Source organism: Lissotriton helveticus, chromosome 11 (genome assembly GCF_964261635.1).
Source record: "Lissotriton helveticus chromosome 11, aLisHel1.1, whole genome shotgun sequence".
In the NCBI taxonomy this organism is placed as follows: Eukaryota; Metazoa; Chordata; class Amphibia; order Caudata; family Salamandridae; genus Lissotriton; species Lissotriton helveticus.
This window is the reverse complement of record NC_136072.1, coordinates 525,279,162-525,351,250: the sequence shown is the minus strand read 5'-3', so window position 1 is coordinate 525,351,250 and position 72,089 is coordinate 525,279,162.

Sequence of the window (72,089 nt, the reverse complement as noted above, 5' to 3'; positions counted from 1 at the left end):
CAATTCAACTGAGCACTTAACCCCCTTTCCATTGCGATGTCTGCAATAGATTGTCACCACTCCAATCTTTCATATTGATTGTTTTTTTTTTAAATACATGGTTTTCATTAAATTAAGTTTAAGATGAGCTTGTCAACAGGCTTCCACATTCAGTGGTACTGCACAGATTTCTCTGACAGTTTAAATTATACTAATTCCACGAAGAGCATGTGTTTGTTTGCACCTTATTACAGAGTTTCCCTGTAGGTTTTAGAGTTGCCCTGTATTTCGGAGATTGCTAAACAGAGCTGTCAAAACTATGCATCGGCATCGTCAGATTTACAAAACAGCACCGCCAATACCATGTATCAGCACAGTTCAGAACACAAAAATAGCACTGTCACACCTTACCTATGCATCACAAGGGATCAAAATACGAAATAGCACTGCCTAAAGAATGAACCAGCTCAGTCCACACTGCAGAAGAACAATGTCAAAACTGCATCAGCACCGTCTGAATGCAAATAGTCCCTACCCAAAACTGTTCATTAACAGGGTCCACAGCCGCTGTGGCACATGGGTGACCCAGGACCCTGCCTTTCAGTTGGCCACCATTCAGCCCTAGGCCTATTAATATCTACCTAAAGCAAGGCGCCCTGAACCTGCTCTGGAGTGGGTCCCATCGTTGTGTGTTATGCTACTGACTGTCCAATCTGCAGAAAACTAAGCAGCATCATGGCCAAAATTTCAGAAAACCACTGTAAAAATTATGCATTAGCTCAGACCAAACTACAGAGCAACACTGTCAATATTATAAATATGCATTGTTCAAACTACGAAAGAGCACTGTCAAAACAATTCATCAGCAGTGTTCACACTACAAAGTAACACTGTAAAAACTGTTAATTAGCAGTGTGCAAACTACGTACCAACAATCTCAACTATGCATGAGAAGTGTTCAAAATCGAAAACAGCACCCTCAAATGTAGCAATCACCACTGAAATACGAAACAGCAGTGTCAAAAAATTTGAGCACGGGCCAAGTTCTCAATTAGCCCAGTTGAAATTATGTTGCAGCACTATTCAAGCTATTTACTGAAATGGCATGCAAATTTTGACTTCAAGATAACATCTGACCACTGGGTGTCCAAGCCTACCCAGAGGAGACTGAGCTCATTGATGGAAATTTAGGCAAGGCGGTGACCTCGATTCGCCATGCGCTCCCCTTTCGGACTGGGTTACCATTGTCACTGATGGGAAGGATTTCCATTTTGAAAATGCTGATACTGACCCGGCTCCTTTAATGCTTTACAGCTATCCCGGTGGTCCTGAGGAAGTCATTCTGCATTGACTTACAGCAGCTACCGACGGCGCTGGTGTAGGGCCCTGGGCTGCAGGCACCGGGTCTCACTCTGAGATTTACGCCCCAATAGAGGAGGGTTGGCTGCTAATTTACAAGCTGCATTACACAGGGGCACAGTTGCAGTGGCAGATGTGAGATGTGATGGTTGGATTACCACCACCCTTGTAGTTTAGAGGGATATTGGACGAACTGGGAGAGCTGCCCCGCCTGCACCGGCTGTTTGATGGCGCCCCACCAACAGTGCTGACAGTATATTATTGCGCATGGAGGTAGAGTGCTAGAGATTACTTTTTCATGGTAGTACTAAGTAAGCCAACACTTTATGCCCTGAGTCCCCCCATTGTATGTATTGCGACTTAAATAGCGCACGTATCACCCGAAGGCATCAAGGCGCTTGCTTAGGGAACCCGTCCTGGTATTCCCCTGTGAGATACCCCGGCAGGGTATCCACAAGGTGAAAGCCAGGCATCCCGCCGCGAGGGGCCGTAGTGGAGATTAAGCAAGCTATTGCCCAGAGTCGCAGAGTGTGACCCCATGAGTCGAGTAGGCACCGTAGCGAGAATTGTCGAGTCTGTGGAATTTTTGAGCCCGAGACCCGCCGAGGCGGGGAATTGAACCCTGGTCCACAGCCGAGCTCAGCTTCCGGGTCTGCCGCCTCTAACCACTGAGCCACGCTTCTCCACTGGGAGATACCGGAATGTGCTCCCCTTGGCCAACTCAATGGTTGAACGAAACTTGACGGGTCCCCCCTGCAAGGTACATTGAGGGGCCCTGCTCCGGAATTAATCAGGATCTTTCAGGCCAGAGTACTGTGCAGAGCCCCCTGAAGCTCGAGGCCCCCCCTGCACCGCGGGGGCTGTGGGCGCCTGTGTTACGCCACTGCGCTCACTCTACCAAACAAGAGATTGGACAGAAGCGGGGGTTCAGGTATGGGCAGATTTGACAACGGAAGGTAAAAGCATAACATTTGAGGACCTTGCAAATGCATAAGACGTAAGACCAAGGCAGTTTCTGCTATATTAGGCCCTGCAGTGAGTGATGCTGTTGACATGGAAAACTGATCGGAATGTGTCACCCCACAGTGACACCGTTAGGAGAAATACTGACCAATGGGGAAAATAGGAAGACTAGTACCTGCTTCAATGGGGAGCTGTGGTGCCACTGCTCTGGGTGTCTGTGGATGTTAAAGAGTGCTGGAGACAAGGATTAGCTACCGATATAGTAGATAAGCTAATGGCTCACTGCCTACATCCTCTTAAGCAGGTGCCATGGAATGCCAGATTCTGGCTTGTCCAATTCAATCATATTCATCATACTTACCTGACCCCAGAGAGAGTTGAGAGAAATTATCCATGAGCAAAGACTACTTGTCCCTGATGTACAGCAGACAATGCAGATTTTATGCATATGGTTTTATTTTGTCCGAGGATATTCCAGTTCTGGTCACAAGTGATGCAGAGCCTTTTGGATGTGACTGCCTAAGTCCTTCCATCTGAAACCCTCCAATGTTTGTTGGCTGTAACACCTGCTACCCCAAAAAAAGGGCCTCCAGAGCTTGGCCCTGATCTTGGCTAAAAGATGCATAGATATGGCTTGGAAGTCTGATGAAATGCTGCCTATGACCCACTGGCAGGCTGAGATGGTGAAGTGCGCTAGTGTGGAGTTATCTGTCCATAGGGCTACATGTTCCAGAATGGGGAGGGGGATTCCCTGTGGCTCTGGGACACCCAGAGGCGAAACTAGAGCCACATATTGGGGGGGGGAGGTGGGGTAATTCTTCCAGTGATAGTCAGAGTGGAAAAGGAGGGTCTCTAAGAAGGGCTGAAAAAACAACAAAGCCTCCTTAGCAAGTAAATAGTCTTTTAAAGACCTGTGAAGTACTCCGGGGTGGCCGTCTGTGTGCCAGGGAAGCTGTCTCAGCCCGGCCTGCCACACATGATGGGCGGGGCAGGGGGGGCTGAAGCTTTTTCAGCCCAATGGGAGTTGCACGCCGGGAGACACCTATTTGCTAAAACTAGACCTACAGTAATATGACCTCCCTCTGTGAACGTAGCATTCGCTATTTGGCTGACTTGAGACGGGGAAGAGAGTGTGTATTGCAGGTAACTGACACTGGAGCGAGAATGTGGCAATGGTTGTAGAACATCTGTACAGATTAACGAGAGTGAAGTTGCCACGAAGTTGGAACTTTCTGAAGTGGGATTAAACAGACTGGTTGGGCCTGGCGGGGTTTTGAAGGAGGGTTGAAGATGCACACACTTCATTTATCCCAGTTTATGTTATTAATGTGGTTGTAATTGCTGCGTTTGTTTTTTCATTAAGACTCAGGGGCATATTCTCAAGAAAGTGTGATAACCATCGCAAAAGTAACTTACCGCAACTTCCAACATCGCAGTGTATCATGGGAAAATTACGCAGTGTTAATCAAGCATTCTCAACATGGCGGTATCATACGATAGTCTCCAGATAACGCGTGAACTGACTGTGTTAAAATCAACGCCACGCCGCAAAAATGCGAAACGTGAATGCAAAAAAAGCTTCTTTGAGGCCAATCGCGATACTAAAATCAGCGAAAACCAGCTACAGGCCTGCAATTCACAAGCGTCATGCGGGAAAAATCACCATAAAAGTAGAAAAAAAACTGACAAACAAATACCAAAAAACAGCGAAGCACAATGGATGTTCCCGGAGCAAGTACGAAGGAGAAGCAGAACCCCACAAGCCCCCTGGAGTACCTGCCTGGGACCTCGGGTCAGGGAAGGCCAAGGAGAAGAAGAGTAGGAAGAAGCACTTCAGCCCGCAGGAAAATAGGATCCTGATAACGGAGGCGGTCGAACACCATCAACAACTGTTCGTCACCTCCACTGTGTCATTGGCAACCAATAATGGACTACGGCAGTCCATCGTGGACAAGGTGAATGCAATGGGAATGCTGAAGAGGACAGTGGAAGAGGTCAAGAGGTGCTGGAATGGTATCAAGCGCAAAGCTGAAACTCACAAAAAAACAGAAGGCAGAAATGCAGACTGGACGTGGGAGTCCTGTGCCACAGGAGTAGCTGGACAATATGGAGGAAATGGTGTCCACAGTTGTGAGAAGTTTGCCTGGCATATGATGTCCACTATTCTAGTGGGCACCTTGCACCAGTCTAATCGACCCTTATTGATGGTGGTTGTAAAGTCAACCTTATGGACAAGCTAACCTAGTGGTAGCATGGACCAGCAGTCTTATGCTAAGACTTCAGAAAGCATGTGAAGCAAGCTGTTTTACCAATTATAATCCCTTGAATACCAAATGAAAGGATACCACACAAGGTATATATCAAATATATATGTATTTATTTCTAACACCACCCCTCTGCACTCTTCATGAGGTCAGAGGTCAAAGTACATCACAAGTTACTCAATTAGCATACGATAAGTTGCACAAATACAATTATGCCCTAGGGGCCTCACAAACCATATACTAAAGAAGTGGTATAAGAACCACGTGAGAGTTATACAGCAGGCCTATGGCCTGTAGAATCGCTGGGGCTACACTAAACAACCAAAAGTTAGGAAGTACGAGGCCCACGGGAGACGCGTGCAGTGTCTAAACACAGTTGCGAGTTACCATTGACTTATTATGGGAAACAAAGAAGTTACAAAGTTACTGTTTAAGGACACTTCCGGATGGACTAGGATGAAACTCTTTCACACTAGGACACTTCGAGAGTCAAGACCCACAGGATCACCGGAGTACTCGTGTTACCTCACCCAGGGAAGCCGGGTGCATAGGTGCCTTTTGATGTCAGGTTTCGTCGTCGTTTTCTATGAAGATCTGCAAAGAAGTGCTGCAGGCGACCAGAGGAAAATTGTCCGGGTGGATCCAAGGGTGGATCGATGATGTGAAGAACCTGAAAGCAGAGGGGACAGAGTCTGGGTCACTAGCCAGTGACCAGGAAGGAACCAGGCGATGTTGCGTGCTTAAAGGTGAAGAAGGTGAGTTTGTCTCTTCAGCCACGAGGTCCAGGAGGCATCGATGATGACCAGGAGCTGGATACGAGCTATCCCACAATGGATCTAGTTGACTGCAGAGTCAGTATCCAGATTGGATCCAACAAGTCTTGGCAACTGCAACCCATGCAGGATGACAAGATTGGCTCTGTTCCAGACCAGCAAGGTCTGTGGCGCTTCTCCTTTGAAGGGAAGCTGGAGCAAGCCTGGAGCCACCAGGAAAGCAGTTTAGTTTTAAAAAAAGTCTTCAGGGGGCTCACTAGCCAATGGGCAAGGAACCGGAAAGATGCATCAAGCTGAAATGCAAGAGCAGGCCCCACGCAGCACTCGTGGAGTGTGGAGGGCTGAGCTTCAGTGCAAAGGGTGCTCAGGTTTGAGGCTTCTCCTACCCCAATTCACAACTGCAAGGGTACCTCGGTAGCTGAGCTGTTAGCAAAATGCAGGATGTCCAGGGTGTCCGGTCCCAAGTCTCTCATGTTCGCCATGGGTCTCAGCTTTGCTGTGGATGCGGGTCAGAGTTGATGAAGTCTGAGAGTCCAGTTTCTGTGTCGCTGAGTTGTCGGGTTCCGGTGGGAGCATCGACAAAGCAGACCGGCAATTTTCTGGTGGTGCCTGTTTGCACAGGGTGGTCACTCCTTGACCACGAGGGGGATGTCTTCCATCTTCTAGTCAGGATAGAATGTCGAAGGTCCAAGAGTTCTGTATCAAAGTTTCTTTCCAGGATAATCTAAAGTCCTGGGGACACAGCTCCTATACTTATACTAAGCTAAGGGGCTGGAATACCTGCCTAGGTCCCTCCTATGGGTGGACCTGAGAAGGGGGTGGTTACATCCCTTTTCCTTTGTCCAGTTTCACGCCAGAGCTAGGGCTAGAGTGCCCCAGCAACTGGTTTGAACCGGGCTATGCATGGAGCACCTTGTGTGCCCCAGGCAATGTCTAGATGCATTCACTGAATGCAGCTCTCCCTGCCCCAATACACAAAACCCCTGTCTGGGGAGGAGCTGGCACCTCCCTGGACAGGAAACCTATGGTCCAGGCCGCCCTTGCTGGAGTTTCCCCCAGCACATGGTGGTGAGACTCGTGTCTGTGGCAGCAGCATCCATTTTGTGTTGCTGAGGCTCTGTTTAACTTTAACCGGGTAAAGCAGTAACATACATGTCTTTTCCCTCTAGAAGGGTGGAATACTACCCCCCCCCGCCACCAGAATTGGCGGGGGGTAGTATTCCAAAGTGTTTGACACCTTACACAACATGTTTTGATAAAGCCAAACCAAAGTTAGCATTAACCGCGAGGATTATAATGGACTTAAGAGTATATGGTATGGCTATATCATAGAACAGCTATAAGGAGATGGTTCCGAAAGCTGCAGAGGGGCTCAGCTCATGCTAGGGCATCCTCTCACATAAAACCAAGCACTCTGCCTCCAGGATTGTCGAGGCCTAGCATAGGAGTGACTTATAGGTGCATATGTGTCTATATATAAGGTAGATATAGGTATACTATATCTAAGTAAGGGGTGATTACACCACCTTACCCAAGCTGAGTGATCAGCCTGTGGTGTCAGTTTGGAGGGCCAGCCAGGGGTGGCATAATACATGCTACAACACCTGGTAGGCCTTGGATGCACCTATGCCCTGGGTACCTGGGGTACACTATACAGGGACTCACAGAGGTTACCCAATACCCAATCTCGTATGTACCTAAAGTACATGGAGTCCATTTTATAGGGAGAGCAGATAGCCTGGGGCCCTGAATAGCAGGATCCCAGGCCAACTAAGTCAAAAACCAGCAAAACACTAGGCAAAAAGTTGGGGTAACCAAATAGTCAGATATCCACCTTCCTACAACAGTCATCAGTGGGGAGACGGTGACTGAAGTCGAGGGACCGGACACTGCTCAACAAGACCGGACACAACAGCAACAGGGTGAGTAATGACCAGGAACTGGGTGGACAGAGAGATGGCCACAATGACACACATGCACAATTGAACTGAGCACATCTGCGGACAAACCATGCCCCTGACCCCAACTCCCACCAGGAGACCAAAGTACCCAAGTATGCAACATCTCAGCACTGTATGAGCACAGAAGGCAAAGGCACATCGCAGAAAAGGGATAAGGGGCAGCAAAATAGAGCGGAAGGGGCCACCCCCGGAAATGCAGCACACACACATAACATGCAGAGCACAGCAACACTGACAACAATGTAGCAGAAACCGCAACATGTCCACAACAGGACAAGGACACAACTGGTGCCGACTCCGTGTAGACACTGGCCAATCACAAGTGGCATTGCAGGGAAATGTGAGATGACAATGTACAAGTACGAACACACACACGTCTGTTGTCCAAATGTCCACCGCCCCCATCAAATAGTCAGCTCCTCCCAAACAGCTACAATGTACACAGTCATGCAGTTTGTATGTAAACATGTACAATGCGACAATACACATGTGAACACATTGTTAAGCTGCATTTCCCCTTCACATTGCAGAGGGACAATCAACACCTCCTGCAGAGCTCTCCAACCACTCTTCTCTGATGACAAAGAGGACCACAACTGCTTCGACTCCGACGCCCTCCAACAGCTCGTGGAGAGCCCCCGTAGCCCACTTCCAGGAGCAGGGCAGCCCAGCTACTACGAGGAGACCCCACCCCCTGCACAGACCCCACAGCAGGCAGTACCCACCACTACAGCTGCCTCCCAGGATCCCTACGAAGAACACATGGCCTTCAACACCATGTGTTGGGATGCCAGGAGCAGCTGGCTGAACAGGTGCGGGGGGCTTCGACCACATGGCAGACAAACTAGATGTCATACGTGGGTGTCTAAGTTCCATCAGGAACCATTCACAGTCCCTAACAGACACCCACAGTCTTCTCCATGCTCTCCAACAAACCATGGCTGGCATTGCCAGGGTCCTGAATCAGAGACAAGAATGACTCACTAGTCAGAGTGGCTCCATCGAGCTTGCCCAGGAGGTGGGAAACATGCGGAGCCTCATGGAGACCATGGAGCGGGCCAATGCAGACAGAGCAGCTGCCACGGCTGCCACCGCCTTGACGCCCATTGGGCTAAGTAGCGCGATATAAATCGGGCTTCATTCATTCATTCATTCACACCAGTTAGTGGTAGCTGGGTTCCTCAATGACCTCAAAATCATCCTCGGGGCATTGCTGCCACAAGGCCTGGCACTGATGCATGCTGCTGCTATCACTACACCCACATCTCCGCCCCCTGAAGTGTCAGTGCCACACAGTGCAACAGACATTCCACCTCTGGCCCCTTAGGTGTCACTGCCACACAGTGCTGGAGAAAGGCCAGCACCACGCACACAGGAGGCACATGGAACAGCAGAGGATGAAGAGGCAGATGAAAGCTCCATCGTGGTAAGAAGGACTCAGTAGCATTCATCTCCGCCATATGGCCGGTTTCAGCTTGGTTCTGCCATGTGCATCATCATCTTCCACTGTCCCCTGATACAATCTGCGACACTCACCTTGGACCTTGCAATGGACTGCCATATTCTGTTTGATCGCCAATGACGCAGCAATCAGACTGTGGACTGAACTCTTCCTCTTCCTTTGGACTTGTCATTCCCTGAAGGACTCTGGCTGGCCCTTCACATGCCAACATTGTACATTGGGGTTTGCATGGCCCTGTACTGCTCCAGATGCAACACTCCACTGAATGTGCATTAAACATTCCGACTCACACAGATGTGTTGTGTCTATGGTCTTTCATGCGTGGTAGTATTGATGAATGTAGGGTCAGTGAATTCCGACCAGGGGTCAGGGTGGCGCCGACGCAACAACAGCGACACACACATTTGTTACTTCCTTGTTCAGCCCGGTACGCAACCACACCCATAGCCCAGGGGTCATTGTTCAAACCCTTACGTTGGACTGGCATTCGCCAGACCGGCCCACTACGCTTACGCTCCAGGGGGGGACAACAACACCACATGTGCCAGGACTCCCCTGTAGTGATCTGCTGCTCACAGGCCTAGTTGTCAGCATGTCACAGCCACTCTCTAATGGCTTGTTTACACCCACACCACACCCATCCAGCACACGCATCACAGCACATGTGACCCTGCCAATAAAAAGGGCCAGTCACACGTGCATGATGCCATTTCCAACCTCTCTCGGGGTGTACCCGTGTGGTGTGTATGCAGGCATGGGGGCCCAGGGGCCTGCGACATCACATTCAGCAGGCCCGGAGGTGACATGATGGCGTCCGCACCACGATACCCAATCATAGAGGGTCCATGACTAACGGGGCACAGACTTGGTGGCACCGGATACTCTGCGGCCGGCACAGGCACACGGCCACGGGACGGTGACTTTCGGTGCACTGAGGTAGGGGCACCTTAAGTGCTGAGCGGATGTGCAGCCTGCGATGATGCCCTGTCCAGGCGGGTACGGACAGCTCAGGTTTTGTGTGCCCTGCTGGACTGTAGTGTAGGCCTGAGCCAGCGGGCAGCACGGACCTACCGCTACGTGGCATCGCCTCCTGGATAACAGAGTTAGTGGCACCTACGATAATGCCGGGTGCACTGGTATGTCCTCTTCCATGGAGAAATCAAGACCCAGCACCAAATGTGGGACCTGGGGGCCTGTGGAGTGGAGCTGCATGATGTGGAGGGTGCCAGGTCCGCGGGCCCCGTGCCTGGGGTTTGCACTGGCACATGGTGGGCCCTCATTTCTACACGCCGGTGGCCGAGGTGAGAAGTGAGGCCTGGGTGTGCACCGGCGGTCATGCACTGATGGGTGGCGGTAGGGCCTGGGGTGTAGCTGCCTGGGTGCGCAGAGGAGGGCATGCAACATTGGGCGGCGGGAGGGGCTGGGGTTCCAGCTGCCTGGGTGCGCAGGGGCACACAGGTGATGATGTCGCATGCAATTTTATGTACTTTGCCATTCAGGTATCTGGACTCTGTTTCAGCTGACGGGTCTGTCTCAGATGTGGTACCTGGAGAACTGCACTAGGATACTGGCACGTGGTTGGAGACACACCGGTGGCAGCAGGTGAGCAGTGTGGCCTCGGTGCTCAGTGTCGGCACTCTCTCTCCCTGTCCCTCTCTTCTTTTCTTTCAGTCTCTCTCCCCGTCTCTGTCCGTCTATCTCTCTCTTCCCCTCTCTGTCCGTCTATCTATCTCTCCCCCTCTCTGTCCGTCTATCTCTCTCTCCCCTCTCTGTCCGTCTATCTCTCTCCCCCCCTCTCTCTCTCCTTCGCTCTCTCTCTGTCCCTTGATGTGTGCAGGACACACCTTCTCATCATGATTTTTGTCTTGCAGGCTGTGACCTACGGTGTGTCCCGAGGGGTGCCGCCATGTGTCTTCATTTCTGTTCTGTGTTTGTTTTAATACATTTTCATTTGTTGTTTTGAAGGTGAATGTGTGATGCTCATGTTTGTGTCGACAGATGCATGTAACCAGATGTGATTGTGCGTAATCAGGTGGAATTTTTGTATATGATTCCCTGTAGTCGATGTGGCATGTCTTTGTCCAGGGAGTCGGCCCGGGGAAGGGAGTTCCTGGGGGTGGCGGCGGTGGGTGCTGCGGCCTCTTGGGTATCCAGGCTGCATGGCTCCATGGCATCTGTTGTTCTTTAGGTGTGGCTCTGGGCTGGGCTCCAGTTTGTGGTGCAGGCTGTGGTATGACTTTACACCAGGTCAGAGCGGGTGTTTGTTTCCTGCTGCTAACGTGCCTTATCGCATGTTTTGTGATCTTATCGCCGATCTGGCTGGTCGTTGAGAATGTTGCGCAGTAGTGTTGTCGCGGCTTTTTGCTCGGCAACGCCTACTCTGTATCTCATTAGCGATAGTTCCGGGGGTCATCTGTGGCGATGTTTTTTGCGGCTGCTATCGCAGGTAAACTGGTGCTGTGAGCTGTTAGCACTAGTTTGTGAATGGGGCAATACATTTATTGTGACTTTGCCTGCGATAAAGTGCAGTTAACTCGGCAATAGCTTCTTGAGAATATGACCCTGAGTGTCATTACATTGGAAACCTGCGATAGAAAAGGCCCATATTGTCAAGGACATGTACGTTGAAAGCGGGGCTTTAATGTAACACCTTGCTCCTTTTGTTGTCTGAGTATGGCATCGATGTCCGAAGCTTCCCTATTGGCATAGGTTGATGGCTATGTGATACTGTGTTGAATAGTGTCATTATTTTAAAAAAAAATCTGTTTAACTCTGTGGTAGGAATTCTGGGCCAGCTACAGATATAGCCTATTGAAATTGTGCTTCATGAGCAGAATTTCCAGGCTGTCAGGCCTCCTGCAGGATGTGGTAGAGATCCTTTTAGTTGAAGATTTTGGTGGTAAGCATGCGGGGCAGAGCCCCGGGTGGCGGATTGGGTGGATAGGACCTGTGGGCCCAATCAGTCACAAAACAGGAGGACAACATGGCAGATGTCATCCAGGATGCAATTCAGTCTTCAAGAAGGCGCTCTGAAGTTGACACCTCCACGCCCTCCTTAAAAACCCACTAATCGTAGACTGCAGTGCCGGGCACGGTTCTATGCACACTCTGAGCATTTCACTAGGCACTGCATCATTCCCATCACCCTCCAGACTGTGTCCTGCAGCTCACACAACGTGAAACTCGCTTCCTCAATTTCCATCACCAAGTCCGCCACCCCTCGCAAATTCCATTACTAGGGGGATACCTCTGCCTCGACCTTACCAACAGGGAGGCCTGAATTGCCAGTAATATGGTTCCAGAGACTCCTGGGGAGGGGCCCCAGGTGTGACTACTGACTCCTGAGCCCCACATGCACCTGAGTATGGGGCACTGAAGCAATCAATTTTAGATTAGTCCTGGGCCCCCACCAGTCTGTCACGTCCCACGCCAAAGAAGGATCCTCCGGGCCCTGGATTAGTGACAAAACCCCAGCAGAGTACCCCGTAGAAAAAGGAGGTCGGGAGGGGAGGGCCGCCCTCAGCTCTACAGTCTGCTTGCACCACCAGGCTCCTAGGTGGGAAGCACGAGCAGCCGCAGTCTGCCAAATTGTTCCACGTTCACCATGCCCAGTCTGGGCCAACTCTCTCCACTGTTTTGCCCACCTCACATTGGGGAGGCCCCCTGCCATCCAACTCCCCACTGTATCCTCCCAAGGGCCAAACTCGGTGGCTGAGAAAAGAGAAGGGAGCCTCTGGCTGACAGTAGGCCCACAGTCCACTACGGCCTTTCACCCCTTCTAGTGCCCCCAGTATTTCACCCCACTGTCATCCAGTTATGCAGTCTCACCTTCAGGTCTCCATTGCAGCTGCAACTTCTTTAATCACTGGCATGGGGGAACACCCCACAGCCCTGCAGGCCCCTCCTGGCCACTGCAGGTGCCCACCAGTAGGCCCAGACAAGCACAGCCTGGGCGCCGATGCAGGACTTGGTCTCAGCGTGGCTCTGCCGGGGGCTCAACCGCACTGGCCCCAGAGCCCGCTATACACATTGTCTGGCCTCTGCGGGTGTGGAAGAGAAGACTAAAAAAGGGGGGTAGAGGTGGGGTAGAGAAGACCTAAAAAGGGGTGAGGGGAGCCAGCCTGTCACCCACACCGGTCCGGGCACTGTGTTATTGTCAACCTCAAACTGTCGCAATCTTGGGTAGGGGCACTGCTGGCACAGTCTCTGCAACTGCAGGCGATGGTGTCAGCTATTCTGGTGCTTCAGTGTAACCCAAGCAAGTGCCTCACCACAGCAGCTACTGCTGGCAGGTCCCGGCCAACCAGCCGGGCTTGTCAGCATCACAATGCAGAAGGAGTTAAATACCTGGTGGGAGCTCCATCAGAGAATGACCACCATCTTGACCCATCAGGTCCTGCCCCCAGAATATTTTTTAAAGCTGATGAATTGATGTTTATATGTTATTTTCCTGGTATATATATATTTGTAATATATTGTTTTTAGAATTCATAATTTAACTTTTACTTTAAAATACAATAATGTTAACTGCTATTTAATACACCTACTTACCAGTACAATGCTGATAATCTGGATACAATATATTTGTACTCAGTGTTTATTTATTGTACATTATTGTATATTATTTGCAAGTGTAGTTGGTGTTTTCCTGGAGTGTAATGAAGAGTGGGTCTGAGGGTCCCATTTTTTTGCCTGGTGCCTTCTTTTGAGTAGGAGAAGCTTCTGGCATTCCCCCCTCTTCCTAAAAAGATGTCTGGAGTTTCCTGCCTCCCTACCCTAGTCCCAGTGTGTCTGGGGCACAATAGGCTTGTGTAAAGTTATTTGTGAGTGTGCTAGGCTAGTGCCTTTGAAGTGTAAATTTGGTATGTTACAGCTCCGCATCCCCAATTAAGTCAGGATAGCCAATCCTGCCAACATTAAGACCCTTCTTTGTAATGCTGTCCAGGAGGAATATGTAAAAGCCAACTGCCAACTGCACCTAGTCATCTGACCCAGGAACAGGATGCAGGCACCAAATGCCTAGGACAAGAAAATGAAGACTTTCTAAAAGTGGCGTTTTTAGGATTGTGTCTTAAAATTAAGCCTGGTTGTGACTTAAATTACGCCAGAGTAATTGGAGTAATATCGGTAATTACATGGTACTCTTTGACACAAAATCACGTATAATATTGTGTGATACTTCTGCTAGTGTAATTAAGAGTAATTTGCGGGAAAAACATACAGCATGACAAATTAAGTTTCAAATACACAATCAGACACCTCCTCTACCCAAGGGATAGGATTTTGGAGATGCCTAAGAAGAGAGAGGAGAAGGAGGGGAGAATGAGAAAAAAGATCTTTCTGAAGGAGGAAACCCAGGAGCTTAGAGTGTCTGTTTTGCTGATTATAATAAGCACAAGGCAGTGATTTGAACATGTCCTGTAGATCCTTTTTAGAAAGCAAGACAGATCTAGACATTCTACCCCTTGGCTCAGCTCCATACGTATATCTAGGGCCGAGATAGGAAGGAGAATTATGACGTCTTTTGTGAGTGCTTTCCCATCAAGTAATCTTCTAAAAATTATGAGGAAGAAGCTAGGTTTGCAACAGATTCTCCCACCCCTATAGAGAATAATATTCAGAATGAGGATCGTAAACCAATAATTTCTCTATTCCAGCCTTCAGTTAGCCGTGGAAGAGGATCAACCTGGTAGTAGTAGCAATTGGTTTTGCCATTTCCACAAACCTCTCCTGCCCAATGTTACTATCATTCTAGCAGAAATTAAACTTTTAAAGAGATAGTGGACAGATCCTGATAGGGTCTCGGTACTAAGGATTTTGGGGAGACTATGGGCCCGATGTAGGTAAAACGCATTTACCGATTTTAAAATACCGATCCGTACCGAATCGGTATTTCAAAATCGGAAAATGATATGTAGTTAAAATTAATCGGAAAATTACCGATTCGGTAGCAATCGGTATCGTGAGTCGATACGTACCGATTCGCCAAGTACCGAATCGGTATGGCTCGGATCGGACACGTCCGAATCGGTAAATAAAAATGCGGATCCTACCGAATCGGTAAACGCCGAATCGGAAATAGCAATACGCCCCATGGGCCAAAAGGCCAATAGGAACGCATAATACATACCGATTCGGTATTTACCGAACATATTCGGTATATTCCGATTCGGAAAATACCGATTCGGAGAATGCCGATTCGTCGAGCAGGTTAACTGACACTGAAGACATCAGCCAATGAGCTGGAAGCACCCTCCCCCACAGGGAGTGGCAACCCAGGCAGGTGCAACTCATCAGAACTTTCTGGAAAGCTGCCTGAGCTGAGCAAACACAGTGAGCAGCAGTGTTAGCAGGATCCCTGTGAGACATGGCAAACAGCACTGAGAGCCAGAAGGCAGAGCGCAAGAGGAAGACCAAATTCAGCACCATGGAGCTGCAAACGTTGGTGGAGGAGGTGGTGAGGGTGCACAGGCAGCTTTATGGAAGGCTGTCCCTCACTGTTCCGGAGAGCACCAAGAGGAAGCTGTGGATAGACATCGGGGAAAAAGTCAACGCTGTTGGTGTCACCCACAGGAGCCAAGACGACCTCAAGAAGAGGTTTTACGATATCCGTGGAGTGACAAAGAGAAAACTGGCTGACCTGCACAAGCAGGCTGGACTTACTGGAGGAGGCACAAACCGGGCGCCACCCCTCACTGAGCTGGAGGAACTAGTGGCCACCACCATTGAGAGGGCGAGTGTCGTGGGAATTGGGGACCTGGATAGCTCATTCCGAGCTACAGCTACAGGTAAGAAGCATGCGCAACTTGACACACCATACCAGACACCTCCCCTATAGACCCAATGCACACCCAAACCCCAGGCCAGTACTGCTAGCAACAGACATGAGCAATGCATCTTGCTAAATGTAGTCAGCAAAAGTACCCAAAAATGCCACTGCAGAAGCATAAGAAAAATAACAGTAATACTGCATCTACGTTTTTGTAATGAGATGTGCAATGCTTTAATAGTAGTGACTGGAACACATTAGCACTCAGTTGACAAATGCTTCTTTATACCACCCCCTTTTCTGAATCTTTATACCTAGGGGCACCATCAGGCGGGGGAGCAGCACCAACTCAAGCACCAGCTCCAGCACCAACAGCCAGTGCGGTGGCGGTGGCAAGCACCAGTGTAGCAGCACAGGAGGAGGACAACAGCAGTGCCCTGGGCAATGAGGAAGACACTGGACATTCCCTCACACATCCACACTCCCCCGACTGTCTCTGTCTCAGTCGCCCACATTGCAATTCTCCCCGGAGAACACACCACCACAGAGCCACCCTGCACCTGCCACATCCCCTGCCAGGAGGAGAATTGTTGCTCCATTAATCATCATGGAGGGAGCAGCGGGTCAGGCTCCTGCACAAGACCCTGTGACACCAGCGTCACCCCAGCACACACAGCAGGGCAGCAGAAATCCACGGAGGCCACGTGCAACCAGCAGTCCAATACAAGCACAGGGAGGCAGCGTCTTCGCAGGGCTGGAGACCAGTATGGTGACGATTCAGAGAATGCAGGCAAAATCCATCTTGGCCTGCCATCGCCAGTTGCGCCTGCACAACCTGCAGATGGGGGAAATGGCACAGGGCTTCAAGACATTTGTAGATAGCAACAAGGAGATTGCAACATCTATTGGCCGAATGACCACTGCCATCACCCAGCTCTGCAACAGAATGGATGACCATGAGCAATGTCGTCGCAGGGATGCACGTATACAGAATAGGTCACTCAACCGCCTTGCAGCTGCGACCGCCCAGCTATGCCAACGTGGGGCACACATGGAGGCCAGCCTCACACAGAACATGTCAGAGGTCACTAGGGGCATGGGCCGTATTACCACCGCCATGGAGACACTACTGATCTCCAACACTGTCGTGAATCCCGTCCTGGGCGAGGCTGGGGACAGCAGCAGCCGCAGCAGCCCGGCCAGCGCAGTGTCAGAGCCGCGCCGGAGCAGCAGGCGCTCAGCTGAGGCTGCTGGGCATACAGAAGGGGGTGAGGCCCATCCTAGTGGGGCTGCTAAGCGCAGCAAAAAATAAGACTGGCAGTGCGGGTGAGGCAACCCGGACAATGGACATTTCACCACTTCTTGTTTACCTTTTCTTTTGTTGCACATCAGTGCAGTAACGTTGATGCAACATTATTAAATTTCATTTCTGAAAACATACATTGACCTGTTTGTGCATCTGTACTCACTCAGAAATAGTTGTCTGTTATCTCCTGACGCCTGTATCTGCCGTCAGTTGGTGCAGAGACTCCAGCAGGTTGTGGTAGTGGCACAGCATTGTCATCGTCAGGGTCCTCGTAGTCGGATAACTCAACCTCAGTGCCTTTCCTGACTGCAAGGTTGTGCAACATTGCACAGACAGCAATAATCTTGCAGCAGGTGATGGGGGTATATTGCCTTGCACCTCCGCTCTTGTGCAGACATCTGAACCTGCTCTTCCAGATGCCAAAGGTCCTTTCCACTACATTCCTCGTGCTTTTGTGGGCACGGTTGTACCTCCTTTGGCTGGGTGTTGAGGGGTTGAGGTAGGGGGTGAGAATGAACGAGCGTAGGGCATATGCACTGTCGCCTAGAAGGAAAAGGGGTAACATTACTCACATGCATACATGTACTTCACACTGCAATTTTGGTTATGGGGGTCTGACACTGTGTCTTACCTAGGAGGTATCCTTCACCAAAATCCCCTGCCATCAGCCGTGCATAAATTCCGCTACTCTGGAAGATATAGGAGTCGTGGGTACTCCCCGGAAACTTTGCAACCAGGTCAGTGATGACACACTTAGCATTGCATATCACCTGCACATTTATGGTGTGCCGTGACTTCCGATTGCGGTATACGTATTCCATGTCAGCAGGGGGGCAAACCGGAATGTGTGTGCCATCTATGCAGCCAATGATGTGGGGGAATCTTGCCATCTGATAGAATTCAGCTTTTGTCTGTGCCAGTTCTGCATGGGTGGAAGGGAAGGAAATGTAGTGGTCCATCCTCTGAATCATGGCATCAAGGAACTTGTGGAAGAACCTTGACAGGCTGCTCTGGGTCACCACTCCTGCCACAGCAACTACACTTTGATAGCTGCCAGACGCCAGCAGGTGTAGGCAGCATAGCACCTGCACCTGCACAGGGATTGCGTGTGCCCTTGGGGTGGGGTGCTGCAACAGGGGTTGGAGGTCCCTAATGAGGTCTCTGATGGTCTCTGGTTCCAGCCTGTACCTCTGTAGGATCTCTGCATCTGTCAGCATGCACAGGGTGATCCGCTGTCTATACACCTGCTCCTGTCTCAGCCATTCCCTCTCTCCTTCCTGCTGTAGCCGTAGCCGTCTTGCTATGACATAGAAAGCTGCCATGTTGCAAGTAGAACTGCATTTTGGGTCCTTTTTTATAGGTTGCACCTGGTTACCACCTGATTCCAATCCATGGTAATTTCCGACTCTGAAATACCGAATTTGAAGCAAATTCGGTATTTCAGTATTTATCTACATCTCATTCTTCAGCTTTTTGCAACGAATCGGATTATCACCGATTCGGTATTTATACCGATTCGGTGCGTTCACCATTCTGTAAAATCACCGAGTCGGTAGAATTCCGAATCGGAAAAAAGTAGGAATCTGAAAAATCTCCGATTCGGTATTCTACCGAATCGGATATTTTTCAGATTCCTACTTTTTTCCGATTCGGGATTCTACCGAATCGGAGATTTTTCAGATTCCTACTTTTTTCCGATTCGGGATTCTACCGACTCGGTGACTTCCCGATTCGGTAAAATCGCCGATTTCGCCGGATTTCGGCCTCCTACATCCCGTTGTCTCTATTCCGATCGGTAACGGCCGAAAATACCGATTTTCGCCCGTTACCGACCGACCTACATCGGGCCCTATATCCTTTGGCCAAAGGGGAATCTGAACTTCCTCAGAATTTAACAGTGGACCCTCTCTTGGCAAGCTTCATATGGAAACCTTCAAACCTACCCTCCTATCAGGTGATGAGAAGTTGTCAGACCCGGGTGACAAGAAGAGGAAAATGCCTTCAAGAGGTCATATGCATGTCTCAGTCTTGCAACGAGGTTGGAGATTTACAGTCTAGACCTTCCAGGCCCTTTTTTTTTTTTAACAAAGTTTTTTATAGCGCAAACTTGACCCGGTATTGGGTATCAGAGCGCTTTACATAGCACCAGTTGCGTTACATGAGGACACATTCATTTTTTGTTTTCTTACATAAGCAGATCTCCTGACTATGCCGAGATCCTTGAGAACCATGCAGGAGGCCAGCTTCTTCAGTTCAGACAATATGGGAGTTCTGAGTCCTCCAGATAATTTCTCAAATTGATAATTATCATGGTTTCTCCTCATTTTGTGGACCCACTTTTTCTCTAAGACAATGTGGCCTTCAGACAGTGAGAGGAGGGGCTTTCTTTGTGAAAATATTTCTTTAGTGGTCAAGAAGAGAGCCATTGTTCCAGTCCCCACACTGGAGAGTGGGAGACGATTCTAGTCCTGCATATTTCTGGTGAGAAAGAGTTCTGGTGACTATAGACTATTAATAGACCTTAGGTTCTTTAACAAATGTATCTTTAGAGGGGAAGGGGAAACTTCCTAACAAAGACAGATTTTAAAGATGCATTCCTCCACATTCTTGTCTCACTTTCCCACCCCAGGTATCTCAGGTTAATACAGAGAGGCAACCAAAATTTGGCAATTTTGGGTTCTTCCCTTGGGCCTTAAGATCTACCTAAGTGGTTTCAGTTTTGGGGTTGTTACATTCTCCGATGATTATTATCCACCCTTAGCCCGACCATCTCCCTATTCAAGCTCAATCCCAGGAGCAGTCTCTGAGTGATACACACATCGCAATACAGATGTTCCAGAGTTTTGGATTTCTTATCAATTGGAAGGAATCCCATTTGACCCTATGCCACATGCAGGAATATGTGGTAGCTGTTTTTTACATCACCATGGATCGTTATTCTTATTCTTCCAAGAGACTAGGAGGCTAAAGCTCCAGCTATTCATAGCAAAACTGTTGACCAGGTCGAAGACTACAGAGAGGCAGTGGTTTATGAATTCAGGGAGACATGGGAAATATTTTCTTTTTCTTACTTTCAGTCTCCACAATTGCTGATACTCTTTCTATTTTAATATGCTGAGGTTAGGCTGCTTTCTTTTCTATTGCTGTAGTATGTCTTTGTAAAGCACACTATCACCTGCAATGGTATCCTTGCCTTGAGTAGGTGTGCATACCTAGATCTGCCTTTTGGTTTGCAAGCTTCTAGGGAGTTATTTGGTGATTACAGCATAGAGAATGTTCTACAGTTCAACTTGCTAGTGACTAGGGTATGAGTGATTGTTTTTCTAGAGTTATTGCTCTAGCTAATAACTCTGAGCTTCATCCCTTGGACACAAGTGCATCTGGGGGACCTTGTAAATCACATCCTGGACCACCAGGCTCCTCACAATAAACGTCATTAAGACCTGATCCATGTGCCCAAGCGGGTTAGAAAGACTTAGGGGTCCATTAGGATGTAGGGCGGATCGCCACCTACCGTTTGGCAGTGGCAATCTGCCCTACTTCCTTTCCCGCCCGCCACCCATTTACCTCCCGCCATATTAGTATGGCGGGTGGTACCGCAGTGGATGGGAAGACCGTCTGCCACTTTTCCGCCCGGTCGGCAAGTCGACTGGGCGGAAAAGGGTTTAATATGGTGTCGGTGTCTGCTAGACACCGCCATCCATATCAGGATGCAGGCGGGAGGCAGCCTTTCTGTGGCGGGAACGGCATGCAGATTTTGAAGTTGGGGGCCCGTTGTGGACCCCCAGGATATTGGGGGGGGCACATGGGGGGTACCTATGGTACACCCCTGCATGTGCATGCACAACATGCATTTTTGGCATTGCGGCAGGTGATGCTGAAAGAACCGCCCACCACAATGTTAAAAATGGTGGATGCACCCATCAGTGTGGCGGGTGCATCCTAATCACCCCCACCGGACCGGTGCACTTATGGCGGGCAGTCCCTTTTTACGTCAGGATGGCGGACGGACAAAGTCCGCCCGCCATCCTAATGAGGCCCTATGTGTGGTGGATGCGTTAATCTTCTCTAACCAAAGGGACTATATTCACTTATCTCAGCTCTGTGATTAACACATGAAAAGTAGATAATCCAACTGGAGGAAGCTAAAGGCTCTTTGGAGAGCAATCCATTCTTTCAACACCTATAGCGGAGAGCATTACTGATGAGAACTGACAACAGGATGACTGTGTCCTACCTAAATAACTAATTTGAGACAGTCTCTTCCTCCTTAAGCCTGCTGATATACCAGATTTGCTTTTAGAGCGAACACAACTTACTAGATATAAGAGCACTCATCATCAAGGGAGCTCTTAGTTTGCAAGCAGATTACTTAACCAGAGTACTTTCTTGTTCTCTTGTGTTCATTCTGAATCCTTTATTATTTCAGTAGATGTGTCACAGTTGAGAAGTTCCACTGGTAGACCTCTTTCTCTGTCAGCAGAAAGTTCAACTCCCAGAATTTCATTTGAGATTTCTGGAACCTTAGGCAGTGGGTTTGAACGCTCTGTCCAGTGCATGGCCAGATGTTTTCCTTTATACATGTTGCCTATTTCATTGATCCCCATGACCCTAGCAAGATTGCAGAAGAAGATGGAGGCAACGATGAGTGTCCTATCGTACTGAACAAGGAAGCCGTGGTTCTCACTCACGTCATCAACTGGCAGTAGAATTGGGGAGAATTCTTCTGTTATTCCCCTTTCACCTGAGCCATCCTCCTCTTCCTGTAGAGACAGTCAGACCTCTAAGATTATTGGTCTTGAGTTTGAGTGGGAGGGGTTCTTGAAAAGGAGTTTCCGCACCATGAAGGTACACTTTTTGTTGGCAATAACAATGGTAAGAAAATTTGGGACATTGGTGTGTCTTTATCACTATTTAAGGATCTTTGAGGATAGGATAGTCCTCCCCCGGGTCCCTAGATTCCTCACAATGGTGATTTTGAGATTTCATAGTAAAGAAGAAATATTTCTCCTCTCCATAGAACCTGACCCAAATCCTCAAGTCAAACATTTGCACCCTGCAGCTGTAGTAAGGGTAGTGACGATCTGTCTGAAATGATCTTCAGAATACAGATGACCAGAAAGTATTTTGTTAATTGTGGCCTAGTGAACAAGGGAGTCTTCATGCACTCTTACTAGATGGTCGTGATGGTGATTAACATAGTGCCAGCCCATTCCAGTAGGAAAATGGCTACCTCTTGGGCAGAGTCAGATGGGAAATCTATAGGAGATGTGTGCAAATCTGTCACTTTGGCTAACCTCTCTACATTTGTTTTTCATTAGAGATTGAATGTGGCACAGGGGTCTGAGCTGTCTTTTGGTTTTTCAGTTATCAGGCCTTTAAGGTCACTATAATGAAGGTGTTAAATGCTGATTTGCTGATTTAAAACATTGTATCCAGTAACTATACATAATAACACAAAGAAGAATTTTTATTGCTTAAAATATACCCCCTTTCTTTAAAAACGTCGTTTTTTTCCTTGGTTCTTATTTTGTGCTGTTCAGGGGTATTTGCATGGGGATACCTCATATACCTAATGAGTGGCTGACGAAGGTGAATAAGAGGTAATGCCGGGTTCTACATACCAATAATCTCCATTACTTTGATTCTTCCTCAATCGTCCCAGTATTTACGACCCTCCATTCCTCCCTAATTCCACATCAGCTTTCTATGGAGGGCTTATTATAAACCAGAAGTGAGGTGGGTTGAGTAGGACTTTATGGAATCAACTCTCTGTGAGTAATGGAAAGTGAAAAAGGCTGTGGAATAGGTGAGCAAGTGGAAGTAATTTTGGCACATTATTCATACAAGTCATTAATGGGACAAAAGGAAGAATCAGAGTAATGAAGATTACCAGTAAGAAATGAAATGATAATACCACAACTTTATTATCATTTTATTTTACCATACCCGCTGGCACAGTTGGTTGGGGGCTGAGGCGGTCTGGTTTGTTCAGAGCTGGGGGAGGAGTGGTAGGCACTTTCTAAGTGCACATGACGGTTTGGCCGACCACCTTGGGCCAGTCAAACAGTCATGTACACTTAGCATGTTCTCCACCAGGCAGTATTGCACAGCCTGGGTGGAGTACAATCACAGCCTCCCGATTCCTCCCTGAGCACCGTACCAATCATCATGCTGCTGTAAGGCAGCGTCGTGATTGGCTCGGGGATTCTGGTAGGCTGTGTGCTTCCTGCTGACGGAGAAGAGGACGGAGGAGAAGCAGCGGTCGGCGGCACCCAGGTAAATACTGTTATTTTGTATAATTATACCCTTCGCTCCCCACCGCCCACCACCCCTGTTCGGTAACAGCTGCTACTGTTTAAATATTCATACTTGTCAGTCTCTACTGAGCACTTGAATCTTCTCATCCCACCTGCTTACAATATTCATTTGATTTAATTGTATATCTTTTTTGTTCCAATATCTTTATTATTTTAAGAAACACAAGTTAATTTATAATAAAATGCAATACAGCTGAGCACTGTGAACCATAAATAGCTGATCATTTCATAAAACAAATATAATATATGTAAATAAATATTATATGTAAAAGATCATCACATCTGGATAAAACTAGTTGCATTGCTTAGAAAAGTAAGACAAATTTAATTGTATATCTTTAAATATATGCGGAAACTCGTTCCTTTTTCTGAACTGGGACTCCAGACAAAGACGGTCAACCTTAACCGGGAAAAAAAGTTACTTCAAGTTCTTAAACATAGAAAAAGATATTTTGTACTGGGGGACATGAGCAACTCATTCTAAAGAAGAGGGACAAGCCCAGGTTAGACTTTCCTCCCCCGACTCCATTTTTGATGATAGCAAAAACCTTCAGAACTTGGAGAACCATTACTTGGAAGAGTGAAGTAAACAAGTTAATGCTACAGACAGATGCTGAGATGCACTTTACTATCCCCAAATCCACGAACACTGGGGACAAAAGCCATTGAAGATCCAAGGATCGAAATTGTGAAATTCTCTTCCTCTCAATGAAGAGCGAATCTATGTGCCTTCTGTAGACATTGTAAAGCAAGTTTATTTTACAGGTGATGCTCTGGAAAGTATTGGTCTTCAATGACATGCTGAAGCTTTCTGCGGTGCAAAGAGCCCTTCTTCTGTGGGCGCTTTGTGCATTTTATAACTAGATAGATAGATAGATAGATAGATAGATAGATAGATAGATAGATAGATAGATAGATAGATAGATAGATAGATAGATAGATAGATAGATAGATGTTCATGAATTGTATTCTTAAAAACAGGGGAACTGATTTGTGTAGGGCCTGAAGTACAATACAGAAGACATTCAATTTGATATAGTGTTTGACTGGTAGCCAGTGAAGAGTGGCCAAATGTGGCAATAAGCCAAGAAAACTGCCACACCCTAGAATTGCTCTGCTTGCAGCATTTTGAGTCACTTGCAGCTTAATGATCATAAAACCTGGGCCTCCTAAAAGGAGGGTGTTTATGTAATTAAAGACAGAAGCAGTAAACAACGCAACTGCAGAGTCCTTGCTCTCAGAAGTAAAAGCAAGAAGAATTTTCCATAGACTGTTTTAAGTGATCTAGGGCCCGATGTAGGTAGCCCTTTACCGATCGGAATCGGCCGAAAATACCGATTTTCGGCCGTTTCCGATCGGTAAAGGGCTATGGAGATGTAGGGGCACATTTTCGGTAATTTTACAGATTCGTTATCATTACCGAATCGGTAAATTTACCGAGTCGGTAATATTTACCGATTCGGTAATGATAACGATTCGGTAAAATTACCGAAAATGCAATGTAGGTAGCCTATGTTCCGGCAGCACATGGCTTACAGAATCGGTATTTTACCATGGAATACAAATCCATGGTAAAAAACCGATTCCTGTGTACATGCACATCTGTGCATGTACACATGTGCCATGTGACAGACAGACGTGCCCTTAGGGCATGTCTGTGTGCCACATTGCACACATGGCCGTTTTGGGGGTGCTAGAGGGTGTCAAAGTGACACCCCCTGCACCCTTGTGAATTCTTTAAATACCGATTCGGTAAATACCGAATCGGTAATGCCTAATCATTCCTATGGGCTTCAAAGCCCATAGGAAAGAATGGGCATTACCGATTCGGTATTTACCGAATCGGTAATTAATGAATTGTTAAGGATTCGGTAACGAATCCAGATGTTGGGACCTACATCCCATTTACCGATTTTAAAATACCGAATCGGTAAGATTCGGTATTTCAAAATCGGTAAATGGGATTTACCTACATCGGGCCCCTAGAAACCTCAAAAAGTCAGCACTAGTTTGTGAGAGAAGAGACGGCCCGAGCCGAAACCCAAGCTCTGCACTGTGGGCTATCTTTATCAAAGGGTTGCATCACTTTTGCACCACACAATTGGGTTCATGCGCGACACAACGCTTAAGTTCAATTTATCAAGCCACGCAAGGCCACATTGCATGGCCCTGAGTGGCTTGATAAATCCAGAGTGACACATCTCAAATTGCTGCTTTGCATTACCCTGCTCCAGGGAAGTGTTCCATGATTGGTGCATGGGTGTTAGTAACAAGAAGAGGGTACAAAGTTCACCGGGAAGAGTGACAGAGTAGAGGAGTGTGTGTGCTAGTAAGAGGGGGGAATCCCCTAGTTGGAACTAAAACCCTCACACACCCAGCAAGCTAGGTGTCATGCTTCATCATATGGGTTCTGCTCCTCGTCAGACTGGCGCTGCAATGTCTGACGGGCTCCCGAAACCGGGGCTCTTTAACGGAGATCTTTTGTTCCGGACATATGGTGCATGCGTGTGAGAGGGCAGGGGGAGTGTGGTCGTGACAGGAAAGTGAGGATAAAAAAGGTGAGCCAGTCCACAACCTATTTTATTCTCGTGGTTGGCTTCCTTAATTAAAAGGGGTGTAAGGGGAGGTAAGTTGCCCTGGAACTGTCAGAGCCAACTTAACTACTACCCTTAAGTATGGTCAACATGTTTCATGCCTGATGGCAATTCTTCAGGACCTTAATTAAACAGTACCACACAGTGAAAGCTATTGGTGAAAAATCAAATATGTAGTGAGGTATACAACCTTATGTTGTTGATAATACTGGATTTGCAGGCCAATTGGTCCTGCTGTAGTATTAAAACCTGTAAGGGTAAAGATGAAAACAATTCACATATTTATCAGCGCCAGTGAAGTCTTCAAGAGTGGAAGATTTACCCAACTGTAGTGCAGGCACACACACAAAAAACACTGTAGTGAGGGATTAAAAACCGTGCATATATCAAAAACAAGTTGTTTGTTGGATTTACAGGATCAACTTATATGTGGCACACCATGCAACGGTAATCATGATGAAGATATACTAGCATAAAAGTGCTGTAATGGAGGCAAGGATTGTTGTAGGGAAAAAGGCTTACCCCAGAAGATTCCCTGAGGTACCTCACAGTCTGCTCCCATGGGACCGGCTGAAAAGGTAAGATACCTGGTAGGGGGGGAATCATATATGAAGTTGTCAAGTAGGTGTTGGTACAGGGAAAATAGTCGTTGGTTGCACAAGGCCGTGTGGCTCCCCACCATCACCGGTAGGTAGAGGGAGGTTGGCAGATTGCCTCTCACTTTGGGTGGCGTGGTACCCCCATCCAACCCACGCTCCCCGGCTCAGTATGGGCAGGTCTGAAAGAGTGGCGTGAGGGTCGAGTGTGCGCCGCACCGAGCGCCTGCACCACTCGAGTCGCGCCCCAAGACAACAGCGTCAAGGGAGCGCAAAGGAGAGCCGCACGGCAGCCCCGCACTACGCACAACCCCACCCGGCCATCACACAGACCTACAAGCAATACCGCGGCTCGGTCGCGACGGGCTACACAAGAGACCCGACCCCACCCGAAACCGAGAGAACAAGTAGTCAAGACTCACCGCCTCTGAGGTTGAAGGATCTAGTGAAAGACATGGGGTATGTCTTACCTATGGCGGCATCCGGTCCTGACGGGTGCACCTGTGGTAAATAAATAATTAATTACCGGTACTATTTTTGAATATATTAACAATAACAGATAGCTCAATAAATAAGAGTCAGGATCCGATGTATCAGAGTCGAACAGGATTTATTCAGGCAAAAAGGAAGGGACTGGATCGGGACAGCCTGAAATAAAATGGAGAGCAGCTGCCCCCGTTTCATCAACAGTACATATATATATAGTAAAACATTTCAATTACATTGCATACAGTAGGCGTAACTTATGACAAGCGTAAGATAAGAACACATGGGCGGAAAAAGAAGGCGTGCACAGGGCGTGCACGTAGACATGTGATGAGAACGTCACAAAAGTGTCATGAATGGGGCGGAAACATGGAGGGGGCTACCTGAGCAGCTGGGACCTTTAACCTAGTGGTGCGCGCAAACGTGCAATGACGTGTTACCAGGGAGAACTGGGGGCTATGACTTCTGCGCTAGAAGAGGAGACTAAAGTCTGCGGTGTCAGGACGACATGTACCTATAGCATATCTGGTATCTGGTGTTTGGAGTACATGTTGATAGAATCTAAAAGTTATCAGGGCAAAGGCTACTTGACACTAAGGCTGGTGCATGCATATATTCTACATGTATTGCGTGTGCTATGAATCTTCTATGAATATTAATACGATAACTGTCTTGCATGGAGACAGAAAGACTAGACCATGGCTGAAACTGTTTATGCGGTTCAGTAGCTTAGGAATGTGAAGACGAAAAGCTGAACTGATAACTAGAAGTATAACATATTCTTGGCAGACAGGCAGGCAGAGCCAGGCCGGGCACCGCGCTGCGTGGCAGGAAATAAGTGAAGGGTCAGGGATGCAGGTGGGGGCTGCATCGCTCCTCGGAGTGGGTTCAGGAGACTGGAGCTTGAATCTGGTGTCCGGGCCCTTTTGAGGCCTAGAAACGGGGACAATGCGGGGAATTAACGTGCACACTGTAAAACGTGGCAACATAGGCCTAATACTCGTTGCTTTCACGAGAACTGGATACTGGCATACTAGCGTTGGACACAACCATAATTGCGTCTTTAATCGATCATAGGGGGATATATGCATATCCATCATGCACATATAGCATAGGATGGGGAACACGTAGGCACATAAAACAAGGCAAAATTTAATTTTCCTCATTCCCTCCTTGTGCCCTACGTTTCCATCAGGAAACATCAATATTCATGATACCATCTATCTGTTCATATAGCATCATTTGCTCGTCTCGAATTGTCTTGGAATGGGACTTAGGACTAGGAATACAAGAGGTAGCACACAAGCCGCAAATCGCAGGGCCACATTGTAAACAGAGGCAGCAACTGAATATGATCATTACCGCTATATCTAGGAATGACAATACTTTCCATCCCCAGGCAGATATGATACTCCAGAGCCAACCGGACCATGTCCAGGTGCCTGGATTCTGGTGTAACTGATGGGCAATTTTATGAAGTCTGGTTATAGCTGAATAAACAGACGGCGCGTTATTAGGAATGAAAATGCAGCAACTAGATTCGATCACTCTACAAGCTCCTCCCCTATCGGCCAGTATGACGTCAAGGACGAGACGATTTTGGAGCACAACAAAACGCATAGCAGATTGTTCTTCAGTTAAGTTACCTAGAGCGGAAGTAGTCTCATTCACTACTGCTTCAAGGGTTCTAGTTAGCCTACGTATTAGCTTACTATTCTGGACAGGACCTATAAAGAAAAAGAAACCTTTATTGAAGTCTTGATATTGTTCTAAGGCAGTTTCAATTTGATCGACAATTGGGGACTCGCTCTCCCTTCTATGTCTAACGTGTACTAGATGTGTGTTTCTGTGATAATCGGATGGAGCTAGGAAAACTGGTGGCAGTAGGAAGGCAATGTAACAGGTTCCATCCCAATCGAGGGGCAGACGAACATATGCGGTCTGACCACAAACAAAATAAGAATGACGTGAGGCTTTGAAAATAGATTTCCCACTGTCACTATACTCGACCATAGTAGTACAATCACTATGACCTACATGTGCGGAACCATTCTTTCTGACACATAATTCGCCTTTGACTGGTAGAACTGAAATAGCAGGCAAATCTGGAGTAGACTCGGACTGAACATTCAAAACCATGAAATTCGATGAATAATTACCTAGATCATATACTTCATTTTCTAGATCTAACCCTGTTCTATGGGAAAGACCCTCCTTGTCTGGGAAACATGTTCGGTTCAGAAGGGACATATCAGTTGAGGATGACGTTAACGTGGACCATGCTCCACACGAACCATTATGTGAAAACGGATAAGGAAAGAGTGTCAGAACTCCCTTCGGTGTCTGGAAAGGGGGGAGTCGACCACACACCCAACAATTAGTGGCATTGCTGGTCTGGTGTGAATAGTGCAGCATTCGGATAAAAGTATTATTACGCATAGCAAGACGATAGGATAACTCGTGAGGAGGCAGGTCACTAAAAGTGTGCTCTACTGTAACATTAGAAAACATATGTACATGTGAAACAGGAAAACATAAATGTAAAGCATAACTTATGCAAGTAACCATAAGACTCAGAAACAATAGAAAAAACAGAGTAATGATACATCTCTTAGAGGTTTGACTAACTCTCTCACTGTGTGGGTCTATTTCATACATGTCAAGAACCTGTCTAACCGTTTCACCCGAGAGGGACTTAGACAATTAAACTGGCTGACTTACTAGACCTTAATTTCTGTTTATACTCCTGCTGCGGAGTTTTCTCTAACAGGGGAAGTTTAGATTCAGTGTCTGGGCAGTCCTTGAAAACGGGGCAGTCCTTGAGAAAAGTCTTTGGTTTGAGTCCATGAAACTTCTTCACATGGCTGGAGTGTAGCCAACCTTTTCTGTTTTCTACTTTCACTGCTGTCCGGGTGGTGAGAAGAACAAGGCGGGGCTCCTTCCAGCGGGGCTCCAGCGGACTTGAACGATCAAAATTCCTCACGAGGACGAAGTCACCTGGAACGACTTCATGCAGTTTCACTTCGGTGTTGTCTGGAAAAGCGGCGGCAACCTGTGAACGACAAGATTGTAGTGCAGACATCAAGGAGGCAAGGTAATCTGTCAGCATATTACTGTCAACATCTGTAATTGTACGTGGTCTAGGTGTACCCCACATATTTGGGGGACGACCAAATACTACCTCATACGGAGATAGACCTGAACGGGAATGAGCGACCATTCTCATATAAAAAAGGGCGACTGGCAGTGCTACCATCCAATCTACACCTTTCTCTGCACACACTTTGGCGATTCGGATTTTCAGGGTCTGGTTATGTCTCTCTACGAGACCGGCTGCTTCAGGATGTCGTACACAATGGAACTTCCACTGGTACCCTAACAGAAGGGATACTTGTTTCATGAGCTCGGATGAGAATGGCTGGCCGTTATCTGAATACACGACCCTAGGCAATCCATAGCGGGGAAAAAACACACGAACCAACTGCCTGGCAGTGGTCGCAGCTGTGTAATCTGGAACTGGATATGCTTCTGTCCACCTGGACAAAGCGCATACAACTACGAGGACATACTTGAAACCTCGACATCGCTCCATCTGAATATAATCCATCTGGAGGACTTCAAAAGGGTGGTCAGGAGGATGGAATCCACCTTGTTCCACCGGGACACTTTTACCTGGATTGAATTGACAACATATTATGCAGGTACGTACTTTCTGTTTGGCTGCTGCTCGTAAATGCTTGTTAAACCAGAGGTTCTGGATGCTGTCTAACATGGCTTTTTCTCCTAAGTGTGCTGGACTATGTGCGGTGTTAATAATGACTTGAACCATAGAGTCGGGGAGAAACCATGTGGCTTTTCCCTTCGTCAACCATCCTTGATCTGTCTGGACCCCTCCTTGTTCAGACCATTTCTTGATTTCATCGGGAGTAGCATGTAACTGTATATCTATGACATCTTGTGTAGGGTCCTTAACTGTCATACAAGTAGTCTGATCTGGAATGTCGGTCTGTGTCGTGTTAACTGGAATGTCTGGAGTCTGGGCTGTAAGCTTGGCTGTTCGATCTGCTAGATCGTTACCCTGGGAAATGATGTCAGTGACTTTCGTATGTGCCTTGCACTTCATGATGGTGATCGCTGTCGGTAAATGTATTGCATCTAACAGAGCTTGAATGAGGGGGCCATGCTGAATCTTGGTTCCATGAGAAGTCATAAAACCTCTTTCTTGCCAGAGCACTCCAAAGTCGTGTACGACTCCGAATGCATAACGTGAATCTGTGTATATGTTTACTTTCAGGTTCTTGGCACGTATGCAGGCTTGGGTCAGAGCGACAAGCTCTGCTGCTTGAGCAGACAGGGTGTCAATATGATGTGTTTCTATAACTTCGGTTTCAGTAGTCACTGCATACGCGGCTACTAGTTCTCCTGTACTTGTTCTCATACATGAACCATCCACATAAAGTGTCAGGTCGGGATCAGGTAATGCAATGTCTGTCAAGTCTTGTCTTGGCTTTGTCATGGTGTTAACAACTTCCACACAGTCATGTGTAACAGGATTTGAGGTAACTGACGGTAACAGTGTAGCTGGATTTAAAATGTTGCAGCGTCTGATTTCTATGTGTGGCTGAAACAGTGTCAGTTCATAACCTGTTAAACGTGCAATTGTCAAGTGCTGAGTCTGGGTTCGGTTTAAGAGAACCTCCACAGAGTGTGGAACTTGTACTGTCAGGGAGTGTCCTAACACTATGGAATCACTTTGTCTGATAGCTAGAGCTGTGGCTGCAACTGACTTGAGGCACGCAGGCAGAGCCTGGGCCACCGGATCTAATGTGCTAGAAAAATAAGCCAGGGCTTGTACTGTCCTGCTTGATCTTGTGTGAGAACAGATAATGCAGTACCATCACGCTCAGTAACAAAAAGTGTAAAAGGCTTACTGTAGTTCGGTGTTGCTAGACCAGGTGCATTACATAAAGCTTTCTTTAACTCATTGAAAACAAGTGTATGTTCCTGGGTCCAAGGGAGGACAGTCGATACGGCTGCCTCCTGTGTCGTTAACTGTATCAGTGGCTTGGCTAGAAATGCATACTGAGGAATCCATTGTCTGCAGTAAGAAGTGAGGCCGATAAAAGCTCGTACCTCCTTCTGTGTCTTGGGCTGTGGAAGACGTGCTATTAACTGGATACGGTCAGGTGTCAACTGCCTACCCCTCTTGGACAGTAAGTGTCCTAAGTAAACCACTTGCTGGACACAGAATTGCAATTTGGAAGGGGCCACCTTGTGCCCCATCTCGGCCAGAAAATACAGGACAGTAAGTGACGCACGTTCGCAGTCACGTTCAGAACGGGCTGTGATCAATAGATCATCGACATACTGGAGCAGGGCAGTGTCAGTTGGCATGTGAATATTGTCTAGTTGTCTTTTCAGTGCTTGACTGTAAATGCTAGGACTTTCTGTGAAACCTTGAGGAGCTCGTGTGAATTTATAGCTTCTTCCATTTAAACAGAATCCGAAAAGGAACTGGCTGTCTGGATGAATGGGGACACTAAAGAATGCGTTCTTGAGATCGATAACTGTAAAGAATGTAGCTTCAGAATCAATGGCTGTCAATAGGGAAGAAATATCTGGGACCACTGGGTACTGGGGTATGATACATTTATTAAGTTCTCGAAGGTCAATCACTAATCGATAAACTGGAGGTGCATTTGGATCAGTACGTTTCAGAATCGGAATGATAGGAGAGTTACATACATTGGAGTCAGTTTCTACAACCACTCCTTGAACAATAAGCTCGTCAATAATTTTGGATAAGGCTGCTACAGCCTCAGGCGGCAATTTGTACTGTCTGATTCGTGGTAATACAACACCTTGCTTCAGAGTGACACGATGGGGTGTGATATGCATACAACCTACATCAGTTGGACCTTGCGCCCATAAATGCTGTGGTACATTCAATAATCTTGGATCAAAATCACGTAATACATAATGACCTTTAAAATCACGCAGAAACAATCGCACCCCTTCTGGGGAGCAGCATATGACTGCTCCTAATTCTTTCAGAGTCTTAATGCCTAGTAAATTCTCTGGACAAGATTTCGTGAGTAACAAATCTGTAGTTCGGGACAATGGACCAACTTCTAGAGTAACTGGTTTCGATATTTCATTAACAATAGGCTTTCCTGAAAATCCAAGGGAAACATTTCTAGAGCCTGAGAGTGGAGCCCCTGGAACCTCGTCATGACTGATGGTAGTCCTACTTGCCCCTGTATCAATCAGAAACTTTCTGTCTTTCCCTAATACTTGACTGTGTACATAGGGACCCTCTTGATCTACAGGAATCTCGATGAGAGGCAAGCCTACCTCCCTCTCTAGGCTGTTTCATGAATATGGCTGATAATCTGGATACTCTGACTGTGCGTACTGGTACATCTGCTGTGTAACGTGTTGTGTGGCAGCGATAGGCTGTGGTACTGTGACTGTCTGTGGTGCATTCTGTGGTGGCTGGGAATTCTGTGAAACTTGTTCTTGTCTAGGCGGACGTGGTCTTTCTTTAGTTTTACCAGTAGCTATGTTGTGTTTCAGAACTGCACATTCGTTTATATAATGACCTGGCTGTTTACAGTAATTGCATGTCCCTTTAACGGGAGCTGCAGGATGACTGGCTTGATTCGGACCCCTCTTCTGACTGTCTTGTGGAACAGACTGTGCAACTAGTACTTTCATTTTCGTGTCTTTCATACGTCTCCTTTCGTGTTCCTGCTCTTCCCTAATTCTGTTCTGGTGATATTGTAGCATCTGGAGCATCTGTGACGGAGTATTAGCTTGCCAGGTACTTTCGACTTTCAGTACTCGATTTTTAACTTGTGGACTTGAATTCTCGACTAGTTTGGTAACAAAAAGATGGGGATACGACTCACTACTCGTTTTCAGACCACTATTAATAATGAAACATTTCTCAAATCTAGAATAAAAATCACTGGTGTCTTCGTCTTGTTTCTGTTTACAGGCTGAGATGGCATCCCAATCTTCCTTTTTCGTGGCTAATAATCTTGGCAAAACTTGTATCAATAACTCGGGCAATGCTTTAGCTTTTTCCCCAAGACCGGTACCTGGTACTCGTGTGTTATCTTCTGTTTCTAATGCTGTCCAATCTATCTTTTTCTCTCCCACCTCCCATTCTTTTTCTTTTAATTTTTCATATATGCCCGCAGGCAACAGGACCTTTAACATTTTAATGATATCAGGATACGTGTATTCTCCCATACGGAGCATGTCCTTTAATTCACGGTGAAACCCTGCTGGATCTTTATCATGACAGGGAATTAACTTTTTCATTTCCAAGAGTTCTATTTTCGTGATAGGGGTGTAAACAAACACTCGTTCTAGACTACCATCTTCTCCTTTAACTGGATGTACTTCTCGTAACGGATTCTGTCTGTCTATGTAGAATGATTTTCTTTCTGGGGGTGAGACGGAAACATAATGTGGATTCAGGAACGTTCGATATTTGTGGCGCTGTTCTAATATGACACTAATTAAATCGGTACCTAGACCTTTCCATCTGTTTTGAAGTAACTCGTTCAATACATCATGTAGAGGACCTGGATCAGAATGCTGTTCCTCATACAGTGTAATGAGGTGCTGGGTCATATACATACCCACCAGACGCTGCTCGGCTGGGGGCAGTTTCAGAAATGTTTGGGCCACTATTTCGTCTGAAAACGTGGTAGAATCACTAGTCCATCGGACTGCTGATCGGGCTAGTTCTTGTTCATGCATTGTACTAAGCTCGCTATAACCTATTCGTGATTTCAGAATTTGATCGGTGGCCTGGAATACTTGTTCAAGAGAACACTGTTCTGGTGGTGGAGGAGGAAAAGCTTTCTTGTAATCTAGGCGTGAATGTCGGTCGGAAAGTCTAGTTCTACCTACATACGCTATTCTGGAGGGATTCTCGCTGTCTACCTCTTCACTAGAAGAGTCATTCTCTTTCTCGGTTGCTCGTTTTTCTTCCTCCTTCTGGTGTATACGTATGATTTCCTTACGAATTTTCTTGTACATACTCTCTACACTACCTTGTGTCTTGTGTTTTCCCTCGGCTATATTGTCACTCCACCTGGTCAGGGCTTTCATCTCGTCTGGGTCTTTATCTGGATAATCTTGCTCTCTTATTAAACAGTTAATCAAGAACTTTAAAATCATGAGTTGAACCTCGGCTTTCCTCTGTGACATAGCTTTGTGAATACTTCCTGGATCCTCCCCTGTACGGATAAAACGATATATTCTGTCTAGATGATCCTTCATATCGGGCAGGGTCACCAAAAAGCTGGCAACCCGTCTTAAACGTACTGAATATAAGATCATGTGATCTTCGCCTGGAACTGGATCATATATACAGTCAGTAAGAAGTCGCTTGAGATCTGTGTATGTAGCCACTTTTGGCGTACGCTGTAACGCTATGTCATGCAGCGTCAGTCGTCTTGCTTGGGGCGGGGTGCTGGGAGCACTTCCCCCCGCGGCTCCTAAACTAGAATCGTCGATGAATACTGTACGTGCTGGTAAGGTAACTGGCAAAGCAGGTACATTTACTGTGGGCTGGTCCGGGGGTACTGTAACAGGTACTGTAACATTAACTGGACCCACGGGACCAGCGACTGGAGGGACAGGAATTACATTATTAACGGGAGGCTGGGGATGAGCAGGCGGAATAGGCGGAACATGATTTGCATAGGCTGGGACTGTGTCGTCCAAATAGGACGAAAGAAAAATGTCAGCTGCAGTCGGTTTATGACGTAGCTTAGTCGGGACCAATGGTGGCGGTAAATTACAGGGTGCTTCCGGGGTTGCCTTCGGCAAGCCCTCGGCAAGAAGAGGATACATACCTTTAATAAGGGCATTTCTCTGTCTGTCTGACTGTTCTGCTCTAACTCGTTCACCTTCTTCGATTAATTCCCTTTCTTGGGCTTTCTCTGAGGATTCCCTACTTAATTCTGTTCTTCTGAATTCTTTTTCGGTTCTTTTATGAGATTCTTTGCGCCATAACTCGATGGCATCTTTCTGGGACTGTCTGGCTTTCTTTTTCCATAATGCTTCTTCTACTCGCATGATGCATTCGGCATCCCATGTACCTGATACAGGCCATCTATATTTCTCTTCAAGATCTTTAGTATAGTCCGCCCATAAGTCTAGATATAATATGGCATCTAAGCCATGCTTGTGATACATAAAATGTCCAGGACTGTCCCGAGGGGGGACAGGAACTGCTTCTTCGAGTAACCCTTTTCTGGTCTTTAACTGACGTAATTTCGAGAACAGAGGCATTTTCAGAATTTTACTTGCGAACACAATACACAATAATCACAGTAATGAAATGGCAAACAAATCACTCATACCACGACATAGAAATACATTAATAACAGTTCGAACAGAATACTACCTGATACACTGAAAACAGAACACATGAATTTCTCGAGAACGGACTTACTAGAATTACTGGATGCACTGCCAAAACAGCACAGAACATACCGGTCCCATAAAGAGACACGTCATACCGTATCCACCTAGGTGAATACTTCGGACTGGATCTGTGTACCCAAACCCAACGGACCAGGACCAGACTAATGATCCTGTCTAGATACTTCCCCCGCAACGGTACTCACCGGGAAGCAGAAACTGGAAGGCCTCGGACTGGACTGGACTGCTACGACATCGGACTACGAACTTCGGACTTCGGAAACAGGTGGGCCTCCGGATACCTCGGACCTTGCACTCTCAGCTTGGGCTCTGGTCGGGACGAACCGCATTCCACACCGCTTCGTCTGGATGTCGGACCGCAGTCTCCGTCTCCTCCGTGGGCCTGAGGGAGACTTGAAGCAGAAATATCTGCACGTGCACGGTATTGTTCCGTCACGGCTGCAGAGGGTCAGGGGGCCTGCGTTGCATCGCCAGCGCGTGAGGAAGGGGCTCGTCCCTATTCGGGCGCCATTATGTGGTAAATAAATAATTAATTACCGGTACTATTTTTGAATATATTAACAATAACAGATAGCTCAATAAATAAGAGTCAGGATCCGATGTATCAGAGTCGAACGGGATTTATTCAGGCAAAAAGGAAGGGACTGGATCGGGACAGCCTGAAATAAAATGGAGAGGCAGCTGCCCCCGTTTCATCAACAGTACATATATATAGTAAAACATTTCAATTACATTGCATACAGTAGGCGTAACTTATGACAAGCGTAAGATAAGAACACATGGGCGGAAAAAGAAGGCGTGCACAGGGCGTGCACGTAGACATGTGATGAGAACGTCACAAAAGTGTCATGAATGGGGCGGAAACATGGAGGGGGCTACCTGAGCAGCTGGGACCTTTAACCTAGTGGTGCGCGCAAACGGGCAATGACGTGTTACCAGGGAGAACTGGGGGCTATGACTTCTGCGCTAGAAGAGGAGACTAAAGTCTGCGGTGTCAGGACGACATGTACCTATAGCATATCTGGTATCTGGTGTTTGGAGTATATGTTGATAGAATCTAAAAGTTATCAGGGCAAAGGCTACTTGACACTAAGGCTGGTGCATGCATATATTCTACATGTATTGCGTGTGCTATGAATCTTCTATGAATATTAATACGGTAACTCTCTTGCATGGAGACAGAAAGACTAGACCATGGCTGAAACTGTTTATGCGGTTCAGTAGCTTAGGAATGTGAAGACGAAAAGCTGAACTGATAACTAGAAGTATAACATATTCTTGGCAGACAGGCAGGCAGAGCCAGGCCGGGCACCGCGCTGCGCGGCAGGAAATAAGTGAAGGGTCAGGGATGCAGGTGGGGGCTGCATCGCTCCTCGGAGTGGGTTCAGGAGACTGGAGCTTGAATCTGGTGTCCGGGCCCTTTTGAGGCCTAGAAACGGGGACAATGCGGGGAATTAACGTGCACACTGTAAAACGTGGCAACATAGGCCTAATACTCGTTGCTTTCACGAGAACTGGATACTGGCATACTAGCGTTGGACACAACCATAATTGCGTCTTTAATCGATCATAGGGGGATATATGCATATCGATCATGCACATATAACATAGGATGGGGAACACGTAGGCACATAAAACAAGGCAAAATTTAATTTTCCTCACACCTACCCCACGAGCGGCGTCTAAGACAAGACGCGGAGCAGCTGGTAACGGCCAGTGTTTAGATGCCGTGGATTAAGTGTCCTGCTTCTGCATACGTAATCGCATCTCGCCGCCTGTGTACCGCCCCCGTGGTCGCAGTCACGCATGCGCAGTGGTTGAGCATGCTCAGCATTGGGTTGTCTGGCTGTCGTGGTGGCCATGTTGGAAGGGAGCGAACGGCGGCTAGGAGTGGTTCCCAAATCAGAGATTCAAAGAGAACCAGTTTCTCTACGAGGGTGTATGTTTATCCCCAAGTGGTTATTTTCCAAGTGTTTGTAGTGCTTGTTATAAGTATAAACTGGGTGCAAAGGCGACTCATACAACAAGGGGGTATTGTGGGGGGGCAGAAACTCATCACCCGGAAAGATTAAATAAACGTCCAATTCATGTGGAATCACAGGTAGGATATCCACGGCATGTGCAATGGCTGGACAGGTACAGTGGGTATTTTTCAAACAGTCTGCTGTTCAAGGGAAGAAACGGATAGCTTAATGTTAAGGTCAGTAGGATTACTTACTCAGGGAGGCCCAAGGGACTGAGTCATTTAACCCCAGAGAGTCCAGTTGGAGGCGGTGGACCCATCTTTGCTCTATCCTAAATAGTGCTTGTTTGGAGATGGTAGGATGGGATTCCAAGACCAGCCATGTAAGACTGTCTGCAGAATGATTGTTTTGGGAGTAATGCTCATACAGTTTGGTATGTGTTTTGGAGCACCTGATGTTACTTTTGTGCTCCATTATTCTCACTTTGATGTGCCTCATGGTCATCCCTATGTCGTTTTTTCCACAGGGGCATGTGATCATATAGATACATCTCAAGCTGTTACAGTTCGTGTGTTTACGAAGTTGCCACAAAAAGGTTTCTGAGATTCGCACTTCTTTACACTGAACTGTCTGTGGGCAAACGGCACAGCTACCACAGGGGAAGTGTCCCACCACTGGAGGAAGGTTCCACAGTGTTCTCTGATTACCAGTGGTGTTTTTCTTGGGACGCGTGTGTATTAAAGCATACTTTAGGTTAGCTGTTCTTTTAAAAGCGAATCTGGGATTGGGAATCTCCAATCCACCAGAGTTCACTATGGGCCAGTGTTTATTAATAGTTTTTTTCAGGAAGGACGAGTTTGGAGTGAAACAGGTGACACACGTTATCTGATCATCTGTGGGCTTAGTTCTTTGTTCCAAAAGGTTCTCCCTTGGGTTGTTAAGTGCTCTTTTTCGTGACTGGTAGAGTAGTCTAGTCGGGTAACCTCTATCCTGCAGTTTATGTTGGAGTAGAGTTGCTTCCCTTTGGTAATCAGTTCTTTCTGTGCAGTTCCTTCTGACCCTAAGGAATTGCCCAAAGGGGAGATTGTCCCTCAGGGCTTTGGGATGATGGCTATTGTACAATAAGAGGCTATTTCTATCGGTATTTTTGCGATAGAGGGTTGTACTGAGACCAGTAGGGTTGAGATTAATACAGAGGTCCAGAAAAGGGATAGTGGTTTCTGAGATAGTACCCGTAAACTTGAGATAGGGGGTTTGAAGATTTATCCAGGTACAGAAAGCCTCACAAGTTGTACGGTCCCCTTTCCAGAGGATGAGGATGTCGTCAATATACCTGCGCCACAGGGTGATATTGGCAAGGTAGGGGTTGGTTGCTGACCTGATATTGCTTTCCTCAAAAGTTGCCATGTAACTACATGCCAGGCTTGGGGCAAAAGTCGAACCCATGGAAGTCCCCTGGATCTGGTGGTATAATTGGGATCCATATTGAAAGAAATTTTCAGTCAACGCCAGAGAAGCACATGGCCATTCCTCCAAGAGCAAGGTGGATTCCACTGCTTCCAATGTGGCCTGCTGAGGAATGTTGGTATATAAAGCCTCAACATCCATGGTGAGGAGGAGATCAACGTTTTCCCTCCCCTCAATGGATTCGATGAGGCGGAGGACATCCCTGGTGTCTTGTAAGAAAGATGGTATTTTTCTTACCACTGGTTGGAGGAAATAGTCACAAAATTTTGACAGTAGCTCGAGCACTGAGCCAATGCCAGAGACAATGGGCCTCCCAGGGACTGGTAATATCCCTTTGTGAATTTTCGGGAGGGTGTAAAAGTACGGCATGACAGGGTCTGTAGTGACTAGGAATGCTGCTTCATTCTGTGAGATCCACTCATTTGTCTCACCCTCTAAAACAAGACTGGCAATTGTACTGCTAAGTCGTTTTGTGGGGTCTGTCATGAGTGGTCTGTAGTGGGTGGTATTAGAGAGTTGGTGTTTGCATTCAATGTCATAGTCGATACTGTTCTGGATAACAGTAGCCCCACCTTTATCTGCCTGTTTCATCACTATGCTGGTATCATTACCCAGTGCTTGTACAGCCAGTTTCTCAGCTCTGCTGAGGTTTTGATACGAGTTGATGGTTGGTTTGTTCTCGAGGCTCCTGAGCACTGCCCTCTCAAAGGCTAGTATCTCAGGGGGTACCATCGAGTCGGAAGGGGTAAAGGTAGAAGGTTTTCATAGCCCTGTATCAATTTTGTCTTGGTCAGGTGTGTCTGCGAAGAAGGAGCATAGGCGAACCTTCCTGAACAGTTGCTTTACTTCGCACATTTCAGTGAAGCCATCTGGTGTGGGAGTGGGGACAAAGCCTAATCCCTTCTCAAGGATTTCTGTCTCCAATCTGCTCAATGTTCTACTGGATAGATTCACAATTAGACTCTCCTGCCTCTGGTTGTGCTCCTGGTCTCTACCGCTGTCTGTGCAGTCGGTTGATCTTGCCATTGGACAGTTTTTTGCCCTCCTCGCTTGCGCCCTCTTCCTCTGCCCCAGCCTCTGCCTAAAAAAGGTGGGTTAACTGGATAGAATTGTGGAGGGCCCTGAGGATAGAAGGGGTATTGCCAAGGAGGTGGCATCTGTGGGGGACCTTGATACATTTGGCCATTGTTCGGTACTTGGTTCCATCTGGCGTTGATTGCCTCTGTTGTTGGATGGGTAACTATCACTGGAGTCACTCCCAGAGGAACCCCTCCGACTGTCGTTACCCGAGCTCTCATCAGCAGAGTAGCTGTTCTTACTGTTGGTGTATCCCTCCTTGAGGTAAGGATAAACCTTCTCTTTGTCGAATTTGGCTATGTCCTTTTGCAGTTTGGTCATTTTTTGTTGTATAAGGAAATCTTGATTGTTAGTGATTTCCTGGTTAATCTCCGCCAGTTTGGCTGTGAACGGAGTCTTCTTCATTGTGCTTTGAAGTGATGTTTCGATTGCTGCGATCTTGACTAGAAGAGCGTCAGCTAATCTTTTGGCTGTTTTGACAATCAGAAACAGAAGGTGTTTAGTACACTTCCAAGAAACGTGACACCAGTCAACTTTGAATTGACCGTCTTCAAGGAACAACCTTGGCATGATGTTTACTATAAATCCCTGGGGGGCAATCTTGGCCCTTAAATACTCTGTCATCATTGCCCCGTGTACAGTAATCCTGAGCCATTCTTTTTTAAGTGAGGTAACCGTAGCCCAATCCTCATTGGCAGCACTTGAGGCAGAGGCCCCACCCATTCCAAAGAGTGAGGGAGCCGATCTTAGTGCCTCTTCTATTGTCGCTTCATCGAAACTTAGACCTGGTATATCCTCCATGGAGAGAGTATATGTGTTCCCATGCAACATCCATTGATTTTGGTGCGTTCATTGATTTACCATAAGTGGTAGACGTGGGAATGCACCGAAACCACAGCTACGCCTCCCCAGGTGAGGCGCAACAAGGAGAAATGTGTTTATTTCTCTTAATTTTTTCCTCTTTCTATGTGTGCTGCAAAATTATAGAAAGGGAAATATGCCTCAGGATATTTTTTTTTGCAGAAAGGTGCTCCTTCCGCACAAAAACAATCCTGCTTACAACGCAGGCCGCACATTGTGTGCCAGCACTAGGAAAAGGCAGGAATGCGCTGCACTATTTTAAATATAGCCCTTTCCTGCCCTTTCCTTGTCACTCAGCACAGCATGGTGGCTTGCTGCATTGCGTCATATAATGATAAATAATGTCCCTAATTTTGCCAGCATAAAGCTGTTGCTCAATTCACGTGCCAAAAAGCAGAAAAGCAAAGCTTTGTTTAGATGTGCTAATAAGATCTCAGTTTTGATCACAGAAAGCATCTAGCAGTTGTGACTCTACACGGTTCTCTGAAAAAAAATCCCTAAAACAAGTTATCTCCTCAAACCATGGAAGCATTCATGTGTGGTTTCGCACTAAAATAAGGGCAGCCCCTGGCTGACCATAAACATCAGAGAGCATAATGACAGCCAGGAATATTAACGACCCCAAAGATGCAAACCATAGGTCATGAATTGGAAGGTGGAGGGTACCCCACCACAGGGTGGCCAGAGAGATATGATCAAGGCAGGAGTCAAGCTGTAATTCCTGTCACCTCAAGCCAGAGAAAAGGACTTGTGTGGTCAACATTGTCAAATGTTGCTCAGAATTCCAATTAAACCACAGCAAAGGATACCACAACACAATGGTATCTTATAATTATGGACCCCGGTTTTATGATATTTTTTTTGTTGACTTTTCCATCTTAATCTATCCATATTTATCTTTTGCTGTTGTTATCTGTATTTATCTGTAAAAATCAGTAAAAATGGAAAACAGGGAGCCTTACTTATAATACACAAGCCATTCGGAGCCTGCAGAAGAACACATTCAGTACTCTTGCAGTGCTGAAAGTTTGCCTTAAAATTGTAAAGGCCCTCATGAGATTCCAAACAATTTAGGGGTTCTTGCATTACTACCCTTATCACAACAGAATGGAAGGCAAATAAATGATTGAAAACGCACTTTCAAGGTGTTAATCCTTCAGAGTGGCATATTCAACCTGTGCAAAACTGCAACGATTCCACTGAAATATATGCAAAACTCTACAGTGTGTGTAAGGGAAAAGTATATTTTGCTGTTGTCATTGGTAAACGGTCTCCTCATATTCCTTCGCAAATTTTTAGCAACCGCTAATGTGATAAAATCAAAGGGATTGCAAAAGTCCCAAGTACCAATAATGAGGGATGCAGAGTTGTACACAAATCTTAAAAATGTGTTTTTGTGTGTTTCTGTAATTTAGATCTGTGACCGAAATACCGCATATACAGCCACATGCATCAAGCTAAAAACCGGTCGCAAAAGGGGCAGATTCTGAGAATCTGCCCCTTTGCGACCGGTATTTTTGCATTTGGGATGCATCATCGCAATGTCTTCCCATTCATTCCTATGGGCCTCTAGGCCCATAGGAATGAATGGGGAGGTATTCCTTAATTGCTATTAAGGAATCGCAAAAGCCAACATTGATGCATGTGCAGGTTGGGGATCAAGAATCGTCTCTTTCTACATATATTTAAAACAGGGTTACAGTATTCAGACAGTGCAGTTAAGTACGCCGTATGCCAATCTTGCCCTGAAAGACGCAAATAATTTCACGAGAGTGTAACTCTCCCAGGTTTATGTTTAGATTTAAGGCGTATAAAATGATGCCAGGATTCAATAATTCAAGCACACAATCTGTCAAGAATAAAGGCTGGGAGGGGACAGAGTTTTAGTCATAAAGTTGCCGGTAGTTGCAGTTCGCAAAGGAACATAGATCGACATCAGAACTGTTGTCGGGAAAATAAAACACAACTCTCGTGTGATCAATGCAAGGAAAAGTAAGATAGCAGCATTTGGGCGCCTGGCAGCTTAGCACGGAAAGATGGCAGAACATGTGCCTATCAGGAAGCAAAATATTGTTTTCCCACGAATGCTCTAAATCTGTGCACTGTGTCCAATAAAAAAAATACAAGCATTATGAAATAATAGGCTTGAGGATACAAAGAATCACACTTGGGGTGTGATGAGCACTGTATTGGGCCTAACATTAGCTGAGTAAAACTCACAGTTTGCATCTAAGAAGTGGACAGTGTTGCTGAAGAAAATGACTCCAGCAGGACAGCAATTCAAAGTTGAAACTGCCAGATTCAACACCTTAGATGATTCACGAGATAACTGAGCAGATTGGCTATTCTTGAGGAGATGAAGAGTAGTGACACAGATATTGGTATAATATGAGGAAGGAGCTGAACATGTGATTTGCTATAAGTGCGCTTTCATGATGCATATGAAGAAGATCATCATAGTGGAGTGACTTTCAAACTTTTGAAGAATGGTGGTTTATGTGAAGAGTTGAAGGTTGCCGATGTCAGTATTTCAAAGACATAAAAGGGGACGAAGGCATACTTGAAATAAGTCTAACCACTAGCAATTGCTTAAACCCATTTGTGCCCACCATGCCACCTCAGTTCGGAGCCACACATATGCACATCATTCTTTACCCTGTTCCAATAGGAGCAGTCCTGAGGTGGCATGGTTGGCAAAAGAATGATGAGTTGGAATGCTACCCCGAGCAATTGCCAGTGGTTTGACTTGTTGCAGATATTCCTCTTATCACCTTTTAAGTGTTTGATGTAACACCCTATATAGCCAGGGCATTCTCACACATCAGTCCTGTGTTCACTGTGTCCGAAGGACACCCTGTTGCACCCATGAAATTGATCTGTGCACATATGTTGCGCACACACATGCCCTCAGGGCATGTGTGTGCGCAACATGAAACTTTGAAAAATGCACTTTAGTGCATTTTTCAAAGTTTTTGCAAATTACCATGAAGTTGTACTTCATGGTAATTTGCAAGCCCTATTAGCGAAATCGCTATTTTTTAAACTTTAATGCATTGCATTTAAGGAATCGCAATTTGAGATTCCTCAAATGCAAGTAATCGCAATTTAGCGAATTCTCAATTTGCGATTTTTGCATTTGGGATGATGCATCCCAAATGCAAAAATACAGGTCACAAAGGGGCAGATTCTGAGAATCTGCCCCTTTGCGACCTGTTTTTTGCTTGATGCATCTGGGCCTAAGTCCTTGTCATTGATCTAAATTCTTTCTTATTCACCATTACTAAAACATGGCTCAAAAACCCATAAATCCCCACTTTGGTGAAAGAGATTCAAGGCGGCTTTTAATTGTTGCAAACTCTTTCATCAGTTCACTTGTTTCAGCAATCGCCTTTGACACCATCAGCTGCCAAATGTGTTCGCCTTGGATAGGTTCTGTAATGGCACAAACATGGCTGCCTTGAAGTGGTATTCGGTCGATATGATTTTGTGCAATGCCAGTTATCATGTTAATTAGTTTATGCCAGGTAAGTTACATAAATATTTTGGGTTTTAATTTTTACACACCATACACAAAAGATTGTATCCATCATCTCATTGACCTTTTATCTTGTAGTCAAGTCCCCTGTATCACGTTCTATGCTTTAAGGTACTTTGGAGTTCTGAACTTAGCCATGACCCTTTCATTTTGCTTGAATTAAATGTACAATATACTTATAGGGAGGCTGTCACCCATCCCTCTCGATCTGTTGGTTTGTTACTCTATCATTCACATTTTCTTCCTCTCACTACAGCGTGCAGAATGGGGCAACGGTGTGGTCCATTTCAGCCCCTAGCTAATTTCACTTTGAGTAAACGACATTATGCCCTTTTTACAAGGAGCATACCGGTAAACTAAGTACTTCCCTTCTTTGCTAGGGACCACTATGATGATGTATGCTTTTTAAAAAAAATGTTTTTGCTTTTCGAATTGTTTCTCTTATATATTGGCGAGGGTCCTGCAGCACCTCCAACAAGAAGGTTTTAACGAAAACCAGGTGAAACCAAGACAATCATTGATGTAGTCATAAGGCTAGGAGCCAATGCCAGAATGATTGGCTTTTCACTGCTTCACTAGAAAGGTTAGAATGTGTTTTTGGTACATTGTAGGTTTAGAAACAACATTGTAATCGACAATCATTAAGGAAATGGGAACAACATTTTTGGTATACATGGGTGAAAGTGTTTGTATCTTTAGTGTAATGGTATTGTTCATGGCATTTAGTAAAACGGGGAAGAGGGGGGCATGCTCCGGCTCCCCAAAATCACATAGTCCCAGAAAAATTGATTGGTCATTATGCCTGTTTATAGTCTGGTAAGGATCACCAACAAGACAAGATGAATCCTATTCCCTCCAACTACGACTGAAACGGCCTTTGAGTTAGCCGATGTAAAAGTCACCCTAGATGCAACCACAAGAGCAGAGCACCCGGATATTTTACTAATCGACTATTTCTTGTGAGATAGAGCTATCTGGTTGAATTACATATTACTGCAAGCTAATGCTATAGCTCGTAGAGCTTTAATGCCGCCGCCTGAAAGGGTGCCTAGCTAATTCTAATTTTCAAAAAAGGTGACAAATCCTTGCCAGGGAACTACAGCCAATTAGTCTAACAGATTAAATTCAACAAATTGTGGTATACCTAGTACTAGCAAAAATACAAGAATGGACTTCCGAAAATGAAGTTCTTTCTCCTCTACAGGCAGGATTCCGGGAGCTACTTAGTACTATCAACCAAGTCTTTCGATTTCTGCTACTGGTGAACAGTAGTCATCGGCAAGGGCAGCATGTGTGCTGCGTTTATTGATCTTAAGTCTGCCTTTGACCTGGTCTTGTGCAAGAAATTGTGGTAGGGTCTGCATGAAATGGGTAGGCCTCTGGACTTGCTCTTCTTGCTTGTCTGCCTCAATGACAATAACTTCGCGCAAGTGTGACGGAGTGCTCAGGATGACTTCATTGACCGATTCCCTATAAGGAAAGGGGTACTTTAAGGGTGCGTTCTTGCCCCCACATTGTTTTCTTTATTTCTTAACAGTGTTTCCCAATTTTTGGCTAGCTGCTCCACTGATGCCCCGATCCTGGCTGGATCAAAAATCCCCATTTCAATCTTAGCGGATGACAAGCTTTTGATATCAAACACCCCTAGTGGACCACAGGGCATGCTCCTCTGCTTTGAGGAATTTTGTAGGATCCGGGGCCTCGTCATCAATACAGCTAAAACTAAATGTATGTTGTTTAATCAACGTAATTCCTTTAGGGGCACTATGAAGCTGGGCAATGGGCTCCTTGTGCGAACTGAAGTCTTTGGTTATCTTGCAGTCACCCTGGCATTGAATATGTCAAGGAAACCCCAAATGGAAATAATGGCCCTCAAACACTGTCAAATAGCAGGTGCACTAGTTAAGGAATTCAATTTCTCATTCTCAAAGCCATTTAGCCCAGTCCTCCAGATTTATGATGCTAAACTCCTGGGCTCAGTCCTATATGGCTCAGAACTTTAAGGCTTTTCAAACATAGCCACACTTACTATCACGGAGAACAAGTTTTTGGGAAGCGTGACACACCTCCCGCAAAGCACCTCTATTAAACCTCTGCTTCTAGATCTAGACAGAAAGACCCTAGAAAACAAAGCAAGACTTCACCCATTCTTATATTGGTGTGGGATGTGGTCAACACCTGTGCTGGCAAACCATTCCGAAGCCCCGAGGGATGTTATGGAGGCTGATCGCTGCAAAAAGAACAATTGATGGACAGAATGCAGAACAATGTCATACATTCACCCCAGTACAGAGATCTGGGCCTAAATCCATCGTTTTTTTGCTCACCATGCCATTCCAGTTTGGACCCAGCCATATGCAAATCAGTCTTGACCCTGTGCTCCATGGGAACAGTCCAGCCCAAACTGCCCAGCCAGGTCCTCCCTGGACTGGAAACAAGCATCCTAGGACCGTTTTTGGGCTTTCAGCCCTCCTCAGCCAGGATAGCTTGACTCCAGTGGTAAGGAGAGCACAGGACCCACGTCTGGGCATACCCGTCCCACTCTGGTGACAAATGCAAAAAGAACAATTGATGGACAGAATGCAGAACAATGTCATAATACATACACCCCACTACAGGGATCTGGGCGTAAATCCATCTTTGTTTGCTCCCCATGCCATTCCAGTTTGTACCCAGCCATATGCAAATCAGTCTTGACCCTGTGCCCCATGGGAACAGTCCAGCCCACACTTCCCGGCTAGGTCCTCCCTGGACTGGAAACAAGCATCCAAGGACCGGTTTTGGGCTTTCAGCCCTCATCAGCCAGGATAGCTTGACTCCAGTGGCATGGAGAGCACAGAACCCACTTCTGGGCATACCCGTCATACTCGCGGTGACAAATGCAAAATGAACAATTGATGGACAGAATGCAAGACAATCTCATACATTCACCCCATGAAAATTGATTAGTTCCATAACATCAAAAGAGCACTGACCAATATGGGAATGAGGACAATATGGGATAATCCATCTGGCACACAGTTCCCTCCGAAAGAAAAAATAAAAGAACAGTATTGGCTCATGATAATGACAGACGAACTTAGAGTGACTAAGAGCACAAAACTGACGGGGACGTTTATAGATTTCAAATCTACCCCCTTCCTAGAACCATATTGGGACATCATATCAGCTCTACTTGATAGGATATTCTATTTCCAATTCCAAATCTGATCTCTCCCATTCAAGGGGCATATTATCAAGGACAGCATTAAAAATGATCGTCGGTTTAGCGGCAGAAAACTGCCACTAAAGCGGTGATAATGGGCTTGATAATATGCCCTTGAGAATTCCAATAGAAGTACATGTTCTGGTGTGAACATGGGCTTCTATATGAATTCTCCAGGGCATATTATCAAGCCCATTATCACCGCTTTAGCGGCAGTTTTCTTCCACTAAACCGGCGATAATTTTAACACCGTTCTTGATAATATGCCCCCAAATCTTTTACAAGCAACTGAACTCCTGAAATGGATGATAAAGGTCCCATTTGTACCAGAAAAACTGAAACACGTTCCCATGTTCTATTTGCATGCCGAGCGTATGTAGGACCATGGAATAAATGACTGAAACCCATTATGAGAAACGGGGGTCTCTTGTTGGCAGTGGCTTGCACCATGTCCAAGTAGGGACCCTTCGTTCTAGTCAGGGTGAGGGATTTACACACCCAAGTTAACGCCTGCTCACTCCCTTGGTAGCTTGGCACAAGCAGTCAGGTTTATCTCAGAGGCAATGTGCAAAGTATTTGTACATAGCACACACAGTAACACAGTGAAAACACTACAAATGGACACCAGACCAGTTTAGAAAAAGAAACACTTTTTATCTAATCCGAACAAGACCAAAACAACAAAAATACAACATACATAACTCAAAATATCACTTTTAAAAGGTTAAGCAATTCTGTCCATTGAACTCCATGGATGAATTGATTTTAGCACAAAGTACCTTTGATGGATCAAAAATCGAAGACAAAAAACAGCCGCGAAGTAGTAATGCATTAGAAAACAAAGATCCATCTGTTCTCGAGTCTTAGGGGAATGGAGGCATCAGTTCTGCTGCAAGCAGGAGGTGTTGTGCCAATACCTTACAGTGAGGAGAAGCGATGCATTAATTTCCAGAGGCGACTTCTTTCTGTGAGGCGATGCGTGGAAATCTAGATGCGCTGGGGTCGAAATGACGGCGGCAAAACAGAGGATGAGTCGATTCTTTCAGCCGCGGACCAGTGATCCGTCAGTTCTTTCAGCCACACAGCAGGGCCTGCATCGGAGTTGGGGCAGAGGTATTCGACATCAGAGACACAGGGATCTGGACTCCGGCTGCAGTTGTTCTTCTCGCCGTGAACAGGCCCTGCATTGGTTTTTCAGCAACACTGCAGCAATGCATTGGTTTTTCAATCACACAGGAAACTTGCGGTGGGAAAAGCGGCACTGGGAAGGCGATGCATGGATTTTCAAGTCTTGAAGTTGCAGAACCACCTCCAAAGGCCCAGGACTGGAATTGGCACCACTTGGCAGGTCAGAACTCCCAGCAGTGGAATTCAGGGGGGCTGTAGATGAAGTATATGATGGCCCGAGACTCCCAATAGGAGGCAAGCGCACATAAGCCCTTTGCGAACATTGGAAAAGCAGAATACAAGAAAGCAAAGTCCAGTTCTTTCACTGACCAAATATAGAAGCAGCAACTGCAGGCTAACCCAGCAAAGTAACACACAGCAAAGGGGCAGTGTAGTACTCCTCCTGACAGCTCTTTATTTCTTCTTCTTGGCAGAGTTCTCAGTCCAGAAGTGCACTTGCCAGGTCAACATGGGAGTTTAAGACTGCACTCACAGGGAGGAGCCTAGCTCGCGACCGAGATGGCCGCGCTTTAGCTCGGCTCCGTTCGCCCGCCTGTGTTTTTCACATTTATCCTGCATTTATCCTGCCCCGGGAAGCCCTCCTTGCTGTGTGGTACTACTACGACGCACTGCAGGCACTTACCACTTGTTCCGGTTGTCCTGGCTGCTGTGGGTCCGGTGCAGTGTCCCCGATCGTTCCCGGGACTCGAGAGCGGACTGGCCTGGTTCTTCGTCCCGGCTCCTGGGCCGGATGCAGCCTGCGGGCTTGCCCTTCGGGGCGCGCTGGAGGTGATTGGAGAGCCGCTGTTCGTGTGAGCCGGAGGTTCCTGGCTGAGAGACTCCTGTGTGGCAGCGGCCTTGGATGGTGACGCTGCCCTTCATTATTGGGGTTCCTCGTGTGTTCGGCTTCCTCCCCCTTTGTTCTCCGGTCCGGCCATTTTGTTCTTTGCCGCCCGGACTCGGAGAACGGGACTGGCGACATTGGAGGGCCGGCGAATCCCCTTCTTCTGGTGGCCCCCCTTCCTGTCCGGGGTGTTCTTCTGCCTGTAGACGGGACTTCATCTGCTTTAATGCCGCCCCGGCGGAGGTTGTTGGCCGCGCGGCCTGTTCGGGCTCTCAAGATGGCGACCAGCCCCATTTGTTTGGGCCGGGCCCAGACGAGCACTGGGGGCCCGCCACAAGGCCCGGGTGTCGGATACTGTGAATGTTTTCCTGCACTTAAGGGGATCCTGACCGTCCTGCTATCCTGGCGGCTATCGGTGGCCGCGCCACTCCTGGCTCTCGAGACGGTTCCTCACTACGGGCCTCCCGGGCCCCCGCGACCGGATGAGGCATCGATATCGCGGGGTGTGGCTGGTACTCTCCTGGCGGACTCGGCCCCGGCTGCCACCCCGGAGGCGCGCATCCTGTTGGCGCCTTCTCCTCCTGTGCTGCCTCCTCTGCCCTTGGCCCGGGAGCCGGATTTTGTTTTGCCGGACTTTCATGATTCTCCTGGTCCCTCTCAATCACCGCTGCCCGATGACGTCTCCTGTACCGGCCCGGATGGGTCGGCTCTTATGGATATATCCTTGGAACTGTGCCTGCATCGTTTGCTACATTCTGTGACTTTCCTGGATCTTCCATGCTTTTCTTCCTGTGACTTTTTTGGACTGCCGTTGGACTTTCCTGCTGCCTGCCTTCTGTTCTTTCTGGCAGGGTCCTCGTTGGATCGGACCCTTACTGCTTTGGATAAAAAGGGTCAGGGCTGATGAAAACTGGCTCCTATATGCGGTGGTTCATGAACGGTTTGGATGATCTCTGTGTCCTGATATGGTTCTGTGTAACTGGTTAGTGCTCCTGGACTTTGGCCTGGTACTCTTTGGCTTCCCGAGGACTTGGACCCTTAACCCGGGCGGGTGGATGGGTGCATTTACTCCTGTCTTTGGCCCTCCCCCGTGTGTATGTTTGTGTGTCTTTATTCCCTTCTTTCCTTCCCTCCCTTTCCCCCCCCCCTTTTTTGTCTTCTAATTCCAACTTTTCTTGTTCCACTAAATTTCGGGTTCAACTTAGGGCGACAGGCACGCTGCGGGGGGGTAGGCCGTAGCCTTCTGCAGGGGTGCAGGGTGGGCTTAGGGGTGGGTGGGGGGGGTCTGTTTGTGTCGGGGGGTCTTTTTCCCCCCTTATTTTCCCTTTTTGTTCTATGGCTCTTGTGTATTCACTTTTTCGGGACTCTGTCACCTTGTATCTCCCCCGGGGGTATTCTGTCCTTCTTCCGGTGTGTGGCTGATTGTGGTTTGCTGCCTATTCTGGTATTATGTTGCTGTTACATCGCATGCCGGTTTTATTGTCCTGTTTTTCCCCCTGAGGATGCATGGTCTGGCGGGTGTTCCTTCTGTTGTCTTTTTTCCCTCTTTCCCTTCCTCCTTTATGGAGGTGCCCTTTTTCCGTTGGGGTGCGTATTGCATAGTCTTTGTGATGGGGCTTTTTGACCACGTCTTCTTTGTTTGGGTGGGGGCGGAGGTGAGTGTGCGCGATTGATTGTTGCCACTGTCGCTATTTGATGGTCTGATTCTGTTTTTGTCCTTTGCTCGATTTGATTATATGGCTTCATTTTTTTACGTTGTGTTTATAAAATGGCGGCTTGCAGCGGTCCCTCCCTTGTATTCTCGTATACGGCCCGTTATTCTTTTGGTCCCCTCCCCGTGCTAGAAAACTTAACCTTTATTATCCTGCTCTTGCTGAACGCTCGATGGTCTTTCTTGTTTCACCAGTGCTCCTGATGTTATATCCTGTGCAGATCTTCTTTTTGTATGCTGGTTATTTGACCATTCTGTTTCTGGCCAGCCCGTGGGGTTGTAGGCCAGTATTTGTGAGCTTTCATTGTCAATAAAGGTTTTCAAAAAAAAAAAAAAAAAAAAAAAAAAAAAAAGACTGCACTCACAGACACTGCAATGGCAGGCTTGAGACATATTTGCAGGGTTACTCATGTGGGTGGCGCAATTAGTGCTGCAGGCCCACTAGTAGCATTTGATTTACGGGCCCTGGGCACACACAGTGCACTTCACTAATGAATTACCACTAAATCAAATATGCCAATCATGGATAAACCAATCACATTAACAATTTACACAGGGAGCACTTGCACTTCAGCATTGATCAGCAGCGGTAAAGGGCCCAGAGTACACAAACCAGCAAGAACAAAGTCCAGCACACAGACCAAAATACAGGAGGTAGAGATAAAAAGACAGGGGAAACCACACCAAGGATATGTGGTCTAACACCCATATGTCAGATTTGGGCGGCAAGAAACAGCATTGTTGCATAGAGAATATTGTCATCTGACTCATGCCCTTTATATGCATGTTCTGTCTCCAAGTTTCTAGGCTGGATGCGTTTTTAACTCCTTAACCGCGGTGCAAATTCCGCCATGGTGCAGGAATTCTAAAGAGTGGCCGGGGCCGCGTCGGCCAGCGGACGTGTGCAGCACTCCCGAGGTAGTGCTCGCAACGGCCGTGGGCTGAGCGTGCCAGCAACAGGTTAATCTGATCGATTACTGTGACTGTTGTTGTTCGCTAACTGCTAGTACCTCTGGCATGCTGTGAAGCTTAGGATCACATGCAAGATGTTTTATAACAATTTCAATCATTTGTACTTTCATCGATCATGTATTTTTCATGCTTTTATGGCATATATTGTCGAAATAAAGCTTTTTTGAACTGTAATGGCATTGTTCATGTCTAGGTTAATGACTGATAGAATTGTGATTGGTAGATATTTTTTAAAACTGTTAATAAACCCAATCAATAAAATAAAAAAAATTTTGTAAAGCAGCAGTCACCCTCTGCTTATTAGGTTCAAATTGGTTCAAATATTTTCAATGTAATAACTGCCAGTCGCTGCTTAAATTATTCAAACTGTCAATTTATAGGAGGAAGGGTTCCTTTTGGTAGATGTCACAATTGGTATAAACCCTACACAGTCAACCCATCCTATTTTGGCGTCCACCTATACTGTAATAATTTATCATATAACTTTTTCATATTTGGGGTCATTAAACGGTCCCTGATAATATATTCAGCCGTGGTCTGTGCAGGTAACAGTGGTGGGGTGGTGGGCCTGTGTAAGGGGGGATTCCGAGGGATGTGCAGAGGGAAAATTAAATAAATAATTAATTTTCCCTCTGCATCATCCCTCGGAATCCCCCCTTACACGGCCCCACCGCTGTTACCTGCACGGACTGCGGCTGAATATATTCCACTTTCATCACAGGATTGATGCAACCTAGGCCAAGCTTGTACACTCTCACAAGGATCTGACTATGAGAGTAATTACAGCTATATCTCTATAGGGGTGCAGGACCCACTTTGTTCCATTGTGCACCCTCATTGGGTGAGCCTTGGTGCAGACCAAGAACAAATGCAATTTCTTTGTATGTGTTAGAGAGAGCAGATCAGCGTAACATGGAGTGGAGGGAAAATCACAACTGAATTTCTTTTTAGGAGTCTCCCAGCCCGTGAGGGTGGGTGTATTCACACCCTGCACCCACCCTCATTTGGCACTTCCGCCCTTCTTCTCTTCTCTTCTAAGAGCACAGCTACTATTATCTTTGCAGGCACATTGCCAGCCTGCCTATTTTGGGGCACGGGAATCCCCTGCACAGGAGTCATAGTCTGAGATTCTTCACCCATCCTTCACAGAAGGCAATGTCAGGAGTCACAATTACCATGTGCCTTCTCCTTGGTGACTTGGGGGTATCATGTTCCTCAAGAGCCCCTTCGTCAGTGCTTTTAAGTGCGTAATATAGAAGTCCAACATTTGCAGAGGAAACACAAGGAGATGATGGACGGAGTACTGAAACTTTTCAGCACCCACCCCAGTCACAGATCTGGCTTGAACCCCTCATCATTCTTTAGCTCACTTCGCCACCTCAGTTCAGACCCAGCTATATGCAAATCAGTCTCAACTCTGTGCCTCATGGGAACAGTCCAGCCCGCAGCATCATGGGACTGGTTTCTGGGTAACACCCTATTGAGTGGCAAAGTGAGCAAGCGACCCACGGCTGGGCATACCCTGCCAACTTAGGGCAAACAAAGCAAACATAAGGAGATGATGGACGGAGCGCTGAAACTTTTCAGACACCCACCCCCAGATCTGGGTTGAATCCATCATCATTCTTTAGCTCACTTGGCCACCGCAGTTCAGACCCAGCTATATGTAAATCAGCGTTGACCCTGTGCTTCATGGGAACTGTCCAGCCCGAACTGCCAAGTCAGGCCTTCCCTGAACTGGAAACAAGCATCCTTTGACCGGTTTCTGGGTACCACCCCTCATCAGCCGGGCTATCTTGAATCGAGTGGCAAAGTGAGCAAGGGACCCATGTCTGGGCATACCCTGCCAACTTAGGGCGAACATAGCAAAAACAAGGAGATAATGGACAGAGCGCTGAAACTTTTGCGCAGGACCATCTCAGGCCGTACAGGCTAAATCCAAAGAATCTGTGAAATTAGTGCCTGCTCCTCCTAATTTGTCCATAATGGAACCATCAAACTGTGGAAACTGACATTTTTAAATGTACTCAATAAATCAACCATTCACTGCCTCCCACGCGCCTTTTCCTACGGACATGCTTTTATAAACAAGTAGACTTTATTCCAAATGGCCCGGTAACCTCCCTAGTAACTCCACCTCCCAGAGCTTCCAGTACTGAGGGAACTGGTACACGAGGGTGCAGGTAACCTCCCTAGTAACTCCACCTCCCAGAGCTTCCAGTACTGAGGGAACTGGTACACGAGGGTGCAGCTGCTGTGAGCATACAAACAGGACAAGAAGCAATATCTGGGGAATCAGTCCAGGTGCTATTTCCTGATAAATTCTTATTTCTCTTAGGAGTTTCACAAGGAGATTTCAGCGGCTAAAAAGCTCCACTGTGTTCCTAGAAATCTCGTAACTTCGAAAATTCACAATGGGGCCGCAGTGGAATTCGAAATATTTTCGGCGACAAACAGTTATATGGAGAAATGCAAACCGTTTGGCTAAGTTCAAAGCAAAACGTCTGAACGATTTCAGCAATCACTGTGTTAAAAATCCTCTATGTGGAAAATGCAAACTCTATGCTGATGCGCTGAAGAGTTGAAAACGCAAAAGCAAAGTGCAGATGATCAAAGAGCCTGCGCCATTTTTGGTGGAACACTCCCACGACAGAAGGGTGAGGGAGCGAAAGATGCTAAAAGGTTGGATTTGCTTTTTATATGTATTGACCTTTACAGGGACAATGGGGGAAATTAGAAAGTTGTGAACACTCCAATTAAAAGGCCACATTTTAAAGTCAATTAAATCACCCGGTTGGAGTTCCTCATAATGGATAATTAAAATGTTCTACTCCCCGTGGGGTTGGGGGCTGCTCAAAAGCAAGCCTGCTAATTCTCTAATTGAGAGAAATAAAGCACTCAGTCTGAAACCCTTCTTTTTAGCAAGTGACTTGGAATTAATATCAATAATAACTTGAACTGGTAAAGTGCCAGAATCATCTTGCCATGCAGTATCAGAGTCCTCCTGACAAGTAGTGAGGCAGATACCAATATTGTGTGCAGACTGTGGTAACTGTACACATCCGGATTCAGATTTGTGGGGAAATTGCTGCATGTGATGAGCACCCTATTTGGTAAATATTCTATACAAATAAAAAACCGCACAGGGTATGTACCACATCCACTGCACTTTTCACAAGACACATTTCACTGGGAGAAACCTGGCAACTTTTTCAGGATGAAAATGACTAGAAAAACGGTAAATATGATGTAATGAGTGTGATGACTTAGTAAAGGATGCTAGTTACTGCACATGATAAATACCCCACCCTGTGTTCGTGTTGTTTACCGAGTGCTGTATTCACTATCTCCTCAGTCCGCACCTCAGAATGAGGACCCAGACGGTGACTACAATCCCCCTTTTTATCAGTCTCACTTTGCCTTGCTGGGATTTTTTAGGTCTCGTCCTTTACCATTGCGAAGCAATGGGAAATGGGGGAGAATTCAAGTGCTCAAACGGATTGTCAAACCACCACTTTTTTCCGTGGCGTTTTCTTCGAGTGCACGTACAGGCACGCACATTTGGCCCATACACTTTCATGGCCATCTGTTCCTGTTCTTCAATGTCCCTCCCACCCTTCGTTTGATCTTGCCGAGAGTTCAGGCTAATGGCCCTCCCCCCTCCCCCAGCACAGAGCGCGCATCGCGGCCGCACAGCACATCAAAGGGCTTCTCCCAGCGTGTGCTGTGCAGCTTCTCCTCCCCTAATTATCTGGCCGGCCGTACTTGTGTTTCCCGGCCGCTCTTGTATTTAATTAGCAGCAGCAGCATTTCTCCTGCGCCAGGCCACATCAAAGGCTCTGTGCCACTTTCACCCACACAGCAACACTTACAGACACGCAACGCCACTCACACCCACGCAAGCCCACTATCATCCACGCAACACCACACTCACCCACGCAACGCCACTCACCCAAGCAACACCACTCACCCACGCAACCCCACTCATCCACGCAACCCCACTCATCCACGCAACCCCACTCATCCACGCAACGCCACTCATCCACGCAACGTCACTCACCCACGCAATGCCACTCACCCACACAGCGCCACTCACCCACGCAACGCCACTCACCCATGCAACGCCACTCACCCATGCAACGCCACTCACACACGCAACGCCACTCACACACGCAACGCCACTCACACACGCAACGCCACTCACACACGCAACGCCACTCAGCCACGCAACGCCACTCACACGCAACGCCACTCACACACACAACGCCACTGGGTCACGCAACGCCACTCACACACGCAACGCCACTCACACACGCAACGCCACTCAGCCACGCAACGCCACTCAGCCACGCAACGCCACTCACACACGCAACGCCACTCACACACGCAACGCCACTCACACACGCAACGCCACTCACACACGCAACGCCACTCAGCCACGCAACGCCACTCACACACGCAACGCCACGCAGCCACGCAACGCCACTCAGCCACGCAATGCCACTCAGCCACGCAACGCCACTCACACACGCAACGCCACTCACACACGCAACGCCACTCACACACGCAACGCCACTCACACACACACACAACGCCACTCACACACGCAACGCCACTCAGCCACGCAACGCCACTCAGCCACGCAACGCCACTCAGCCACGCAACGCCACTCAGCCACGCAACGCCACGCAGCCACACAACGCCACTCAGCCACGCAACGCCACTCAGCCACGCAACGCCACTCAGCCACGCAACACCACTCACCCACGCAACGCCACTCACACATTGTGGGTGCAGATTGTGGGTGCAGATTGTGGGTGCAGATTCAGGGTGCAGATTCAGGGTGCAGATTCAGGGTGCAGATTGTGGGTGCAGATTGTGGGTGCAGATTGTGGGTGCAGATTGTGGGTGCAGATTGTGAGTGCAGATTCAGGGTGCAGATTGTGGGTGCAGATTGTGGGTGCAGATTGTCGGTGCAGATTGTGGGTGCAGATTCAGAGTGCAGATTGTGGGTGCAGATTGTGGGTGCAGATTGTGGGTGCAGATTGTGGGTGCAGATTCAGAGTGCAGATTCAGAAAAAACTCAGCAGCACCACCACCATTGCAATGCAATAGGTCTCGTTTTAACGCAAATTTAAGCTATAGGCCTTGTAAATGACAAAGCCTTTTATTTATGTTCCAAAAACCAGAACGCAAAAATAAAGGGCATTATCATTTACAATGCTAATTGTTCAGACTCGCGTTATTGCGAGACCTATTGCATTTCCAATGCTTGTTTTTAAAAAGGCCCCCCTTCAGCTTTGTGCAGATGATGTTTTTAGAATTCATATTTTCCCTTATCATTGCGGCTCTTTTACTGTAGGTGAAATGTGATAGAAGATAACACTGTATTATGTGTTTTCTTGTAGTGCTGGGTAGGCCCAATGGAGGGAATATTCAGTTTAGGAACTTTCTCTGTGCCCCTGACCGGGCACCAAATCGGATTGTGAAGGGATGTGGTCATATTGAAACTTGAAAATGTGAGAATAAGTATTGTGACCTTCCACTAATCTTCTGTGTGTGCATGTGTGTGTGGTGCGCATGTGCAGTAGCTACAGCAAGTTAATTATCTGACATTGCATATTGTCCTGATTACTTACTGGTAAACCTCATTATTCCTAGTCCTACTCGTCCTCAACCCAGTCATAAAAACACATGAGGTAGTATCCAATCCCAGGCAGGAAACAAAAAAGGAAAACCTCCTGCTAAGTGCTATAATACACTAGCCACACCTTAGCACTTCCTGAAATACCAAGCCCACTAAGGCCTCATACCAGGAGGGTGGGTGGGAAGCATGACTGGCTCAACGATTAGTAGGACTAAGAGTAATGAGGATTACCGGTGAGTAACCAGGAAATTACCTCTATGTCCCTCATCCTCAACCCAGTCATAAACACATGAGGCATACCAAAGTAGACGCCTGAAGGAGCCTGGGCCCACCTGCTCGATTCAGTCCAATGTTGGATCTCCAATGCTTCTTTTTAGCAGCATGAATGCATAGAGGGAAGAAAAGGTCATGAGTCACTCGAAATACAGTTTAACACAAATGGCTACACAAAAACCCAAATCGAAAATCAATTGAAAGTTAGTGAGTTGATTACAGATTCAAAAATAGTTGGACACACAAAAATCTTAGCATGAGGGTATAGAAATATAAGGGAAATAATAGGAAGCCGAACCTCCTGAAAAGGTTTAATCGATGAAGCATGAAAAGAACAAGCAGCTCAATTGTAGTTATGCATGAGATGATAAAACAAAAGTTCAAGTCTCCATGCATTAGCACTTCCTCTAGATGCAGCTTTTCATTCTAATAATCCCTACACTAATTCTAAAGTGGAATCTCTAAGTTAAGGAACAAGCAGAGGACGTTAGAGAGTGGAAAATGGTGTTGGTGGACAAAGACTTCCTAAGAAGGCACGTCACCATAGGATGGGTCTGAGGAATGAAGCCACAAGCAAAAGAAAGAAAGCACATCAGCGTGTAGGTGTTCTCTGTCAGGAGTTCAAGCAGGAATGGGGTACCTGTCCATCTCTACAAAGCATCATATACATAAAGTTGTATTCATTGAATGTCCCAGAATGCTTTCCTTCTCATAGCTGCACAATGGGCTCAGCCACAAACCTTTCCGTTATGTTGACTCCCTTCACGGCCTTCTCCGCACATACACCGCCGCTCTACAACAGCTCGCCCTTGGTCTTCTCCCCTTCTCCCATGTGAAAGCCCTTTCCTCCATCTTATCTCCTGCGACCAAGCAAACTGTAACTCATTCATTTTGCAACCATACCTAAAGAAACCCTACCCTTACTCTTCTCTAGTAAACGTTGTCCACCTGCAATGCAAATGTGAGACAGAGACATCCTGAGAATTTCACATAAGAGTTTAAAACACACTGTCAGAAGTGAAGATGCTCCCAGGTTATAACAAATCGAGGCTTATGAGACAAGTTAAGTTAATAAATCCACCATACAATTTAGGCTAGCAAATACATCAGTCGACTACATTAATACATATCTTTGCATTTAAGTCATTAACCTAAGAAAGCAGTTATTGTCATTAACAGCTAATTGATTCACATATGCTAATGAGACCTAAAGCAGGTTACATTGGTTATAATGGTAAGTACTAGATCTAAGCTCTAATCATGTAGCCTTACATTGGGTTACATTAACGTTCACAGTAACATGTTAATTAATTTACATTTTCGTCTAACATCTAATCCTCTCATAACATCTAATATGTAGGTGCGTGCTACAAAGCATTACATTGCACTCCTAACAGGTACCCCAAGTAGGATACGAATCTTCCATTTTTTCACAACCAAAAGTGAAGGCCTTTGAAGGACAATCTGCTAAAACAAAAAACAAACACCACACAGGATATATGCGCACCACAGTGAATTTAATGTCATGTCCAAATATATCACACACGAACAGCAGTCTCTACAGCCTGCAAAACTCCACTCCCAAAATCCAAACAATCATTCAGAGTGCAATTAAAATGGTAATGTCTGATGAATGTAGACTCAGAAGCCAACGTCCCAGCTCGACAGATTTCATCCAATGCCGCTCCTTTAAAGGCGGTCCATGATGCTTGAGTGGACCTGTCTTGTACATTGGAAGACATGACTTTAAGAATCACTCTTAGGAAGAAAGCCAGAAACCAAACTCAACACCACAGCATTCTCCATGATCCCCAGAAAGGGAGGGGAACACCGCAAAGAGGAAAGTTCCCCCAACCCCCTGGCCGACGTGATAGCCACTTTAAAAGACAAGAAATTTGCATCTGCAGTTTATAAAGGCTCAAAAGGAGAGGACTGAAGAGTACACAGAACCAGAGAAAGCCCTCATAAAGAAACAGAAGAACAGACAGCAGGCGGTGGAGTGAGAGAAACTCCAAAAATCCAGACAACCAAGGGTCCATCCTCTGAGGGAAAGGAAGCAGAATCCCTGAACATCCTGATAGCCACCTACTGGCCCTTCAAAGTAGTCAGTGCAAAGCCTTTATTGAAACCATCCAAAAAGAGGTGAAGACCAGCAGAGATAGAACAAGAAGTAGAAAACAAATCATGAAGAGAACACCACTTGTCGAAAGCAGACCAATGCTTAGAATATGAAGACAGAGTAGAAACCCTATGGGAACCCTGCACAGTTGAAATAATGTGGGTTGGCAAACCTTGCCATTCTAGAGTCCACCGTGCAACCTCCAGACCGCTAAGGTTAAAGGGACCAGCAGGTAAGGAGTAGAAGACCGCAGAGGAGATGGACTTTGTAGCAAGATCCAAGTAGGGCCCACAACCAAACTCTTCAAAAGCGGGTACCATGATGTCCGTGCCCAGTATGGTAACACTGCCACCACCTGTGCCTACACCCACTGAGCCTTCAACAGAGATGCCTAATGAGGGAGAAAGGAGGAAAGGCATAAAGTAACTTCGGAAGCCATGTAGGGACAAGGCATCAACACACCAGGCCCCCAGCTCTGGAACCTGGAGCAAAATATGAGTAGTAGAGCATTGGTCTTGGAGGCAAATAAATCCATATCTGGACAGCCAAACCTCCAGCAAATCATACCAAACATCCTGGTTGACAGACACAACAGCTGGGAGGATGGAAACTTATGACTCAGGGCATCTGCCACCATATTGTCCGTGCCCCTGACGTGTTGAGCAGAAATAGCCTGAAGATGAAGCTTCACCTAACTCACCACAGCACAGGCCACATGATTCAACAAATGACTGTGAGTGCTGTCTTGATGATTCACAGAAGCCATAGTCACCAGAACATTACAACCAGACAGGTGAGACTGGAAGAACCAAAGGACCCTCTCCAACGCCAACAGTTCCTTCCTGTTGGAAGAGTGCATGGCCTCCGATCTATTCCAATGAGCCTGAACAGACTGCAGAGCCTGAGTTGCACCCCAACCCAGAGCACTGGTGTCCGTCGTCAGCACTGTTGGAGGCGAAGGATGCATCCACATGCCCTTTGTGAAATTCGAGGAGTCCAGCCACCACTGCAGGCTGTGCACAATATCTGAAGACACCGGGATCTCCAAGGCCAAATCCTGAAGAGGGAAATACACAAACTGGTGAAGGTGCCACAGTAAAAGCCATAGCTGCAACCTGGCCCATGGCACCGTAAAAATAGAGGCCGGCAAGTGCCCCTATGCCTCCACCATTGAAGTTGAGGAGCAGTCATCTGAGAAAACAGAGCAACCACCAAGCCCTGCAGGCGCTGGATCCTGGAGTGAGGCAGAAACGCATTGCCTGACTCCAAGTCAAACTCTTCCCCTATAAAATTCCTCCTGGTTGATGGCTGAAGACGACATTTAGGAAAATTTAGGAGGAAATTGTGGCTTCCTAGTGGATGTGTGGTCAAGGCAAGATGCTGTTGCATCACCTGAGAAGATGGGCCCTGGAGCAGCTAGTTGTCTAGGTACGGACATACTGAGATCCCTTGGAGGGGAAGGTGAGCGACCAGGGGAGCCACAACTTTTTTTCTTTTTTACAGAGTTTTGTATAGCGCAAATTGGACCCGAAGGTATCAGGTATCAGAGCGCTTTACATAGCACCAGTTGCGTTACATGAGGACACAAATTCATTTTTTTGTTAGGCACGTTTGGTGAAAACTATAGGAGAGGAATGCAGGCCGAACAGGAGTACACAAAACTGCCAATGATGACCAATCAGAGAGAACTGTAGATACTTCTGGAACCTCAATCCATTAGGAACATGGAGATATGTATCCTGAAGATCTAATGTACTCATCACGAAGCCTGCTTGAAACAATGGAATAATTTGTTGCATGGTCTCCGTCTTGAATAGGATCCTTGCACACCCTGGTTCGGGGGCCTGAGGTTGATAACTATCCAGAAACCCTCCAAAACCTTCAGGACCAGAAAGATGATTGAATAAGTGCCTTGTCCTTTCTCCGACTTCAGGACCAGGACAATTGCTTCCTTCCTGGAGCAGCAACTGAACCTCATCCAACAGCACCTTCCTCCTGAGAGTATCTGTTGTTATCAGCGTTCGAACTGTTCCTGACAAAGGGGCAAAAGCCACAAACTCAATCTGGTAACCCCTTTCAAGAATACTCTGATGCCATTTGTCCAAGGTCATGTGTCGCCAATTTGCCAGAAAAGGATGCAGTCTCCCACCAACACCTGGTATCACGCCAGGTAGCACCCTGGCTGTGGCATAGTCAGGAATGCTGATTACCAGTTCCCGGATCCTGATGAGTTTTTTTCTGAAATGTACCTTGAAAATCCTTCCCCTGGGCCTTCTGACCCCTGAAGTTATCCCTCTGTCTCTAAGAAGACTGACAAAAGGATTTCCCTGAAGAAAAGAAGGATTGTTTATGTTGCTATTGCTTCCTAAAGGAAAAGAGTGCTTCCACTCCTTGAAAACTTTATGCAACTTTTCCTCAAGGTCTTTCCCAAAAAGTCTCAGACCCGTAAAAGGCAACCTCTAAGCCATCGACTTTTGTGCAGTATCTGTGTTACACCCCTTCAGCAACAAGTTGCGCCTGGCCGCAAAGGAAGTACCACAGGACAAGGCAGAATCTCTGACTGAATTAAAATCAGTGTCCAAAAGAAACTAAGTCTGGCGTTCCATGGACTCCAACAACTTTGGACAATGCCCACCCTCCTGCATAGCAGTGAATAAAGTCTTGAAGTCAAATAACAAAGACTGTGCAACATATGCTCCATACACCCAAGAACGAATAGCAAGATGAGACACCACTTAAGCCTTCTCCAAAGAGGAGTCAATTTTCTATCTGCTCCCTCTTTAAAGATACTATGCCATGGAAGGGCGCCTCACCAGGCTAGCAAAATAGAGTCTTCATAGTGCATTTCTGGGTTCATATCCTCCATATCCCTCAATGGATACAGCTTGGACATGAAGCGAGGCACCAGGATACACTCATGATCTTTCCATTCATTTAAAAGGACGTCCATCACAAAAGGATGCATGGGCTGTGCTTTAGTAGATTGCTTTCTCAATTGAGGCAATACCAGGCCTTAAGATGGGCTGGCTACTTCCTCATCAGGTAATCCCCATGTTGTCACTAACAAGAGTCAGAATGTCAGGCACCATATCTTTAGATAAACATTTACCCTTATGTTCCATTGAGCTTATGGAGGACTCATCAGATGAATCAGAACTGGAAATGTCCTGCCCACCTTCTGACTGTCAACTAGCCTTCTTCCTCTTCTAGGCAGACGGAGTTTCCAAAATCATCTTTTTCAGCCCCTCCTCACACACTTTCTTCTCTTTAGAAGGACAGGCTGAATTAGGACTCCCCATGGAGCACGAAGATGATGAGGATGGGGAACAATGCCTCAGTTTACCAGCATGTTACCCCATTTTGTTGCTACAAGAGCTCTATCACAGCAAACCTAACAGAAATGAAAGCCACCAAAACAGGCTTCCAATATATACCTGTAGTGTAGTTCCTATATTCCCAATAGGCTCTGCGCAATGGAATAATATATCCTATAGATGTGACATAGGACTTATGTCTACTAGGTCTCTATCGACTATATTAAACTTAATTGTGAGTGCCGGCTAGCTCAGAGATCACTAGAAACTTTCTCGAATTCACAAGAAGGGATTAGTTTCTGACAACCGCATAAACATGACAACGTTTGTTTCCCCAAGATAAAACTGATCTTCAGAGTTGTGGAAACAATAGATAGATATTTTACTCAGTCATTTGTGCATACTCCATTTCACCAGAGGTGCAGGGAAATAGAGAAACGGGCGTTTTCAATAAAAGTATTTATTGAACAGTCTTCTTTCTCATGCAGAAAAAATGAACTGCTACAATCGCGATACTGGCTGTAAAGTATAATGCATACAGTAAAAAGAGTATTATAAAATAATACTGTAAACGCATGGTATGGTTTCTAAGCCATAAAATACATACATAAATAAATAAAGACTAAAAAGTACTCAACTGGTGCTTCTAAAATACGCCTACCCCGATGTACCTAACCTAAGTCTAGTACGAGGGAAGAAGTAAGTGTGGTGTAGCATAAGTTTAGTATTCTTTTGCCCAGAATCTATCCAAGATTTCTCTTAGGGTCTAATCAGCTCCGTACCTTTGTTTAGAATGAAGGAGGTCAGTCTCACGACTCTATTTCCCAACAACCGCAAGGGTAGCTTGGAAACACTGGAGCTGAAATTCTCGGCAAGAGAAAAGACAGCGTCTCTCTCAGTGCGTCTGCTGGAGGGTCGGTTTCCTTCGGCACTTGTTTAGCGAGATGCGTCGGGCAAGTAGCTAGCGAACTGCTCCAAACCACCGTGTGTTTGCTATGGCAAGTGCGGGCATATTTATACATTGAAGGTGCCGAGTTTGACATAAAGGTGGACATAATAACGTCATCAAAGAGTCTCAGTTCTTTGAAAACTCCATGAGTTCTTGGGCAAATAAATATTCAAGCAAGAGGAAGTCCCTAACTGCTGAAGCTGAGTTTTCCAAGAAATCGTTGTGGATTTTCGGAACTAGTGGAAGTAGCCATGCCGTTTTGGACTGCATGAGCTGTGTCTAAATAAGGTTATGATTCCTATGCCTATATAACGACATAGTGATTTATACCTATATAAGGGCGTGAATCGAGAAAATTACACTAGGGTCCCAAAATGCTATACAACATAACCATTTAAAAAATGTAGCAAAAACCGCATCAGAACTGACCGAGTGCACAATTGACAGCTCATTATCATAAAAATGCTGTCAATCCCTGCCTGAAACATAAGGAATGCAGGGGCAGAGCAGTGCACATCAGCGCACACCAGCCAGCAGTAAACGCACTTGCTACGAGCTGCTCATCCAGCAAGCAGTCGTAGCACAGAGGCAGGTAAGGCGCAGCAAGGCAGAAGGATGCTGCCAATAATAACATATGCTCCACCCTCCCCTCTCTCTGCTCTATGGGGCCTATCAGAGAGAGAGAGAGAGAGAGAGAGAGCAAGCAAGAGAGAGAGAGAGAGATGCAACGACAGTGATCAGAAAAACCTCTCCCATCGGTCCCAGGACTAAGGGCCTTCCCAGCCCTCAGTCTGACACACCCACAGCCTAGGGCAACCCACAACCAACCTATCACAAGACACGGTCTCAAAGAGCCCACCGACCAGTCCGGGAACAGAGTACACTGCAGCGAAAACCAACCGCTGACCGGGAGACCAATCAAGCCAAGTAGTCAGGTCTCGCTGCAGCAAGCAATAGCCAAAGGAGATCATCACAACGCGTCCCAACTCCGGAGGCTCCCACTAAGGCCCCCGGTGCTTACAAGGCCCAGCAGTCAGAGAAAGCCTGGGGCACACCACTTTGGAGGCAAAATCCCAGCGGTTACCTCAGCTCCCCATGCCGCCGCAGACAGGAAACAAACAGGACGTGTTATGGTGTGGCTAGGGTATTATAGCCCTTAGCACGAGGGTGGGTGGGGTTAACAAGCATTTCCTGTTTTGTTTCCTGTTTGGGATTGGACACTTCCTCATGTGTTTATGACTGGGTCAAGGAAGAGGGACATAGAGGTAATGCATGAGTCTCAAATAATGCAAGAACAGGGAAATCTGCTTGTTTTAAAAGAATAAAGGGGTTTTTAACAGCATTGCATTGCACGATTACTCATTAGGCTGTGTTGTTTGCTGTTAGAAACTTGGAATTCATAATTATAAATATATTGAGTAGAAGGGAGAAAGTTGCTCCCCTCTTTACTCTTGTCCTTTTGGTGGAACTGATACTCAATACTTAAATCATGTTTGTGTTTGAAGCCCTTTTCGGTCATTTACTTCTACCCCCTCACATCCTCTCATCCCTCTTTCTGTTGCTTGCCCCTTCCACCCTCCATTCCCTCTCTGTATTGTTGCTTTCCCTCACCGTACTCACCATTTTCTTGCTTGCCCCTATCACCCTACCACCCCTCACAGTGTTGTTGCTTGCCGCCTTCTGTCCCTTTCTGTCTTGTTGCTTGCTCATCCCTCTCTGTGTAGTTGTTTGCCCCTTCTCACTCTCCTGTTCCTCTTGATGTTGTTGCTTGTCAATTGCCACCCTCCAATTCCTGTTTTTATTGTTGCTTGCTCTGTCCCACCCTGCTCCATTCTGTTGCTTGCCTCCTTCTGTCCAGCTCCCTCTCACGGCTTGCCCTCTCATCCCATATCCCACGTTGTTGGTTGCCCGTTCTCACCCTATCCTGAGTTGCTGTAGCTGAAAGTTTAAAAAAAATGCTGCCTGCCCTAGCCACGCCATAGCACTTTCTTTATTACTGGTGGGAACACCTTACTTGTTCCACACCAGCTGTCCATCCGAAATGCCTCTTCCGGCTCCCTCCAGCCAGCAATTAAAAAACGGGCTGCAGGCGCGCTACTGTGCAACATGCTAAACATATTGACAAAGCCAATAGCTCACATAGGCGAGATCTATTGACTTTGCTAATGCTTGTTAAATTTGTTTTAATTGCATGATTTTTATATAATCTGTTGCATTGGCTCCATTTTTATTGACCTTCACGACTAAATAAGTGTGCGTGTGCGTGTGTTTCACCCTTCTAAAGGATTTTTCAAGTTTCCTCAGCCGTGTCCCATTCAGGTAAGAGCGGTGGGGTGGTGGAGCCAGGTAGGGGTTTATTTCGACAGGCGACCTCGAGAGAAAATTAAATAAATACATATTTTTCTCTTGCGGACGTCTGTCGAAACCACCTAAACCTGGCCCTACCACTCTTACCTGCACGGGTAGCGGCTGGGTTTCCTAGATTTAAAATAATTTTGAGAAAATAGTGGTCGCAAATGGTGCATTTTCAGCACAATTTCCCTACAATTGAATTAACCACGCTGGAAGAGGTGTCCAACGCATTGTCCATTGTCAAATCTGGTTCGCCTCGAGACCCCTGCCCTCCTAAGACAATGGCTCTCCTAACCACTAGTTGTGCCCCAGCCATCCCGAATATTTATAATCAGTTAATACAATCAGGTATCATACCAACAATATGGAAGGAAGCGTTCGTGGGGCCATATTGAAAAAACCTATGGCTGATCCTCGAGAACTTAATAACCATCGTCCCATCTCCCTGTTACCCTTACAGGTTAAACTGTTGGAAAGCATAATAAATAGGCAGCTTAATCGATATCTGGAATCTAATAAAATTTTGGACCCTTCGCAATCTGGCTTTCGCTCGGGTTTCAGTACGGAGACCACCATAATGGCTGTGACTGACTCCCTTAAGCAGACAATGGATCCCAGTCCGAGTCCCAGTTTGTCTCCCAGGCATCTCCCGTGCACCGGCATCCTGCGCTCCCTCCCAACAGGTCACCGCCTCACACCTCCAAAGCACTAAGCCTTCACTAACCGGTCAAAAAAACTGCAATCGGTAACCGGCAGCAGCTGATCCACGGCTCATTCTCCTCCACTCCATGCTGCCCTGCGTTGCCCGGCGCTCGAATCAAGCACTCGGCCTGCCCCTCTCCAGGCTTACACTCATCATCGACATCACATCATCTGCTCACTCTAGAGCCTGGCGAGTAAAAAAGGGGCCCATAACGTCGGACATTTTCAAGGAATCACAATCACAATCGCTGGAAAGACCGCTGGGAGGATCTTACTCAGAGAGTGGATGCAGCTCAGATTGTACAGACCGTGCAGATCAGCAGCAAGGTCTGTGGTGGTGGTGTGACTGCATAAAATGAACTGAGATTAGCTGAGATAATTCGAGCAACAAAATAGTACGTGGCATACGGGGGATACTGGGCATATGATCGCTGATCACTGGAAAAAAAAAATCACTGGTGACAGGCAGAGGGTCATTGTGAAAACTGGGGGGGTCAGCAAGGGCACCAACAGCGGGCACTCGGGTGTCCGTGTCTGTGACAATCAAGCCCCGGACAGCCTGGGCTAAAGCCCATGCTATACCATCAAAAGCCCGACCGATCTCTGGCTGCTGCTGCTGGAGAGAACCGAACAAAAGAACGGCCATAAAAGCACAGGCTGTATGAGCTGCACAAACATTCACCAAAACTACCGCATCAGCATCAGTCGCATTAAGGGGCCCTAGACTGTCTAAACTACCCCTTATAGCTGTTGCAGCTACTGCAGCAACAGTAACATCCTCAGCTGCAACACAAAGACGGACACAGACACAGCTGAGTGGGCAAGTACAAATCCAGGTTTTGGTTCAGGTACAGATTCCGACGTACGTAATGGCTGGCCTTGTAGGGGCTGGCCTCGCGGGGGCTGTGGGGCAATTATCCGAGCAAATAATCGAACAGTTAACCGAACCAACCATACATCTAATGGACCCGGAAGCGCCCCAAGAATTTCCAAAAGCAGCCTCAGAAAAACAAAATTCGAGCAATGTCCAGAAAGCAAAGGACTTACAGCGACGACCAGAAACTAGAGGGTCCAAAACAAAAGAAAATAACAAGGAGAAAAGCAGCGGCAACAGTATTGACAAACCTAAAGGCAAGGATAAAAATAAAAATAAAAACACTGAGAAAAACACAGACAAGAACTCAGATAAGAAGCCGGAAAAGGACGCGAACAAGGATAAAGACAAAGACAAAGATAAAGTGAAAGGCATAAAGGATAAAGAGAAGGCAAATCAAAAGGACAAAGAAATGGTTAGCGAAGAATACGATAACAACAACGAAAACTTGGAGTTATTGGCCAAAAAGGCGAAGAGACTACAGACTATCAAAAACCTGAAAGCTGCTGCAAAAATCACTGGACAACAACCAGAATCTCAACTCCGGATATCGAACATATTCAGCCCAATACCCAAGGAAGGGCAGAGCAAACCAGCAAAAATGGTAAAAGAGAAAGTGAAAGAAAGCGCTACCTCAATTACAATCACACCCGAGGAAAGCAAATTCTTGCCTATGCTTCCAACCGAACCCCCGAGACCCGAACACTCTCCTTCCATGGCACAAACATCGTCTCCGGGTAGAAAACTACCTCCAGAGACCGAAGTATCCTCCGAGGAGTCTGACTCGGACATTTATGAGACAGGAGTCTCCATCTCTAGCGTGACAAATGAGTCTGGTGAGGCAGGCGAGGAAGGTGAGCGAAGTGAAAGAAGCTAAATCCATAAACTATCAGTAACAACCTTGGAGGTCTCTGACATTACAGTCCTTGGGAAATCAGGGACACCCTGTCAAAATATCACTCCAAAGAAAAGGTCGGAAAAAAAAGAACTAAACACAGAAGGCACCGCAAAACATCCTATGATGAAACCACAGATCCCGGGAGCAATACGGAGCAAGCTAAAGAAAGATCTAATCACACACGGAATGGCTCAACCCCAAACAGTACTAGGGAATCGGAATCATACAGGCACCGTATGGGGGATCCAGAAGTAAGTGCACCACAGCAAAATGAAGATTGCGGCGTATCGGGTAATCCAATTGAGCCATCACTGAGCAAAGTATTAAATTCCATCAAGCATTTTCACAAAGATGTAAAAACAGATAGCAACAGGAACCATGCTGCCATACAAAAACTTCAAGGCGCTGTTCAAAAAGTAGGCCAAACATGCTCTGAAATCTCTAATTGAATGGCATCTATGGAAACTCGCACAGAAAATCTCGAGTCCAATGTCACCAAGCTCAAAACTCAAGAAAAAGAGCACGAATGAATCATTAAAGACCTGATGCAAAAAGTTGAAGATCTAGAAAACAGAGGCAGGAGAAACAACCTCCGTTTTCTCGGCATCCCCGAATGAGCAGAGGGAACCGATCCAAGGGGTTTCATGTCCAATCTACTAAAAACAGCTTTTCCTGAACTTCAAACCATGAACACCGAAATACAACGCGCGCATCGCTTCCCCTTGGCACTCCCTAAACGCGCTCATAAGACACCTCAATACCCAAGAGCCATGTTGGTCAACTTCAGGAATTTCATCTTAAGAGAGACAATCTATGACATTGCCAGACCTACAAATAAGAGAGAATTCAAAGGTTTTACCTTCTTTGCGCACCCAGACTTCACCCATGCCACAGTAGATCGGAGGTGGAGAATGAAGCAATTGTTCACCCCATTTTAGCAAATCGGAGCAAGCATGTTCTTACAAAATCCGGCACGTCTAAAAGTAACATACAAGGGAACAACTAAAAGCTTTATAAGCGAAATTCAGGCTGAGTCCTACCTGAAAGAAATCACAGAGATCGCCAAGCAAAACACCGGAAAATAACAAAAAGAATGAAACGAACAGAAAATGATTAAGGGACAAAAATACAAAAATGAACAATTTTGCCAGTGAACTGGATCTCGGATGTACAACGAGAAAGGATCAAACAGAGGGGGAAGTATATCTTAATATCTGGGATGGTTTGATAGCAAAGAGAAATAGCTTATCGATATCCTATCTACCCAAGATGTACCTACTCATGACCTGGCCACGGGGCAAGCTGAAACGCACTGTCTTCACTGACGCCTATACCTGGGTGCCCTATGACCCAGGACGTCTCAATAGGTGGTGGGGGAGGGGGGCATCAGGCGAGGGTTGGGGTGGGATGGTAAGGGAGGGGACAGTGGGGGGGAGAATGGCGGGCGGGCAAGCCGGTCTACAAGAAACCTAGGAAAAAGGATAAGAAGTTGCTACACTATAGGCACACCACAACAGGCACATCACCTATATCGGAAAAACGCCAAAGAAAGTCGAAAAAAAAGATGGAAAAAAAAATGATATGGCTAAGCTAAAAATTGTTTCTATAAATATCTGTGGGCTAAAAGACTCACGGAAAAGACAGACTCACGGAAAAGACAGAATGTCGCAATAGGATTGAGATCGATGGGGGCTAACATTGTGTGTCTTCAAGAGACTCATGTGGAGGGATCGCAACGCCACCTCCTACAAACGTTGGGATACAAACTTATCACAGCCACAACACAGGCAAATTAGACACGTGGCGTAGCAACCCTGGCAACAGGAGGGGTGCTCCAATTTACTCGCTCCGCAGCAGA